This window comes from Hyaena hyaena, unplaced genomic scaffold, assembly GCF_003009895.1.
Source record: "Hyaena hyaena isolate Hyena2069 unplaced genomic scaffold, ASM300989v1 scaffold_505, whole genome shotgun sequence".
NCBI classification, from domain to species: Eukaryota; Metazoa; Chordata; class Mammalia; order Carnivora; family Hyaenidae; genus Hyaena; species Hyaena hyaena.
The window spans coordinates 1,226,589-1,298,307 of NW_024081134.1; the positions used below are offsets into that span (position 1 = coordinate 1,226,589).

Sequence of the window (71,719 nt, forward strand, 5' to 3'; positions counted from 1 at the left end):
TCAAAACTCAACAAGTAGAGGTTTCTTAAGGTTAGCTGCAATGTAGAATTTGAAACCATATCAGTGAGCCCTTTGTATTCTGTTACATTAAAATCCTATGTCTATTGTGAAATTTGAATGGGTCTTTTATTCAGGCATCATTTTGTAAGTTCATATATTGGTCATTGAAAAATATTGATTCACTGAGTTATCCACACCTTGCAAATGCTGACCCATTTCAATACTTAATATGTACATATATAAATCAGATAAATTAATATCATCACTGATCTTATCAGAAACGTCTTAAAGTACTGAGAAACTGTCAAACTCATGGTAGCCAACACAAATTTTCCAAAATTCTAATTTTTGTTTGAAAGCTCCAATTTCATTATTGCTAATAAATCTCATTGGTTGTTTTCCTTGAAGTAAAAGGTACACTCTGTCCGTTTTTGAGAAGATGTCTGAGATATATATCTATCTCCATGGTTTAGCTGTTCATTGTTCTTTCAATATACTTGAAATGGTGCTACATGAAAAAAAGTGGCTAGTTCAGCTCACCTTGCAGTCACACAAGCACTTTTCCCTGAGACGACCATGTTGAGAGAACATTCAGGAAAGGAGCTGCTCTGGCCAAGAGAGGTGAGTATGGCTGGGGAGGGTGACTGGGGCTGGCTCATTAAGAACTTAGCATTTTCATCCTAAGTACACAGAACCAGAGAGGGACAGCCTATATTCTTCCTCCTTCCTGATGCCATCATACAGAATGGGCCCCTTAGCCCTAAGAATTCACTGCCTGGTTGCTACTTGCTACCTCTTGGCTGCCACTGCCAAGTATTCCTATCCCTCACATCCCAGGGTTCGAATCTCATCCCTGAATTTCTCAATTGTAGACCCACCTGCAGAAGCGGACCATTGTCTTCAACTGTGGAACTAGATGTGCAGGAGGTGAGCTTCTCATTGCAAGAACTTTATTACTAGTCATGGTGGGGATACAGCAGAGGCAAGGAGAAACAACAAGTCAGCAAAGTTTGGGAATTGATAGGGTCCCTATGGTATTGATAGCAGACTACAGCTAAAGCAGCCCCCTGCTCTCCTTCACACTGCTCCTGGGGCCTTTCTCCCCAGCCCTGGGTCTGGTCAGTTAAATGGGGAGAACAGTAGTTGGAACTGGTACATTTGTGGGGCCCCCTGGAGGGGGCTTTTTTGGGTCCTGCAGGCCTAGGGTAAGACTAGCCCCACTAAGGGCCCCCTGTATGGATTTGGGGCATTCCCTCAGACGGGTCCTTTCTGCAGTCTCAGAAGGCTACCTCCACCCCCTTGAGAGGTGAGAGCCATGCTGGTCTTTGTGGAGATACTCCCCTCATGGAGTACTCCCCTTGTGGAGATACTCCCCTCTCAGCTTGGAGTGGGTGAGGGGCCAGGCATCTTGGTGGGGGTGGTGGATGCATGGGTCAGAATAAGTACTAGCGATGATAGCACATTGTGTGCTGCCCTTTGGAGTGCACCTTTCTGTTCTTTGCCTCCAAGCTACCTGTGCAGGTGGCCCTGGTGGAAAGAAGGTGTGGGGATGGGGGGTATTGGTCAGTGGCCCCCATCCACAGCCTTGACACTCCTTGAGCAGATCTGTCTTGTTGAGGATGAAAACAGTTTTCCTCTGCCCTTCAAAGTTCATTAGATGAACTAAAAATTAAATTAACATGAGACAGAATAACAGGAGAAAATCAAGGAAAGCTTAAGAAATTGTATACTTCGATACATATATGGCAGAGACCCAGGAAAACTGAGTAACTCCCTGAAATGGCCAGAGCCATCACCTTAAATACCATTGTCAGCTAAAGACAAACGATGTTGGGGACAGGAGGTCAGTTGTGGGAGGTCCCCCGAAAAAAGCACAGCAAACAAGGGCAAAGTTATTGCTTTCTCTATTGATAGCAGCTTCTGGAGACTGACAGTTACACACTCGTCCTGCTGCTGAAGGAGACACCCTTACAGGTGAAGATTTCCCCTATTCATGTAAGGGGCTCTTACAAAAGGGTGACTTCTTGGTTTCCATAACTTCTTATAGCTCTTGTGTATTTCCTTAAAAAATAACCAGCTTTGAATAATCGATATGCCAAAGAGGCATATCTTGGGGTGGCAAAGTTTGACCCCCTTCAAGGCCAAGAAGTCCCCAGATGTTGGGTTGGCTGGGCTTCCCAGAGGCTGGGGATGAGGAAGGAGCTCAGGGAGCCTTGGGCAATCATGCCCTTTCCCAGGGAGGCGGTACCTGAGCTTATTCATAGGGTGAGGCCTTGCTCTCAGCTTGAGTCTGGTCTCTCCCACTTAACTCTGGGTGCCCTGGACAGAGCCTCCTGGGAGCTTTAGAACTCTGCCCCCTCTCCACTTTCTGTTAGGAATCCACGTGTTCCTCTTCTCTCCAGGAAGCTAGGGCTCAAGTGCTCCCTTACAGGGAGGGAGTGCCCTCTGGTGAGAGGCATCCTGACGGCCTGAGAGGTGGCAGCTGGAGAAGGAGGGCAGGGCCAGAAGCCAAGTCTGAAGGAAGGAATTGCCAGCTAATGAAGGGGGGGCCACCTGCACCCTGACCTGTGGAACTGGGACAGCACAGGACCCACAGGTATTTTTGAGTGTGAGTGTGAGTGTGAGTGTGAGTGTTTTTTGTTGAGAAGCCCTCTCTCTTGGAAAAGACCGGACTGGTAGAGGACAGTTGGTAGAGGGGTGGGTGCCCTGTTTAGGGAGTGAAGCATGGTTGGGTTAACTGTCGGTGTCTCTTCCAGGGTCAAGGTCCACATTTTCCCATCCGTGTCCTGGGACCACATGAGGGTGCTGCTGTGGCTTCCTGTCTTGCTGGGTCTTGGGACCTGGAGTGAGTTTTCATTTACTGGATCAGAGGGTAACGAAGAAGGATCAATCTACCCTCAAAGCAGAGAAATGTGCTTTCTCCTTAGGGAGAAAGAATAACTTTGCATTTAGAACACAGAATTTGGACTCTGTAACCTATTTCAAATCCTTGGCCTGCCTCCAGCAACGATTTTAAGCAAATTATTCAGCCCTTTAAACCTTAATTTTCCCACTTGATATTTGAGATAATGTTATGGTTTCCCAAACTTTTCGAGGATTGAATGAGAATGTATATGAAGGACTTTGCGCTTGCACAATGGGAGCAATGGTTCTTTCTGTGTGATTTTCTATGTCAGTCAGAGTCAATCAGGGGTTTATGCTTGTCAATAAGAGAAAGTTCCTTGGAGATAGGGATGTCAGTTCTACACACAGGAGCTTGGGCACAGCGCATGCCACCAAATCAGCCCTGGAGGAACTGACTTGTTTTGTGCAGGTAATTCTAATCCCTTCTCCTTGTTTCTATTCAGTAAAAGAGGACCTTGTTCTTTTGAGATGCTTGGATACATTTCCACGTTGTATTTTTTTCCCCCAATTGTGTATAGATGCATCTCATGAGAAATGGATATATTTCTGCCTTCCTGCCCTTGGCTATTTAACTATGTTCTGGGAGATTCCCTGGAGTTGGTGTTGGAGAAAAGCATGCACATGTTGCTATTGGAGGTAGTCTTCCTGTTCGCCTAGAGGGGTCTCCTGGAAGGGCCGCAGTGATCTGGCCTGAGTCTGTCACTGAGATGGCTGGTACTGGGGCTCTCTGAGGACCAATGCAACATGAAATGTTCCTCTGCAGGTGATTTCTCCTGGAATGAAACACAAGCCAAACGTATTTCAGAGGGCCTTCAAGACCTGTTTCACAACATCTCTCAGCTCATTGATCAAGGAAGACTTGGTCTCAATGGTGAGGAGGCTTAAGGACTGCTGGGTGTTTGCTGTGACCAGTGCTTCTAGAGGCCTGCACTTCCCTTTGTGGCTGGCATGAGGGTGGATGGGGCTGAGAGAGTGAAGCATTAGCAGACCACCTGCTGGGATGACACAGGCCTTGGGGGTCTGGGTGGTATTGGGAGAGGGCAGAAACCAGGACAGGGAGATTCAGTCTCTTCATTGAGAGGCCCCTAGCCTGAGGATGGAGACCCACACCCTGCCCTCAGGGAGTCGTCAAACTGAAGGGAAGAGCCAGGCCATACCTTGAGGAGATGATGTAGTCCCTTCAAGAAGCACTCAAAACAGGACAAAATCAGAGCCACAGAGCAAACTGTCAATGAGCAGAGTGTGCACAGGGGGCATTAGTGCTGCCCACAAGGGCCTCTCAGGCTTTCCCCAGGGAAGCAGTGGGAAGGAGCTGCTTCCTGAAAGCAGGGGTCCTGGAGCAGAGCAGGGCAGGAGCTGCAGGGTGGAGTCTGTCCCAGGTGAGGACGCCCTGGATGAGCAGAGCATCGGGGCTTCTCTGGACAGGTCCATACTCTGCACTGGGGACAGTGGAAAGGATGTGGAGGTGAGAAGGAGAGGGTGTGCCTGTCTGCTGAAGGCCTCCTCTCAGGGGTCTTCTACACCCAAGGGGCAGACTCAGCCCAGAATGGCGCCTATGGCCTGAGGCGGTAGTGAGGGAGTGCTGGGGCAGGGTGTGCTGAGTGATATCCTCCTCACCTGTGTGGTTACCCCACAGCTGTCTCCACAGTGGTCTCTCACAAGGAGTGGGGGGCAGAAGCTGTTGGCTGCAACACCCCACTGACCAGGCCTGTGGATTTCTTTGTCACACACCATGTCCCTGGACTGGAGTGTCACAACCGGACTGTATGTAGTCAGAGGCTGTGGGAACTGTGGGCGCATCATGTGCACAACAACAGCTGGTGTGACGTGGCCTACAAGTAAGGGGCGAGGGATACGTGAGGGTACGTGGCCAATGCTGCTCCTTCGGGCACTTCTCTTGCCCTTACTCATCTCTGCTGTCCATTTCCCAGGTCGGAGTTACGTTGGGTTAATAATGAGTAAAATATATAACCCCTAAAAAATTCCAAGTCCTTTTGAATTTTCTGTGAGATCTCCTAAAAGAAAGCAAGAAGGTTAAGTAATAACTATACTTCTATTCCCCTGCAAACCTGCTTCACATAGCACATTAACAGTTACAAATGACTACTACATGCATGAATTCATTTGCTCCATCAACAGCATGTAAGGTTGGTCAGGCATGCATTAGTTTCTCCATGGTCCAGGTGAGGGACCAAAGCAGGGATGTTGTTTGATTTCCTCAGTCACACAACTGCAAGGTTGTGGAGCCCAGAGTGGCTCAGAACCGGCTCTTTGCCCACTGCGTGTCCTGCCGCACCACATTCAGGGGGCTCTCACTTTGTGAGGCATCTCTTACCCTAGTGGTCACTCTAGTGGACCCTTTCAGTGCCCAGGACCGCGTGACCTTGGCTTACCTCTGACCTCACCCAGTTATGGACATTTCCTATGCATGGTAATGGCTTCTCACTTCCAGTATCCTCTGCATCTCTCTGCTTTTCCACTTCAGATTTTCACCATCCCTGATGGTGAAGGCAAGTTAATACCCCCCTGGCAGGCAGGGGTTGTAAATAAGTTCCTCAGTCCCTGGCCTTTCTCAAGGACAATCATTAGGTCCATGTACTCAGTTCCTTGGAAGTTCACCCTGTCTGGTGCTGGGTGGTGGGAAGCGGGTAATGATTCTAAGCCCCAGGTGGCCATTGTGAAGCCAGCCTAATTGCATTGCACACGCTTTGTTGGGTTTCTTGCTTCTGATTTTCTCTCTTTGCTCCCTCACTCTGGCTTTTGGGATCCCTTCTCAAATAAACTGCCTGTGTCCATGTCCTTGTCTGAGGAGATACTTTCTGAGAAATTATGTAAGATAGTTACCTGGCAGGGAGAAATCACATGAGCAGCTTGCATGGAGATGACACAGGTAGCATGCATTTTGGCGAGAGGAAAGCCATGTTTGAGGCAATATAGAAGCTGAGAAGAATCTCACAGTGTATTTGAGTTTGTGTTAGCAACTGTGGTGGTACCAGGACTTCTCCTCCTTCTGAGTGTGTACGATGATTTACATAAAACCTGGGCATTTGAACAAAGAAGGTAGGGAGTGTGGGGGTAGCTTCTGACTTCTAAGAGAATGTCAATGACTTTGTCTATCCACTGTCTCGGACAAGTCCATGCAAATTCCCCGTAGTGAGCACAGCTTGAGCACTTCTCCCCTTGGAGGCTGGTAAGTGGTTCCTCTTGTGGGGATACGCCATAGTGCCAGCTACTCAGCCTGTGTCTCTCTGTTTCACAGCTTCCTGGTTGGAGACGACGGCAGGGTGTATGAAGGTGTCGGCTGGAACATCCAAGGCAGGCACACCCAGGGCTACAACAACATCTCCCTGGGCTTTGCTTTCTTCGGCACCAAGGAAGGTAATGGTTATCCCAGTGTCCTTCTCCAGAGGGTTACCTACTTCTTTGTTTCCACATCGACTCCTCGACCTCCTACTTCCCCAATGATTCACTCTTCTGGAGTTCGCCTCTCCTTTGGCCTCCATGAATGAATGATATTAGTTCTCTTCTTCCAACTCAGTCTCTGAGTTGGCTCCTTTCCCGCTGACAGTCTCACAGTGGAGGTGCCGTCCAGCCTTCTCTCTGCAGCCTTGTCACCATTATACACTCATCATGGAGGAATGTGGGCTTCTGCTCTCTTCTATCAGTGACTCACATCTTCCTCTCTGGCTCTCACCCTTCTGCAGTGCCAGGCCCTGTTTCCCATTTCCTGTCGGGAACCTCCTCCTCCTCTCTCACCCCAAGATTTTCTGTATAATTTTTAAAACCACTCTGAGCCTTCCAATTCCTGAGTGCCTTCCACTTTTATTCTTACTGCTGCCCATTCCCCCAGCCAACATCCTAGCATACATGCTCCAGGACCATTCCATTGAGTTTGTTACAATTCTTGCTCATCTAGTTTCTCACTGTCCCTCCCCAATACTCTGTGAGAAAATCCAGACAAGTTTCCTGATTGCTGTTACACAAAGTACAGCCTGAGCTCCAGAGAAGAAGTGACCCAAGGAGAAGAATCAGAAGGCAAGCCCACACTTTTCATTCCTAATTCCAGGGTGGTTTCCAGCATGCCAGAAGACTGTGTGTTCAGCTTGGTTTGTTTTTGTGACCACTTAATGCTACCTGAGTGCCACCCTGTTAGCTCTGGGGTCTTGAGCACATTACTTTTTAGAGCCTCAAGTTCCTCTCTATAAATATGAGCCTAATAATAGCATCCATCTCAGAGGTTTGTGGTGAGGATTCAAAGAAGTTAATGACGGTAAAGAGGCTGGCACATGCCTGGAAGGGTGCTTGCTAATGGGAAACCCTGGCCCGGCCAGCTGAGCATTCCGGAGTATGGTGCTGCCTCCCAGCTCTTCCATGGAGAAAGAGCAATAAATGAAGTCATAGCAGGTCACTGGGAAAGGTCTTCATCCTGGGCCAGGTGGATCCTTGACTTTCAGGCTTTCCAACCTGGGGGATGAGCCAGTTCCCCTCCAACAGCTTTGTAGGGGCTGGCAGCGCCTCTCATCCTTCTCCCACAATGCCTTGAAACCCAGGCCCGATCCAGGTCCACACAGATGGCTCTCTTTCAGGCCACAGTCCCAGCCCTGCTGCCCTGTCAGCCATGGAGGGTCTGATCTCCTATGCCATCCAGAAGGGCCACCTGTCCTCCATGTATGTTCAGCCACTTCTTGTGAAAGGTGAAAACTGCCTGGCTCCTCTGCAGAAAGCAAGTCCCAAGAAAGGTAAGACTTTCATCCCTACTTGGCCTCCCTTTAGACCTACCTACCCATCCTATGCCCTGATAACTTCCAAATGCCATTGAGAGTGACCTTTTCAATAAAGCTTTCATTGGAAGCCTTCTGATGGGCAACTGGTCACCCAACTCTCTGAAACTTTGAGGCTGGTACAACTTGAGACAGACTCTCCAGGTCATACCTCAGACTCATAGAATGATAGAGCTATGGCATTAGCCTGGTGTAATATATTTCTTGAGTCAGTCAACAATTAGTCATTGAAGATATATTATGGAATAAAACACATAAACAGCTTTATAAAGTTTCAAACTAGGGAGTAGAAAAATACAATAAGCAAATAAACAAGTAAAATATTTGATATTTATAAGGTGAAAAGTGCTGTGGAGGAAGAAAACATGGAGAGGGATAGGCATCTATCACAGATAAGCACAAAAGCACAAATGCGCAAATGCACATCTTTCTGAATATAAGAACTAGAAGAACGTTGATTGATTGAAGTGCTTTTTTTTTTTTTAATTTTTTATTTATTTATTTCTAGGAGAGAGAGAGAGACAGCGTGAGCAGGGGAGGGTCAGAGAGAGAGGGAGTCACAGACTCTGAAATAGGCTTCAGGCTCTGAGCTGGCAGTCAGCACAGAGCCTGACGCGGGGCCCGAACCCACGAACCGCGAGATCATGACCCAAGCGAAAGTCGGACGCTTAACCGACTAAGCCACCCAGGTGCCCCGATTGATTGAAGTGCTTAAGTCACCACCTATACTGACTTCAGAGGAAGGGGTTAGTATAATTCAGGTAATAAACACTAGATAAAAGGTAGATTTGGAGTTTAACAAATGGCAACATCAAAACCAGTATAGTTAAGGAACACCTGGCTGGTAGAGCATGGAACTCTTGATCTTTGGGTCATGAGTTCCAGCCCCATGTTGGCAGTAGAGTTTACTTAAAAAAAAATAGGGACGCTTATGTGGCTCATTTGGTTAAGCATCTGACTCTTGATTTAGGCTGAGGTCCTGATCTCATGGTCATGAGATTGAGCCCCCTATCAAGCTCCACACTGGGCATGTACCCTGTTTAAGATTCTCTCTCTCTTTCTCTCTCTCTCTCTCTCTCTCTCTCTCCCCCCCCTCCCCCTCTCCCTCTCCCTCTCCCTCTCTCTGTCCCTGTGTCTCTTCCCTGCTCATGCTGTACAAGAGTGTGTGCTAGCTTGCTCTCTGTCTCTCTCTCTCAAAGAAACCCAAAACTGACAGTGTAGTTAACCACTTTTGGCCTCTTCTTGGACTTAATATTAGCTCTATTATATGAAAGCTCTGAGTAAATCTGATCTCTGTCTTTGGATTAGCCATCTGCTAATATTAATAATTTCTTACACTGACAGAGAGTTTTAGGGATCATAAGTGAGTCTCAAAGACATGCTTTCAGATGAAAATTCAGCTGATTTGTCCAAACGGCCCTGTTATGCATGTACATACACATATGTACAAGACAATCATTCAGATAAATAAGTACCCTTTGTTCTTGGGAATCCTAAGTATCCATGTACCCTTAAGATCAACATTCCCACTGTCCTCTGGGTTCTGTTTTGGGGTTAGATCCCATGGCTCTATGATTCCTGCCTCTTGAATCTAATCCTACCATGCAGATATACTCACTACCAGGTGGGCTCTCCTGAGTTCCACAGTCAGGGTCAGGTCAAGATGCCCAGAGGGCATGGGGATGTTCAGTAGTGAGGTGGTTGGCATGAGTGGGCACAATGAGTCCACCCGTCAATGTTTTTTTTGCTTCCCTCCTCAGCTTGCTCTGACATTGTCCATCGATCTGCATGGGAGGCCAGGAAGACCCATTGCCCCAAGATGAACCTCCCGGCTAAGTACGTTGTCATCTTCCACACCGCTGGGAGAACCTGCATCATGTCTGATGAGTGCCGCCTGCTGGTCCAAGATATCCAGTCCTTCTTCATAGACAGATTGAATTTGTGTGACATTGGGTATAAGTAAGTGGACCTGAGGACATGTGGGCTTCTTTCACCTCAGAGCAGACTCTGAACCTTTGAATGGCAAAGAAAGGAATGTTTACTGAGTGCCTGCTATAGGAGAGGTGCTCCACGTATGAACATGTTGATCTTTCACACAACCCTAGGTGAGCCTTACTTAGGATATAGATAAGGGGGTGGTGGTTTTCCTTGAACATATTCTCAAAATGTGTCTTTTTTAAGTTTATTTATATATTTTGAAAGAGAGAGAGAGCGAGAGAGAGAGTGAGAGAGCAAGCATGAGTGCAAGTGGGGGAGGGGCAGAGAGAGAGGGAGAAAGAATCTCAAGCAGGCTTTCCACTGTCAGCAGAGCCCATCAAGGGGCTGGATCCCATGAACCATGAGATCATGACCTGAGCTGAAATCAAGAGTCTGATACCTCACCAACTGAGCTACCCAGGTGCCGCTCAAAATGTGTTGTTTTTAAAGACTGTATGTAGATACGGTGGAGGTCAAGACTGCTGGAAAGATATTAGAGAAAGCCATACACATGCAAGATTGTGAAGCCTGTAGAGAATATCTTCCCTGTCTGAAGGCAGGGGGAGGCACAAGATAATATTCTCTGATTGCTCTAATGCCAAGGTCTATAATCCTTTAATAAAGAGCACACTGACCTAATGGGAGAATAGAAACTTCTTGCAGCATGCTCTCCAAGTTCACAGATAAGATAGATGTATGGGGTTAGACACCGTCTCATATCCATCAGAAATAATCACAGAGTGTTAAGTCTCAGGATGAACCACCACTAGCCTAGATAGCATATTTGTACACATTAATCAAAGAAGCCCTTCCTCTAGAGGCTTCATGGATTAGCTAGTGGAGCTGGATTTTAGTCCTTCCTTGCCTCCTGGCCAGGCACTCTGTGCAGGGTGCAAGAAACGTAGCTGTGTGCAATGGCCCTGCCTTAGCTAGATTTACCATTACTTAATATGTAATTATGGGGTGATGGCCTCTCCTTCCTCCATCCTGTTATAGATGCATCTCTTTCAAGATAGGAGAAAGCTTCCTCTGACACCTTTCACCTATGAAGATTTGCCAAGTGCTTTTCTAGATCCTGCAGTGCAGCGTTATTCACAGGCTGTTCTCTTTGATTATAATAGATACCTGAATATTGACTCTTTATTTTGAACCTAAACTGGAAAATGATGTGTGCTGAGAGAGGACCTTTCCTTTTTCCCATTCAGGTTTCAGTAGCCAGTTTCCTGTCCCTTGGCTTTGACCTTTATTGTATACCCTGTGCCATAACTTTCATGACCCTACCACTTGGTCATCTTGAGATAATCTGTAGTCAGGAGTAAACACCCACTTGCTATAAATTAATTCACTGAGAACACGATTGAGTGCCTACTCTGTGTGGCATGAGGCTATGCTCTGGGGACACTAGCAAATGTAGCACAGATATGGTTCTTGACTTGATGGAGATAGCACTGCTGAAGGAGAAAGATAATTAAATGAATAAAGCCCAGTAGAGTACATTAAGTGTTATGATAAAGGGTGCAGAGTGTTAGCACCTTTTGTTAGCTTCCTGGAGGATTGGGTATGGGGACAGCACTACTCAAGAGGTAACATCAACTGGGACCTAAGAAATGAGTGAGCTTGACAGAGGAGGGGGAAGAGTGTTTTGGGCAGAGAGAAAGGACCTCTGTGGAGGGTCCTGGATGCCAACCTGAGAATGGTGTCTTTGAGAAACTGAGAGAAGTTTATCATAATAAAAATAGATGCTTGGATGCCTTGGAGGTTCAGTCAGAGTGTCAGACTTTGGCTCAGATCACCATCTTGCAGTGTGTGAGTTCAAGCCCTGCATTGGGCTTGCTGCCATCAGCGCAGAGCCTGCTTCCTTTCTCTCTCCCTCTCTCTCTGCCCCTCCTCTGCTTGCATTCTCACTCTCTCAAAAATAAACATTAAAAAATTAAAAAATGATAAAAACAGATGCCAAAGAGAGGGATGGTGGAAGGTAAGGAGGCAGACAAGGGCGTGCATTATGAGGGATCTTGTCACTTGAGCTGCGGAGTTTGGACTGTGTGCCAAGGGCCTAAAAGCAGGTTTGAGATAAGATTTGTATCAGGAAGTCCACTCACAACTTCAGGAATTGAACAGAAAAGGGCAAATCTGCAGGTGGCGAGATCAATTGAAAGAAGACCAGGGTGGTGACGTGGCTGTCATGGGGAGAAGCAGAGAGATCTAAGAAGTCAGTAGAGATTAGTGGTGGGTGATGAGGATGCCAGGGTTGATCAAGGACAGTGGTTGGGAGAGGCAGTGGAGAAGCCATGGTTAACTGAGGGATGAAGCAGTGGACTCACGCTCACCTTCCTGCCTGGGACCTGTGGGAGGATGGATGGTGGTACCTTTCACTAAGTGGGGAGCCTGGAAAGGAGAACTGGTGGGGAAGAAGGTGGTCTGGGTGTGGACACATACATTTTCCTAGATGGCAGTTGAAGATAAGGAGGTAATGGCCTTGTCTTGGGCAGCATCCTGAGGAACCCCACATTTAAGGAAAGGACACAGGGAGATGAGGTACAGAGGAATGAGAGGCAGCCAGAGAAGACCACTGGGAGAGTGGGGTGCGATAGAAGTAAAGGGGAGAGAATGAGGGTGCAGAAGGATCAGGCAACGCAGGGCTGGAGAAGGGTACTTTGTCTGTAGTGGTAAGGCGGCCACAGATCACCTCTGGGGAAACATTGTCATTGGCAAGGTATGAGGAAAGCAAGTTGGAGGGATGGCAGCTGTCACTCTTCCTAGACTGTGAGCGCCTTGGGGCAGCAGCAGTGTGCTAGAGCTGGATGGGCTCATGAGACGGGATTGTTGAAGAGTCAGAAATTTTGTGAACCTTTGTTAAATCACTGGTGGATTAAAATCAGCCGTGGTACGAGCTTTACACCACAGAATCAATAAAGGGAATAATCAGGGCTTCCTGCCCTTCACCCTTTCTGATGAAAGCTGGTTTACCACCACCTCTGACAAAGACTGTCTTTTTTGTAACTCAGTGCTTAGAATTTAATGACTAATAAGTGTCTGCTAAGTAGAGGCATGAGTGATCGAATGAATGAGTGAATGAATAAATGAAACAATCCCAGAATGCCTGTCTGTCATGCTGATCTCCTTCTCCCATTATGGTCCTTTAGCTTCCTTGTAGGGCAGGATGGTGTCATTTATGAAGGAGTGGGCTGGAATGTCCAAGGCTCCCGTGCTCCCGGCTACAATGACATTGCCCTGGGCATTGCCTTCATGGGCACCTTCTTGGGTAAGTGCTTTGGGCAGTGACAATGACCTCTCATCGTATGGTGTCTGAAAGAGTGCATCTCATATGGAAGACAACAGCATCAAACTCAGGCATCACTTCAGACTCTGTGTATGCTGGACTTCCCATGCTTCAGATTTGAGGTTTGACAAAGCTAAATTTGACCAGGAATGACCCCCCCAGCCATAATGCCCACACACACCCAACCAAATGCCTCTCTCTTCTGACATCAAAGGTATATATAAGACAAGGGGAAAATACCTTTGTGCATATTTTTTGCGAAGTTTTTACGATGGCAACAATGTGGGGACCCTTGCCTTACTTGCCACAGCCCTGAATGAGTCCCTGTCTCTGCATCCAAAGTATACACTAAGAATTGTCATTGCTCAGAGCTCTTGACCAGAGTTTGTTTAGACTCAGAGAGCTTTTGCTGAACCTCTGGGAAGAGGAAACCATGTCACTAGGGACTAATTGAGGCTGATACTAAAATGGACATTGAGTGGGGTGAGGGGTGACCCAGGAAGGTACCTATAGATGGGGCTGGGCATGGGAAGGTGCCGGAAGCATAGCTGTGGCCAAAGCAAGGTTTCTCAGTCTCAGCACTATTGACATCTTAGATCAGGTCATTCTTTGTAGAGGGGCTGCCGTGTGCATTGTAGGACATTTAGCAGCATCCCTGGCTTCTACCACCAGATGCTTATATCACTATTTGCCTAGCTGTGACAACCAAAAAATGTCTCTACACAGTGCTAAATATCCTATGGGAGACTAAATTTCCCCAGTAGGGAACTACCAGGCTAAATATATACAGCAGACAAGGGCTCTGTACATCCCCAAACAATTGTATATTTTATCTCAGGCTCTGCTACCGTCATTTGGAAAGAACTCTGGTGCTGAGGAATCTGAGTCTTGGTTTTCTGTCTATCGGGTGTCAATAGTGGAATATATTATCTTGGTTGTAGGGTATCCAGGAATGGGTCTTCCCTAGAAAGGATGCCTTGGAATTCTAGAACAGATGGCTAATTCTGTTTTGTAGGTACCCCACCGAATGCCGCAGCCCTGGAGGCAGCCCAGAACCTGATCCAGTGTGCAGTGGACAAGGAGTATTTAACTCCCAACTACCTGCTGGTGGGGCACAGTGATATTGTCAATACACTGTCTCCTGGGCAAGCTTTGTACAACATCATAAAGACTTGGCCTCATTTCAAACACTGAAGGAGCCCCTGCTCCTTCTCAGACTGCTTCTCCCACCTGGCTGCTGGGCCTCCCCTGTCCTCACCCCCCATCCTGACTCAACACCTGGTGTCCCCTCCAAGTCAGCCCCATCCTGTCCCTCCTTTCTCAGGTTAGGATGCTCCTCTCCTGCTAGCACCACCCCCCAGCAGCCCCAAACCCCGGAGCCGGGCATAGCCAGCCCTCTGAGTGAGCCCCACTGTCCTCACCCCTCACCTTCCCCTCCCCTGGGCTCCCAGCTGCTAAGCCAGGTGGGAAGATGGGCTGATCCTGGTTTGGCTTCTCTTCCCTTTCCGGCTGCCCCTCTGCCCCATGTACCTTCCCCTGCCAGCTTCCCAGCAGCCCCCAAGCCGCACACAGGACCCAGGTCAAGGCCCAAAACCCCTCTCTGCTCACACACCCACTTGTGCGCATGTGAACGCAGCCCTTATTTCAGGGCTCATTGCTTACAGGTGTGCTTGTTCTCTCCACTGGATTGTGAGGGTTCCCGGGTTCATGTGCCCCCATGTCCTTGATCCCTCAGCAGCGTCTGGAGTCTTGTATGTGCTACAGATGTTTGTTGGAGAGGTGGAGGAATAAACAAATGTGTGAGTAGAGTCCCTGCTTCTCTTTCCAGTCTGTTCCGCCATCCCCTCTCTTTGGGGACACCTTCTGGGGCTGTTCCCCATCCTGCCATTTTCTCTGTTCTTGCCCCTCCCAGTCTGAGGCTCCGAGCCAGCTCTGGCCACTTGACTGGAATGGTTGCTGTGGCTCTAGGGTCCTGTGTCCTGTCCTCCCCAAGCTCCCCGAGGGCAGAGACAGTACTCCTCCAGGCCCAGCGGGGCGGTGTCCACACAAGCCACCTGTGCCTGCACCTTAAACTGATGCTCATGGATGAAAACTGTAAACTAATATCTCAAACCCCATGCTAAAAATATCAAGATAATGATGTAAGATATGGAAGGAATTAATTAGAAGTATAAAAGTATAAAATCAGTCAATAGAACTCAGGAGAGAATAAGAACTACAATAATTCAGAATTTCCATTTCAGAAATGATCAGTTAAATGATGAATGCTGAGGTGTATTAAAGGAATGGATTTTAAGGGAAAACTTTGCTTTGGCCATTCAGAGAAAAAAAAGAAAAAAGTGATTAATAAGAGAAAGAAGCAGGTCATCAAACTTTTGAACAACACTTTAGGCTAGGAAAAAATAGAACGATATTTTATTTATTTTTTAATGTTTTTATTTTATTTCAGAGAGAGAGAGCGAGCATTCGAGAGGGGGAGGGGCAGAGAGAGAGGGAGACACAGAATCGAAAGCAGGCTCCAGGCTCTGAGCTGTAAGCACAGAACCTGATGTAGGTCCTAGGTGCCCCAATAACATTTCAATAATAGGAGAGAAATGTGGGATGACCCAGGGATTTTATATTCAACCAAATTGACTTTCAAGTACAAAGGTCACAGACAACTCATCAACACATAAGAACTCTGGGGATACCATCCCATTAGTCCTTCCTTAGGAATCTCCAAGAGAATGGCCTCCAATAACCAAAATAAGACACAGGGGTAACAGCCAGAGCTAAGCATCTAATGCATATGGATTTATAAGTGAGGACTACTGGAGGATTATTAGAGAGCCAGGACAGTTTTCATGTGTTTGAGCTGCAAGGAGCATATATGACAGAAGTGCAAAAAAGTGAGAAAATAAGGAGGTCATCTGCAAATTTGTTTCCAAACTATTTTAGCGATTATATCATTGGTGATATTATTGGTACTCTTTTCAGAAAGCTTACTGTGAGATGTGGGGTTCAAAAAAATGAGTAATTATGTGATCTTGTAATTCCACCATCCCCAGTATTTTTGAAAGCAAGATACCACGGTAGGGAAAGGCGGCATATGTTAACACAGAAGAAGTTAAGTAATATACCATAGGCTTGTATTTGAATTGAAAACATCTGGATGAGGAGTTCCTTATAGATATTGGATACTAGCCCTTTATCTGATATGTCATTTGCAACTATCTTTTCCCATTCCGTCAGTTGCCTATTAGTGTCCTTTATTGATTTCCTATTATTGATTGTCCTTTGCTGTGCAGAAGCTTTTATCTTGATGAGGTCCCAATAGTTCATTTTTGCTCTTGATTCCTTGCCTTTGGGGATGTGTCAAGGAAGAAATTGCTGCGGTTGAGGTCAAGGAGTTTTTTTCCTTTCTCTTCTAGGATTTTGATGGTTTCCTGTCTCACATTCAGGTCCTTTATCCATTTTGAGTTTATTTTTGTGTATGGTGTGAGAAAATGATCTAGTTTCATTCTTCTGCATGTTGCTGTCCAGTTCTCCCAACACCATCTGTTAAAGAGGCTGTCTTTTTTCCATTGGATACTCTTTCCTGCTTTGTCAAAGATTAGTTGGCCATACATTTGTGGGTTCAATTCTGAGTTCTCTATTCTATTCCGTTGGTCTATGTGTCTGTATAGACCATATACCAGTATACCATACTATCTTGATAATGACAGCTTTGTAGTAGAGGCTAAAGTCTAGGATGGTGATGCCTCCTCCTGTTTTGGTTTTCTTCTTCAATATTACTTTGGCTATTCAGGGTCTTTTGTGGTTCCATACAAATTTTAGGATAGTTTGTTCTAGTTTTGAGAAGAATGCTGGTGCAATTTTGATTGGGATTGCATTGAATGTGTATGTAGATTGCTTTGGTAATTCAGTGAAGAAATGGGCAGAAGACATGAACAAACACTTCTCCAAAGAGGACATCCAGATGGCCAACAGACACATGAAACGATGCTCAGTGTCCCTCATCATCAGGGAAATACAAATCAAAACCACAGTGAGATACCACCTCACGCCGGTCAGAGTGGCTAAAATGAACAAATCAGGAGATTCTAGATGCTGGTGAGGATGTGGAGAAATGGGCACCCTCCTACACTGTTGGTGGGAATGTAAACTGGTGCAACCCCTCTGGAAAACAGTGTGGAGGTTCCTCAGAAAACTAACAACATAACTCCCCTATGACCCAGCAATAACACTGCTAGGAATTTACCCAGGGGATACAGGAGTACTGATGCATACGGGCACATGGACCCAAATGTTCATTGCAGCTCTCACAACAGTAGCCAAAACATGGAAAGAACCTAAGTGTCCATCAACTGACTAATGGATCAAGAAGATGTGGCATATTTATACAATGGAATACTACATGGCAATGAGAAAGAATGAAATCTGGCATGTGTAGCAACATGGATGGAACTAGAGGGTTTATGCTGAGTGAAATAAGTCAGGCAGAGAAGGACAAATACCATATATTTGCACATATAGGTGGATTAGGAGGAAGTTAACAGAGGACGAAGCGGGAGAAGAAGGGGGAAAAATAGTTGGGGAGAGGGAGGGAGGCAAACCATGAGAGACTCTTGAATGCTGAGAACAAACTGAGGGCTGAGGGGAGTGGGGGAGTGGGGAAGGGGGGTGATGGGCATGGAGGAGGGCACTTGTGAGGATGAGCATGGGGTGTTATATGGAAACCAACTTGACAATAAACTATTTAAGGAAAAATAAAAAATAGAAAGTTTTTTTTTGTATGAAATTTGCTCATTAGGGTAAATTTTAATGGATCTAATACAGACGTTTTTAAATCAATTCATAAATATAAAATGCACACTATTAACATTAAAAAAACATCTGGAAGGCAGCTATGCTCACTACTATACCACCAATGCCCACTGAAAAAAGAAAACATCTGGATGAGCTCATGAAGTACTGGTAAAACTATGAGGTGTTTCATCTTAAAATTTTTCTTTGCCATTGCCCGCTGAAGATGCCTAGAAACTGATCAAGTAGCAATATGTTAGCATCCTGACTCTGAGCTTAAAGTACTATTTTCCAATAAAAGAAATCAAAGTTTCTTGGAGAAATGACTGGTTCCAGGTCTGGGATAGGAAATATACATTTTCTCATATCAGATAGTGATAAAACAATAAAATGTTTCTCAGACTGGGTCAAAAATTTTTGAGAGATACCCACTGCTTGATGAGAGAATTTGAATAATATCTACTCAGTGGGATGATTTGAGAATTGACAGCAACAGTTACTGCAATGCGTCTGGGCTTCTTAATTTTAAATCCACAAATTCATTATGATTCAAAAGGCCTAACTGGTTATCTTTGAAAAATCCCAGAAGACCATCTGTATTCACTTTCTCTTCTAACTGAAGTATTATTGACATATAGTATTATATTAGTTTCAGGCATTTAATATGGCAATTTGATAATTCTATACATTAATTATGTTGTGCTCATCCTGATAAGTAGTTATCATCTATCACCATACAGTGTGATTACAGTATTCTCTGTGCTGTATTTTTCATCCTGTGACTCATTTATTTTATAATTGGAAGTGTATACCTCTTAATCTTCTTCACCTAATTTGCCCATCCCCCACCCCCTCTCTTCTGATGACCACCACTTTGTGCTCTGTATTTATGGGCCTGTTTCTGTGAATCCATGTCTTTATTTGAAAACCTGTAAAAAGAGAGAGAGAGAGAGAGAAATAAAGGACCTATTCTGCTCTTCCTATACAAAGTATAGGAATGAATGACCAAATAGTAAAGAAACTAAACGAAGATGGTCTTGTTAGTTTTGTTCCCATGTCGGGTGTGAATTTTCTGGCATTTGGTGACCTATAAGGCACAAGCCAGTTATTGACCCACATAGCGTTCTTTAGCACTGATCTTTCAGTGTGATTACATAAAAAACGCTGCTGGACATGGGTTACCCATGATGGGAGAAGGGTCTGAGACCTACAGGCAGCTCAGAGTGTGCCCATCACTTCAGACAGTGTGGGAGAATTGTTTAGATCCTGGTTCCTGAGGCTAAATTCACACATTAATTCTCTCAGTTCACTTATATGTCAAGTGAAGATGATAATAGGACACCTTGGGGCTTGGGTAGTTTGAGAAGGGATGAGAATTTTCATTGCAAATAAAAACTTAGGACACTGAAAACAAACTAATGAATCAAAATGTCAAAATGTCTTTACTTAAAGGTGAGCATTTTGCTTTTGGAGAGGCAAAAAATTCAGTTTTTATCTCTAGAGGTCATGGAGTGAGGAGAAAGAGACAGACGATTGACTCAGTCCCCTGACTTCTCATGAGGAGAGACCCAGCCATGGGGGCCAGACCACAAGATATTCTGGACTCCACTGGTCATGGCACTGTGAACCTTGAAGTATTCTGTGCTGTTATCTCTTTACCATTTTATGAGTTCAGGTTTACTTGCTACTACCAGCAGAACACACCCCGATCCTGTCTGTGTACATGGACCTCCCCTCTCCTGCACAGAGGATCCATGGCTGGAGAAGAGTTACAGGCTGGAGAAGAGTTACAGGCTGTCAGGGGTGGATCTTAAGTCTAGCCTGATGAAGAATAAATTCCAACCCTCTGCCTCTTCATGCTCTCCCTTCATCCCATGTCTGCTTCCAGAGTACTTTCTGTAACCTCAATATATTATGTTATGATTGTCTGCAAACTCCATGACACTGTCCAACACCATCACTGTCTATACATTCTGCCTTGTCTTTTGTTTATCCCAAGGTCTCAGCATACTCTTCATGACCTAAAGGTGTCTTCAGACCAGGGCCCTACCCTTTGGGCTCCGTCCAGATCAAGATCTGATTATCCCCGTGGCCTCCAGGCTGCTTTGACATTCATGCTGAGAACACTTCTGTTGTCTTGCTTTCTTAAACCTTATCAACTCCACATGCCTTCTCCTGATTTCACCCCATTTCTCACTAGTCACAGAGCTCCTCATCTCTGGGGACTACATCCACTGCCAAATTGAGAGTCCTGACAATTCCTTTTATATTCCCGATCTCTGGTACTTCTAACAATTCCCTTTCCCAACATTTCATTACATTGTTGAGTCTAAGCATGAAACTACAGGGATATAGTTTTTAGCTTATTTAATATTTTAATTTTAATTTCAGTTCCTGACATAGTAACCCATTCCTGGCCTCCTCATTCCTCCTTGTAATTCCCTAACTTATATATCACTTTACAGACAAGATGGATCTTCATATTTCACCTCATTGTCATCATTATTATTGGTGTTTGAGTCAGTGTCCCACACTATATTATTAACTCCTTGAAAGTGAATTTGATTCTTGTTTTAACTATACTTGGATAATGATTTTTACCTAGAGTAAATTCCTTATAATTGTGTGCAAATTAATTGAATGAATGTGATTTTTTTAATTTTTAGTGTTTTTTTTTTTAAAGTAAACTCTACCCCCAGGTAAACTCTACTCAAAATCACAAGTCCCATGCTCTACCAACTGAGTCAGTCAGGCACCCCAATAAGATGATTTTGATTTGAAGGTGTGACATAGCCAAAATACAATAATACTGCAAATACGTATAGAATACTTAAGAGTTCTCCTCAAAAGATACTAATATTTTTTCTAGCAAATTCTGTGGTACTTTTTCTCTGAAACCTTTAAACTTGGTAGTCATGAATGATCTGAAATCTTTTGATAGCCCTAATATTTTTTTATATTAAGAATGTAACATCTACCTTTCATTTTGTACAAGTCCTTAGAGCTCCCCTCTTCTTGCTAGATGGAATGCTACCTGATTTGAGGATCATTTAATAAAGCCAGTTAGGTCTTCAAGTGTACTCAGATGAATTTTTTTTTTTTTTTTTTTAACAGAGCCCAGTGTGTAGAACATAGATTCATCCAAGTAGAATCTCAAGTGGGCAGTGTGCTTTTCAAGATCTCTGGTCTGAGTAGTCACATTTCAGGTGACTGCAACTCAAGTACCCTTGGCAGAGAATGACAGGAAAGTCTTATCTATAGATCTCTCCAGAGAAGATCCCTCCTCAGAGAAGGGGATTCTGGGAGACCAGAGCTGAAGACTGAGATGACTGTCAGGAGTGAGTGAAGAGGTGGAGAGCTTTGATTTATAGGATGCTTCTTAAGGTATTTGTTTCAGTTTGATACTGAGGTGGAGGTAGTGGATGCATGGTCCACCTGGCCACAGAGTCAAAGAAGGTCTAATAATGATGGCACATTGTGCGCTGCCTCCTGGAATGTAGCTTTTTATTTCTTTGCCCCCATCCTACCCCTGCTGGTGGCCCAGGTGGTATAGGCAGGATAGCGTGGGGTGTTGTTGAATGACTTCCATCTACAGCCTTGACAATCCTGGAGCAGATCTGCCTCCAAGGTAAAAAAGTCCCCAGATGATGGGTTGGCTGGGCTTTCCAGAGGCTGGGGATTAGGAAACAAGCTCAGGGAGCCTTGGGCAATCATGTCCTTTCCCAGGGAGGCGGTACTTGGGCTTATTCACAGGGTGAGGCCTTGCTCTCAGCTTGAGTCTGGTCTCTCCCAATTACTTTGGTTGCCCTGCTTCTCAGTTCTGCTGAGAGCCTCAGAACTCTGCCCCCTCTCTACTTTCTATTAGGAATCTAGGTGTTCTTCTTTTCTCCAGAAAGCCAGGGCCCAACTGCTCCCTTACAGGGAGGGAGTGCCCTCTGGTGAGAGGCATCCTGACGGCCTGGGAGGTGGCTGCTGGAGAAGGAGGGCAGGGCCAGAAGCCAAGTCTGAAGGAAGGAATTGCCAGCTAATAAAGGGGGGGCCACCTGCACCCTGACCTGTGGAGCTGGGACAGCACGGGACCCACAGGTATTTCTGAGTATGGCTGTGAGTGTGTCTCTTGTTGAGAAGCCCTCTCCCTTGGAAGGGACTGGACTCTATCTAGTTAAAATGTTAACAAGGTAGAGAAAGTTCCTTGATCTTCCTTCTTGAACTCTTCCCCCAAATAAAAAAATTTCTATTTTAAATTCTAAATGAGTTTAGTTCAACCATGCCTGGGTCTTTCTTGCCAAGGTTGTGGGTCCTGGAGTTAACTCTACTCAATTTCTTTCCTTTCTGTCTAGCTCTGAATCCCTATTGGTTATGTCTCACTTGGCCCCTGTTCTATTGCATCTCAATTTTAAGGATACAGAATGCAGAGCAGTGTGAACCAAGGCCGATGAACCCTGACACCAGGCAATCCTGCCATCTCAGTGTTTGTGATTGGAGATAGGGGTGGGAGGTGCTACTAGTCTCTGCCCTGGTGTGATGAGGGGCTGGGCTCAAGCCTTGCAATTTCAGCTGTGTGATATGACATGCTCAGGACAGCATTTGCCACCTAAACACTTATGGTTGGGAAAGTACAATGAGCAAGTGACCAGGATCCAAAGCTCCTGTTGACCAGAATTGATTGCTGGTTTCTAAATAGCTTTGCAAAAGGCCAACTTGTTTTCTGGGAGGCCAGCCACAGGGCTTCCATACTGGACAAATTAATCCTTACTTCTCATTTGGCTAAAAAGGAAGGCTGAACACTTTCCCACATGCTTATTAGGTACCTGCTGTCATCTGCAGTGGGCTCATTTCATCCTCAGTGACAGTTTTTCCCAAATGAATGGAGTCCTGGGTGTTACTCACCAAGAGATTGCTTGTTCTTATCCAGGAAGCTTCTATATGCTCAGGTCTTAAACTATGGTTCTAAACATTTTCCATCTGGGGAGAATTGATTATAATATGAAAACTCTGGAGGGTAATGCTATACCTCATTTTATCTGAAACTTCCCTCTATCATTTCTCAGTAGGATAACCAGGAGAAAAGTTGATGTTTTGGTTGTCATCTTAGGGAACTGGTATTTCATTTTGATTGAGCATAAACAAGCAATTCATTCCTTTCCAAGAGATCCAGAAAGATTCCTGCAGTCAGAAAGGACCACAGGGATCCTGGGGTTTAACCTCTTGGGCCCACGTTGAGAATCTCCAGCATCAGAAACTTGGATAGACTGTGGGGAAATTCCAGGCAGAAGCTGTGGAGTCATATCTGGGTATGAATCCTGATCTGCACTACTGGTTGGGTAACTTTGGGCAAGAGCTGTTAGCACCCTCACCTTTACTGAGCACCTGCTGAGGGTCAACCTCTGTGCTGGAGACCCTGAGACCCCTAGGCAGGTGCTGGCTCTCAGTTTGGTAGAGAAGCAGGCAGAGGTGCCATGCAGTGCCCTGTCTGAGTAGTGAGCACAGCTGGATTAACTGTCAGCATCTTTCCCAGGGCCAAGCTCCACACTAACCCTGTTGGCACCCTGGAACCACATGAGGATGCTGCTGTTGCTTCTTATCTTCTCTGCTCAGGATTTCCAGGTCGGGGGTGAGTTTTCTTTTATTGGTTCAGAAGTGCTTTTGGTACTATTTGTAAGTTATCCTCTTCATCGCTCATTGATTGCTCCTTCTGGCCAGTCCTTTCTCCCCATTAGTGCCTAGCTCAGGTGTCCCCTGCCCTGCTGAGAGTGGCTCCAGTCCTCAGTAGTCTCCCCAGCCTGCCCAGCACACCTTGGTCTTAGTGTCATGGTCATAATTTGCTCCTGTTGATTTCACAGAAGGACAGAATGGAGACCCTTAGTGACCTTGACTTATAGACAAAGATACAAGCTGGGCTCCATTGCAGCAGTGACTTATCCAAGGTCATCTGACAGCTTTGGGGATGCCACTGAGTATAGTGGCAGTGAATGCAGCTTGGGTCAGACAACCTAGGTTTGAATCCAAGTCCATGGCTTAACCGCATATCATCTTAGACAAGTAACTTAACCTCTCTGAGCCTTAGTTTCTCCTTTGTGTTGAGGGAGTAGTTAATTTTCTTTGCCTATCACATATACTTGTTTTAAGCCACAAATCTGATAAGACTCTTGAAAGTGCTTTGTAAACTACAGAGCTGGCCTGTGGGAGGTGATGTAGGTGACACTACTGCTATAGATTTTTCTCCTATGATCTCTGGTTCTGAACAGGCAGAAGAAGCATGTTGATGATGACTAATCCTTAATTAATCTTATCTCAAAAATCTAGTTTGTTAGGACAGTCACAACAATCTGCAAATTTCTGTATTTCAAGAACCTTATCTGGATCAATACATGCTTGATACATGTGTCATGTTACCACCAAATAATGATGACCACCTTGATATATGACCCTCTGATCTGAGCATAGGTATGTAGGTGAGCCAGGAGAACTAGAGCTGCTCAGACGAGGGGGCAGGAGAGATGGCAGTGGCCCTGGAATGGAGGGAATTTGGGAGGGGATAAAGACCTCATTGGGACAGATGTGAGAGGGAGAGGTGGGGTGAAGCCAGAAGCATCTGTAGTTCTCGTTTGTGTTGTATCCTAGAAGATGTCAGGGAACTTGGGGGAGTAGAGAGGCTGTGGGCTTTGGGGTGGGGATGTCAAGTCCATGCTTCTTCACTGGTCCAGGTATTTTCCGAGGTCCAGCACTAAGTGTAATTTTCCTTTGCAGGGGATTCCCCACTGTTCTCCTGGAATGAAACCCAAGCCAGCGGATTGTCAGAGGGGCTTCTGGACTTGTTTGTTGGCATCTCTCAGCTCATTCACAAGAGTCGAAATGGTGAGGTGTTTTGGGGTTAGCTCCGGTGGCTAGCAGTGTTTCTCAGGACTTAATTATGCCTGGGCTGGGTTGATAGGTGGCATTGAATCCCACAAGGCTCATCTGCCAATGACTCCCATAGATTGTCCTGACTCCTCAGGCAAAGGTGGATTCCAGGAAGGAGGGAAAGCCCAGGGACCAAGAACAAGGCCCCCAGTCCCCAGCTGTCAGTAGAAGAATAGAGACACCCTATCCCTCAGAAAGCTCCCAGGTGCTTCCAACATGAAGATAGTAAATGAGCCCTCAGGGCCTGGGGTCCTGTGTGGGTCTCTCAGCCCTGCCCACAGTGCATTTTCACATGGAAGAAAGACAGGTACCTTGACACTCAGGGAACTTCCTAAGGGCTCTAATCTGAGGAGTGAGGTAGAGCTTTCCTCAGAGAGTCACCATTCTGAGGGGAGGCCCAGACAAAAGACAGGTCAGAGACCCAGGGCAAGTGCCAGTGAGGACAATGCATTCATACTGAGGTGCATTAAGAGATGGCAGCCCAGAGCCCCCATTAGCACAGAGTGTCACAGGGGCTGCCTTCAGGAGGTGAGGAGTGCACAGCAGGCCAGGGTGGGGCCGAGGGGGATTTGTCCTTAGGATATACAATGAGGGAGTATATGAAAAACAAGACAGCTTTACTTTTGAGGCTGGTAGAGTCTGCATGGGGACTGGTTTTAGCTAGAACAGGGTATGGACGTGGGGAGGGGACGCTGTGGGTGGTGATGGCCTCCAGGGGACTCTCCCAGGCCTGCAGAAGGAATAATAGTTCCTGCGATATGTATGCATCCTGTGGTCCCCTTGCAGAAGCTCCCACCATTGTCTCCCGCAAGGAGTGGGGAGCAAGGTCACTGACCTGCAGGGCCCAGCTGACCCCACCTGTGGCCTATGTCATCACAAACCAGCTCACAGGGATGGAGTGCCAGGAGCAGGATGTTTGCAGCCAGAGGCTTCGGGGCCTTCAGTCCCATTCTGTCTACACCAGAGGCTGGTGCGATGTGGCCTACAAGTAAGAGAATGGGTGGGTCCTCGAACCACATTCAAGTCTGCCTCTCAGGGGGCCACCCAATTTCCCTTGTCTAGTTTCCTACCATCCCACTCGTGTTGTTCTTATAATGAGTAAAAAATGTTAAAACAAATGAACAAAATCCAGAATCCTCAGAGGCATTTAGGAGGGTTGGCTCTGAGCCATTTATTCACAGGTGGCCTTGGACACCGGAGGGGCCCCAGAACATGTAAGGGAGGTTGTGTAGTAACTACAGTTGCTCTTGGAGGCCCCAGAACATCACAGTTTACAAAGATCTTCATAAACATTACCTAGGCCCTCCCATCCACTCTGAGGAATGAGAAACATCACCACCCCCATGTCAAAGGTAAGGGTGCCATGATTAGACAATGCAGAGAATTTGTTCAGTTAGGGAGGGTGGAACTAGAACTGTTCAGAGTGCCTGCTGCTCCAGCAGTCTACACACAGGCAGTGAGCAGCACTCTCCCACGGGGTTCCTTCCTTGGAAAGCCACCTCCCACTGAGGTCCGATCGATCATATGGGGAGTGGTGGTGGGGACTGAGAGGGGAGAACCCCATGTTAAAACAAGTGTGAGGTATGGAGAGGTCCTTAGAATTATCAGTGGAGACCCAGAACCTCTTCTTTTCCCCTTAAAATGAGGATAGGAGCACCTGGGTGGCAGTTCAGCATCTGACTTGTTTTCAGCTCAGGTCATGATCTCATGGTTTGTGAGATGGAGCCTTGAGTCATTGGGGAGCCTGCTTGGGATTCTCTCTCTTCCTCTCTCTCTGCCCCTCCCTATGCGCACACACACACACTCTCCCTCAAAATAAATAAAAATAAACTTAAAAAAATTTTTAAGGGAAGACGTGTATATAGGCACACATAATCTCCAGTTTGTACTGTTGCCATAAGTGGCTGTTCACATTAGACTAATGAAAGGCTGCTGCAGAGTGGCAGACGCACCTACTGAAAGTCTGGGCAGCAAAGTCTGCCCAGATCAGTGGACATACGGAGGCCCCAGCTGACCCCCAGGCCACATCAGTGCAGTGCAGGAGGTGGGCTCACTTTCATTCAGGGCCTTCAGGCAACCTCGAGAAAGTGTTCTTTCTGTGCTCCATATGCTGTGGAAACTCAGTCTATGAAAACTAGAATGTGGCAAGAGCAGTGAAAGCATAATTTCTGGAGTGTGGTTGGGAAGTGGAGGGTAAGAAAATTATAGAGAGACAGAAAAGTGGGAGGAAGTAGAACAAAAGAATAGATACATTGGTTTTAAAAGAAACTGGAAAAAAGGAATATTCTAAACAAATTTTTGTGATAGGGAAGAGCTTACAGGTATTCCTAAGGAGAAACTGAAGGAAAAGCCAATATTAAGGGATTCCTGAATTCCAGTTGTTTATTTTAAGTGTTTATGTGCTTTCTCCTATAATTTAAAAATAGGATGGATGAATTTTCATTGCCCTGGGAAAGTGTTGAAATAATTTCCTCAGGTGTTTAAGAGTCACACATTTGAATTCCACTTTGAACCAACCTATTATTTTTTTTAATTTTTAAAAAATGTCTATTTACTTTTGAGAGAGACAGAGCGTGAGTAGGGGAGAGGCAGAAAGAGAGAGAGAGATGGAGGGAGACACAGAACCTGAAGCAGGCTCCAGGCTCTGAGCTGTCAGCACAGATGCGGGTTCGAACCCATGAGCTATGAGATCATGGCCTGAGCCGAAGCCAGACATTTAGCTGACTGAGCCACCCTGGTGCCCCAGAACCAAGTTAAGTATTTTTATTTATCTATTTATTTATTTAGATTTTTTAGATTTTATCAAATATATATAAAAGGGTTTTATTTTTAAATTATATATTTTTAACATACTTGAAGTTCTGTCCTTTGCAACAATTTAAACATACAATAAAAGTACTTGTCAACTTGGAAGGTACATGGTTTTCCAAGATTATTTTAGAAGGTAAAAAGCAAATTATTGAAAACTACTGTATTTTCCCACAGTAAATTCTATTCAATAATTATTTTTAATAGTTCATTGTCAAATTGGTTTCCGTATAACACCCAGTGCTCATCCCCACAAGTGCCCTCCTCTATGCCCATCACCCCACTTCCCCTCTCCCCCACCCCATCTGCCCTCAGTTTGCCAACTAAGTATTTTTAAAGTGAGGTTTTGGGAAACACATGTAAGTTAAGTCACAACGTAATTTAAAGTATATTCCCACATCTCTTAGAAATCTAAAAGGGTTATTTATGTCCCAATGTTAGGTACTTAAAGCGTAGTACTTATTGATGAGCCTCTAGAACCCTTTTCCACTGTAAGGGTGGGTGAGAGGTCTTCTTTAATTTACATTAAATACATGTTCCCTTGCTCTGCAGCTTCCTGGTTGGAGACGACGGCAGGGTGTATGAAGGTGTCGGCTGGGACATCCAAGGCGTGCACACCCAGGGCTACAACAACATCTCCCTGGGAATCGCCTTCTTTGGCAATAAGATTGGTAATGGTTGTCTCCTCAGACCCTCTGCCAGAGTTTTCCACACTTTCTTCCTTCACTCCCTCATCTTCACACTCTTGTTTCTCCAGTCTACAACATATTCATCCTCTCTGACCATCACCCTTCTCTCTCTCTCTCTCTCTCTCTCTCTCTCTCTTTTAATGTTTACTTTTGAGAGACAGACAGAGCATGATTGGGGGAGGGACAGAGAGAGAGAGGGAGACACACAATCTGAAATAAGCTCCAGGCTCTGAGCTGCCAGCACAGACAGAGCCTGATGTGGGCCTCAAACCCATGAACTGTGATATCATGACCTGAGCCAAAGTCAGATGCTTAACCAACTGAGTCCCCCAGATGCCCCATCAGTTCTCTTGAGTTCTTTTCTCCCTTGGATTCTATGACATGGCATTTTTATTATTCTTTTCTTCCTCTCTGGTCTGCACTCCTGTGTGCAGGACACTGCTTAAGCTCTCAGTTCTTACCATTACTTCTGGAATTTGAAGTTTTATGACACTGAGTCTACACCTATGGATGGCAGAGGCAGAAAAGCATGGCTTCTGTCTTGCTGGAGTGGCAGATCCCAGCCACAGCTGGCAGCAAGTAATTCTGGGAAATGTGGCTTGAGGTTTCTAGCCCCCTGCAAAACAGAGGAGAGCTCAAGAAGGAAAAAACAAAAAACAAAACAAACAAAAAAACCACCAGAGTTAAGAGCTAGTAGGTGAATAACTGGTACCTTCCAGGATCATCATTTTCCAACTGAGGCTAGGAATAGCATTTATCTTGGAGGTTTTCAGTGAGAAGTATATGAGTTAATGGATATAAAGTACACTTGCCACATGCCTGATTGTAGGAGCTCCTAAATTCTGTTCCCTTTTCCTGCATGCTAGGGCATACCTGACTTAGTCAAGTTGGCCTTCCTTTGCATGTAGCTTTAATTGCTGCCCAGCTCTTTCACCTAGAATTGGAGCATAAATAAAGTCCTAGTTTGGCAATTGGGAGAGATGACCAATTTGACTGACTTCCAAGAGCTCTGTCCAAGTAGCTAGTTTTCTCTTAGGCCTCATTTTGGCTACTGGACTAGTTTCCTCTCTTCCCATCTATCAGTTATTCAGGGTTAGGTGACATCTTATCCTCTCCCAGGTCTAAGTCAGGCTGGAATGTCTTGCTGATAGTTCTTGGTTCCATGTTATCCTCTTTCAGGAAGCAGTCTCAGCCCTGCTGCCTTATCAGCTGCAGAGAACCTGATCTCCTATGCCATCCAGAAGGGTCGTCTGTCACCCAGGTATATTCAGCCACTCATCTTGGATGAAGAGGTCTGTCTGGCCCCTCAAAAGCCAGTGATGCCTAGGAAAGGTAAGATCCTTAATCTTGCCTCACTTTCCTCCCAGTTACCACTCAACCACATAAGAGAATGCTGTGCCCTATTGGTGTTCACTGGCTTCTTGGATCAAGAACATCTCCTGCTGAGATCCAAAAATTTCTGACAGGCCACCTTCCTGGCCCCCTCTCCTTCCCACTAGAGTGATATAGCCATGAGGCCATTCTTGATATCAGTATATACGTGCACACATTTTCATTCAAGCAACAGATATTTACTGAATATGAGGCACTATTCTAGGAACTGAGAATACAGCTGTGAACAAATACAAATTTGCACACTTCAGTGAAGAAAGACAGAAAATGAAGAGCTCAACAAGTAAACTACATATGATGTCAGATTGCATCAAAGTTATGGAGAAAAAGAAAACATGGGAATGAGATGGGGCAAACATTTATACATGTTTGTGTATACTAGGTAAGCTACACACACACACACACACACACACACACACACACACACACAGAGCATTCTAAGTGCAAAATCCAGCCATCCTGCAACATGACCACAACACTGAGAAAAATAAGTCAACAGGTAACACTGACATCAGAATGAATATTCCAAGAAGTTGGGTAATGAAAATCATGTGCTATTTTGGAGTGGACAAGTAGTGACCTAAAACCAGTACAATTTATCTAGCTCTCTGCTAGAGATGGGCCTTTTCTTGGACTCAAGGATATTTTTATTAAGCCTTTTTTTTTTAAATAAAGTGTTTCTGGCCTTCAGATGGATGCTGTCTTCAATAATGATATTTTTAGTATTTGTAGAGTTTTTATATATTTTGAACTATTTCCATATACACATGATCAGTTCAGAGACACAGCTGATTTCTGCACACTGTCCTGTTTCATAGGTCCACACACCTGCAATACATACATTGCAATACATTTGCAATACATCAAGCAGGTAGGCATACTTTGTCTTTTGAATAAAATGGCCATGCCTCTGTACAATTAACAGTCCTTTCCCTTCTGTTCATATAATGATTTCCACAGTTGTTATCAGAAACTGTAAATTTTTGCCTCTGTCCCTTGGCTCTAGCCACGTGACCCAGATAGTCCCTATCTGGACTTTTCTAAATTCCACATCTAGAGCTCACATCAGGAAGTGGCAATGGGTGCCAGAGGTTGGGCGATTATGAGTTTGTCCATAAGTGGACCAATGTGTGTTCCCATGCTCTTGGTTTTTTTACCTTACCACAGGTTGCCCCAACATCATCTTGCGGTCAGTATGGGAAGCCAGAGAGACACACTGCCCTAAAATGACCCTCCCAGCCAAATATGTCATTATCATCCACACCGCTGATACAACCTGCAATGTATCCATGGACTGCCATATTCGTGTCCGAGATATACAGTCCTTCCACATGGACACCCAGCACTTCTGTGACATTGGATATCAGTAAGAGGGATTGAAAATATGCTCTCCTCTTCTTCAGGACTGTAGGAAGGAAGGCTGGGGAAGGAACTGATATTTATCGAGCCCTTCTTTAGTAGTGGGTGCTTCACATAAAACATCACATTTTATTCAAGCAAGGCTCTGGACTGAGAATCAGTCAGAGCATAGCTAAGGGTTAGTTATCTCTCCTGTGCATATTCTCTATGAGTGTTTGGGAAGACTCTGAAAAGACATTAGTGACAATAATGGTAAAGCAAGACCATGAGATCTTTATGGAAAGCCATCAGAGTATTGTGCATTTTTATACAATCCCCTCCAACCACTCAGGGTCACAGGCCTTGCTCACCCCCATCCTTAGTCTGGTCCAACCTCAAACCTGCCCCCTCTGATGTTAGAATCCTGTAATAACTCTGGTATTATTTACCCCATTTTATAGATACACAAACTTTTCACCTTCCTGGGCCTCTTTTGCCTCATTTCTGCAATAGGGACAATAATACCTTATCTATTTGAAGATATAAAGTGAAATAAAAATGTTCTTTTCTGGTTCCTTTAATGTCAGGTCTATAATAAAGAAACACATTAAGTTAGTGGAACAGCAGAAGCCACTTGGAAGGTGCCTTGGAATTTTTATAGAAAGAATTTAGGTTTAGCATATCATAAATTTCGATTACTCATCTATGACTTGATACAATAAAACTGTAGTCTCAGGTACAGATGTGTCTTTTGCATATGTGTCATTCTGGGCTGGTTGCTTTTGTCCTTTTAACTCCCATTTTAAAAGCAGCCTTTGACATCTGGGTGTCTTCTTTAAAGAAATGTCTGTTCACATCTCCTGCCCATTTTAAATTGGATTATGTATTTTTTTTTTGGTGTTGAGTTGTGTAAGTTCTTTATGTACCTTGGATACTAACCATTTATTGTATATGTCATTTGTAAATATCCTCTTCCATTCCATAGGTAGTCTTTTAGTTTTGTTGATTGTTTCCTTTGTTCTGCAGCTTTTAATTTTGATGTAGTTCCAATAGTTTATTTTTGCTTTTGTTTTCCTTGCCCCAGGAGAGGCAATATCTAGAAAGATGTTGCTATGGCTGATGTCAGAGAAATTACTGCCTATGCTCTCTTCTAGGATTTTTATGGTTTCAAGTCTCACATTTAGGTATTTAATCAATTTTGAGTGGGATTTAAGAAACATAACAAATAATCAAAAGAAAAAGAAGAGAGAGAAATAAACCAAGAAACATACTTTTAATTATTGAGAACAAACTGATGGTTTGTTACCAGAGAGGAGGTGGATGGAGGGGTGGGTAAAATAGGTGATGGGGATTAAGAGTACACTTACGATGAGCACTGAGTAATGTATAGAATTGTTGAATCACTATTTTGTACACCTGAAATTAATATCACACTCTATGTTAAATATACCAAAATTAAAATTAAAGACTTAGTTAAAAAAATTAAAAGCAGCCTTTGCAAACAGAAAGAAATAGTTGCTGCATTTTGCAGGATTTCCCACAGTCTTGCTATGATGATTTAGCACAGACAAGAGAGAGTTGTTCATAAATTTGGAAATTCCAAATGGAAAATACCAGATGCTCAGGGAATGTTAGTTTTCCTTTTTCATTCAGTCTTCAAGGACCTCATCTTCTTTCCTTGATTTTATGGTATCTCCCTTTCACTCCAGCCTCATGGTATGTTATCTTTAACATTGAATGGTCTCCAGTTAGGTCCTTCTTGATCACCATATGCTAACATTTTAACCAGTATTTATTGTGTGTCTGTTATATGCTTGATGCTTGGCAAGATAGATATGGCTCCTTCCCTCATGGAGTAGTACAGAGAAGACAGTGAACAGTAATGACAATCCTTCGTGTTAGACACCGTGACAGATAAGGAACAGTATACGCAGAGGATGATCCTCTAACAAGACTTTGGTAGAGTGGGCAGTGACAGGAAAAGGCTTCCAGAGGGAGGGGCATCAAGTTTCTGATGTGGGTAAGGAGTGGAGATTAGTGAGGCAAAGAAGGGTAAGGAGTGTTTCAGGTTAGGGGAGCAGCATGTACTAGGCTCTGGGGTCCAGAGAGGGCATATCCTTGAGGAACTAAAAGGAGCTTAATTCATATCTACAAATACATTTCAGCAAGGGGACTGGTAAGAGGCAAGGTTGGAGAAGCCAACAGGGACCATATCAGAGGATCTTGGAGTTGGTCCTGACAGACTGACTCTATCTGAAAGGCAGCTGGAAGTCATGCCTCATGTTTGGGTTTGTATTTTAGCAAAAGCACTTGAGGTGCTGTTCCAGGAATGGATTAGAAGGAAGTGAACCTCTGGGCAGGGAGTTATTGATGTAATCCAGACAACAGGTGATGGTGACTTGGAACAGCAGGGTGGCAGTTGGCGTAGAGAGAAGTGGAGGAATCAAGGTCAGAGATATAGCCACATATCATGATAAGACGTGACCAATGATGGGATGGGACTGGGAGAGGAAGAGAGAGGTGGAGTCATTCAGATGATGTCCACACTTTTGACTGAGAAAATTGCAGAAGAAGATGGGTTCATTTGGACATGTTAGTTTTTATAGATAGTAATTAAAGCCCATGGGACTTGGAAACTGTCCCAGGCGAATATGCTGAGTGACAAGAGAGAAGGGGAAAGTCAGAGTCCTGAGGAGCACCATATTTGAGGAAAGGGAGGTGGATGACAGAGGACCCTGGGTGGGGGGAGCAGCAGAGCAGAGGAAAATAGGGTGTGGGCTCCTGGAAGCCCTGGGGAGAGAACATTTAAAGAGAGTGGCTAAGAGGGTCAATGTAACCAGAACAAAAACAAGTTTCCATTGTTCTAGTGTCAAGACAGTCACTGGTCACCTTGGTGGTGTCAGACTCCGTGGAGTTGTGGGGACAAAGACCATGTTGGAATGGACTGAAGTTGCTGTTATTGCTTTTGATTATCTTTACTTCTTAGGTTCGGCAACTATGAAGTTTTTGTTGCTGCTGCTGCTGTTGCTGTTGTTGTTTGGTCTCTGTATACACTGGCACATAAGACATGTTCACTCTATACCTGATGAATGCAAGAAAGAATGAATTAATGATTCAAGGAGTGAATGAAGTGAATTCTCCTTCCAGAAGTGACTTCCTCTATTTTCCTTTATCCAAACACAGCTTCCTGGTGGGGCAGGATGGTGGTGTGTATGAAGGAGTTGGCTGGCATATCCAAGGCTCTCACACCTATGGATACAATGATATTGCCCTAGGAATTGCCTTCATAGGCAACTTTGTAGGTAAGGGGTAAGCATGGGGCAGAGAGCATTCTGGGGGGAAGAAGTTTCATGTACAATGTCTGGAAAGCATGGGGGAAAAGACAACATTATGGTACCTGGCAGCGTTGGTTAGGACATTTTAGCTTTAAAGTGGACTCTCAGTATAGGATGCAGGTCCCCCAGAGTCCCTTCCAGGCAGAACTTTTCCCCAAATCCACCTGTCCCCATACTCAGCCCTGTCTTTATAGCCATACCCAAGGCAAGCATGAAGCAAGAAAGAACACCATCCTTTGCAAACATGGTATTTTTATGGGTCAGTTGGCAAATGTATTCTCCTCCCTGGTGACCATGGAAGCAATGTTGGGGAGCCCCACTGCCTGCTCTGGGAAAATAGTGGATGGTCCAGTGGTGCCAAGTCTGCCTCACGGTACATGCTGAGGAGTGTTGTATTGTACTGCAGGTCTCTTCCAACGCAGTTTAGATCTTTCTGGAAAGAGCTTTGCAAGGAGGAATCAGAGAACAAAATGACTTTGTTTTCTCTTCGTGCTTGGCTGCCACAATTAATATGAATTTGTTGGCTCTGAATTTGGTGGTGGTGGTAGGGGTAGGGACAGAGGGAGACTGGAATCTACGTGCTTGTCCCTTCCCTAAGCAAGTAACATTGAGACTCTGCGAATTGATGGATAAAATGTGTTTTGCAGAAAAGCCACCCAATGCCGCAGCCCTGGAGGCAGCCCAGAACCTGATCCAGTGTGCAGTGGACAAGGGGTATTTAACTCCCAACTACCTGCTGGTGGGGCACAGTGATATTGTCAATACACTGTCTCCTGGGCAAGCTTTGTACAACATCATAAAGACTTGGCCTCATTTCAAACACTGAAGGAGCCCCTGCTCCTTCTCAGACTGCTTCTCCCACCTGGCTGCTGGGCCTCCCCTGTCCTCACCCCCCATCCTGACTCAACACCTGGTGTCCCCTCCAAGTCAGCCCCATCCTGTCCCTCCTTTCTCAGGTTAGGATGCTCCTCTCCTGCTAGCACCACCCCCCAGCAGCCCCAAACCCCGGAGCCGGGCATAGCCAGCCCTCTGAGTGAGCCCCACTGTCCTCACCCCTCACCTTCCCCTCCCCTGGGCTCCCAGCTGCTAAGCCAGGTGGGAAGATGGGCTGATCCTGGTTTGGCTTCTCTTCCCTTTCCGGCTGCCCCTCTGCCCCATGTACCTTCCCCTGCCAGCTTCCCAGCAGCCCCCAAGCCGCACACAGGACCCAGGTCAAGGCCCAAAACCCCTCTCTGCTCACACACCCACTTGTGCGCATGTGAACGCAGCCCTTATTTCAGGGCTCATTGCTTACAGGTGTGCTTGTTCTCTCCACTGGATTGTGAGGGTTCCCGGGTTCATGTGCCCCCATGTCCTTGATCCCTCAGCAGCGTCTGGAGTCTTGTATGTGCTACAGATGTTTGTTGGAGAGGTGGAGGAATAAACAAATGTGTGAGTAGAGTCCCTGCTTCTCTTTCCAGTCTGTTCCGCCATCCCCTCTCTTTGGGGACACCTTCTGGGGCTGTTCCCCATCCTGCCATTTTCTCTGTTCTTGCCCCTCCCAGTCTGAGGCTCCGAGCCAGCTCTGGCCACTTGACTGGAATGGTTGCTGTGGCTCTAGGGTCCTGTGTCCTGTCCTCCCCAAGCTCCCCGAGGGCAGAGACAGTACTCCTCCAGGCCCAGCGGGGCGGTGTCCACACAAGCCACCTGTGCCTGAAGCGTTCCCTTGCCCAGCTGTGCCCACTGGCCTTGGGGCCCAGTGGGGACCCAGAGCCTGGGACTCTGCAGCCCTCCTGGCCTGGTCTCCCGCTGCCCAGAGGGAAGCCAGATACTTCCATCTGGGGGAGATGGTATTTTGCTGTTCACTGGAAGTATATCAGCTGGCTCTTGTTTCTCCTGATCTGGAAACAAGGGGGTGGGGCAGCAGGGACAGGAAGAAGAAGGGGAGGGATAAATAGAAGTAGCCAGAAATAGGGACTCCCCCCGCACCTTTGATATTTTTACTGTGTCTTTGCCCTTAGAGTGTTTTACGTCTCTTCAACAAGGCATGTTTTAACAGTCTCTCATTTTACAGCCCTTTTTCTTTTCAGAACTCTTCCTGTCACCTTACTGGATTTGCTGTCCTTTTGTCATTTGTTCTCAGACCACCTGGCATGTTAGCAGAGGAAGGAGTGATTTATCTGGAGGGTCAAGTAGGCCCAGTGCCTCTTGCTGATTTATCCAGCCATCAGACGTAGCTCCAGGAGAAACCCCTGGGCTCTCTCTTCTAGAGGCTCCTTCCTTGGGGGCACAACTTCCCACAGGAACCTAATGTTTCCCTGTCTCTTAAAATATCGAGGATGAGTTTCCCAGCCATTCACACAGGGAGTACCCAATAAGATGGATGTAAGATGCTGAAAATTGTCTCACAATAAAAATTGTCCTTCGAATTTCTTGACTTTTCTTATAATCTTCCCTTTGATTGAGAAAGGGTCTTGTCTCTTTGATTCAAACCTGGTCCCCAGGCCTCAGACTCTCATTGGCCTCCCATAGCCTCTACCCCAGGCAGGCTGTGAACAGGGCTATAGACTTCCCCATCTCTACCAGCACTCATCAAGGCCTTCTCAAGTCAACAAAACTGCATGGTCTGGATTACTGTCTCCTCCATATTGTTTACTTTTTTTGGTCTTACCGATATAATCTGAGTAGAAACAGAGCACTCAGCTGTCGAATGCTTTTTTTTTTTTTTTTATGTTTTATTTATTTCTAGGAGAGAGAGAGAGAGACAGCATGAGCAGGGGAGGGTCAGAGAGAGAGGGAGTCACAGACTGAAACAGGCTCCAGGCTCCGAGCTGGCAGTCAGCACAGAGCCCGACGCGGGGCTCGAACCCACGAACCGCGAGATCATGACCTAAGCGGAAGTCGGACGCTTAACCGACTAAGCCACCCAGGCGCCCCTGTCAAATGCTTTTTTAAAGGCAAATTCTGCGACAGCTCATTCTGTGCAGTTGGCTCTTCTGAGTCCTCAGTAAAGAACGAACAATTCTTCCCAACTCCCCTTAATCATGTAAAGCAGGGTTCATAGTACCCTCACCACATCTGAGTGTTGTTGTGGTGATTAAGTGAATTAAAATGTGTTAATGTCTTAGACTTTGTGGTTGGCATGTGATAATGTTTCCATTAAAATTTGTGGAGGTATGGTTATTCTTGTTGCTATTGGTGTGATTTTGCACCAGGCAATAGCTCGTGTAGGGGTCAAGAGCAGCCTGCCGCAAAGTGTGCCTCTTGGGCATACTGATTATTTTAACTGAAAGTCACATCAGGAGGCACCTGGGTGACAGTGTTATGCGGCCGACTTCCGCTCAGGTCAGTTTGAGTCCGGCATCCGTCTCGCTGCTGTCTGCATGGGGCCTGCTTGGGATCCTCTTCTGTGCTCTCTCTCTCTCAAAAATAAATAAACATTTAAAAAAGTCACTTCAGAGACAGCCTGTGCAGGAAGGACACTCAGATCCTTCCTCCTGAGAAGGAATAAATACATCTTTCTGGTGAACAGTACCCTCCCTGTAGCAGGAGAGAAAGAGACACCCTTATCACCAGAGGTGGGAGATTTAGAGCAGAGGAGGCTGTTTAACACCCCTTGTTTCTTTTTACTAATTTACCACCCAGCCCCAAATCTGTTTAGAATCCCTCACGAATTGGAACTCCCAACGTTAAGTTTTCTTTGTCCTGTCAATAACTCACAGATTGTCTATTTGTCTGAAGCGTATAAAAACTGCCTGCCTGGTCACTTCTTTAGCCTTAATTCCATTCCTGGGCCTCCATGTTCACTTAATAAAACTTTGGGTTTTTTTCCCCCACTGTTAGTGTGTCATGTAAAAATAATTCCTAGTCCAGTGAAGACCTTGAGGGTAGAGATGAACTTACTCTTTCCTTCAGTACCAATTAGTCCTATTTGCCGCAGGAAGGATGTGGATGTGCCTTTGCAGGCACCAGCCCGGGCACCCTGGGAGTTTGGTGTTCCCCAGGAGAGCAGGCCGGCCTGAAGCTTGTGGCGCACAGGCCCTGGCAGGTTTGAAGGAGCCCATGGTGAAGGAGGGACACACCTTTTTCACAGTCCCTGGCTGTCAGGTTGTAGGGGCTCTAAAGCTCATCTTGTCAGTTGTTTTGAACAACTGTAAGCTGGGGGGAAAAGCCAAATTAAGTTTTCTTTGATTCCAGAATAAAATACTAATCTGGTTAACGTCCCACATTTTATTGAAAACTGAACCCCAAAGGGCCAGATGACCTGTTCAAGTTCACTCAGTGAATTACAGAAAGGAAGGAGTGTGGCACCATTTCTTTCACACCTCTGGTCAAAATGATTTGATGGTCACTCTTTTCTGACAGAGTGAAGTAAACAACAGCATGACAACCAGGGCCTTTTACGATCTCACTCCAAGTTACTTTTTCCCATAGAATGAACCCAAGTGGTCAAGGTATGGGCTCGCTTTTTGGGCTAACCCATCTTGGAGCCTTTGCCCACACTGTCCCTGCCCTGCTCTTGACTACTGCAATTCCACCAGCTTTTCAGACACTTATCCAGGCGAGTTCTTCCAGAAGCCTTCTTGCTTCTTCAGACCAGAAATCACATTTTCCTCCCCCAGGTGCCCGTGAACTTTACCTGGGCCCCTTGGTGGATCATCACTGCCTGCTCCCGTCTCCCTCCCAACCTAGGCTCTCCAGGCTGTGCCTCACCTGTCAGGGCTCAGGATCTCCTGGGGCACCTTTGTGTCTATGCAATGGAAGGCCGGGAGCCACACCTGGGCATGGCTGGGTGAACACAGGCAGCATTCCCCGCCTGGGAGGGTGGCTGCTCTTCCCTCAGATGGGATTGAGGTATTTGTTAGAGTGGAAAATCCCCATGTCTTCCCACTGTTGTAGCCCATCAGATTTCTCCTAGGTTAATTCCATCTTCATTCCAGGCCATTCATTGCTCCCATCTTCCAGTGCCCCATCCCCATCAGTGAGATTTGGGGAAAGATGTTCGTCACCACCAAAGTTCTCTTACCACTCTTGGAGGCTTCTGTGACCTTCTCACTGTGGAGGCCACAGGCACGGTTGGGGGTAGCCACTCCCCTGCCTAGCCCCCACCTGTGCTCCCTGGCTCTTCCTCTATCTCTTTGGCTTCTTTCTTCCCCACTATGTCTGTTTCTCTCTCTCTCTTTAGTATCTATCTTCCTCCCACCTCTGCCTGCCTGTCTTTTTTTCCTTCTCTCATGCTGCCTCCCCCTCTGCTCCTCAGTGCGTCTCATTTTCTGTCTCTGTCCGCCCTTCTGCTTCTGTGTCTGCCTTGATTTTGCCCTTTCTCTTTTGCTTTCTCCGGCACCCAGAATACGGCCTCATGAAAGAAACAGCCAAAAGGGGTCTGAGACTGTAGACCCCTGCCACTTCACCCATCCTGCCCCAGAGCTGCCAAGATACCAGCCGAGGATGCGGTGGCTCTGGGGAAGGCACACATTTTCCGGAGCTTAGAGCCACACAGAAGCAGAAGTGGGACAGGTGTTTCTGGCCCAGCAGGTTCTGCCTGGCTGGGCTGAGCAAGGGCAAGGCCTTAATTAGAAACGCTGGCTGGGAGAGAAGGGAAGGTGTTATTATCTGGGAGAGTGGGAGGTGGGGGTGGGAGGTCCTTGCGGTGTGGTAGGGACTTCTGAGAGACTTTCTGCAGAAGCTAGCGTAAGAAGTGCCTCCCCACAGTAGGGAGCTGGGGATTCCGTCTCAGGAACCCGGGAGCCCTTTGGTACCCAAGAGTGATGCAGCTGTCTGCATGTGAGGTGAGCTGGGAAATTTCTTAACTCGTCCTCCAGGCTCAGCTCATGTTCCTTCTTCTAGGAATCCATCTCTTGAGGCCCCCAAGTTAGGATTGTCCTATTCAGTTCTTCTTTGGCACTCTGTTCCTTTGTAATTATTTTTTACATAATTATAAATCTGTGTGTGTGCCCATGTGTATATATATTTTATATGGTCTGACTGACGCACGATACCTGGTGCATAGTAAGTACTCAGTAAACATTTTTAAAAAATGATTTTATTTATTCTTGAGAGAGAGACATAGCACGAGCAGGGAAGGGCAGAGAGAGAGAGGGAGACACGAATCTGAAGCAGGCTCCAGGCTCTGAGCTGTCAGCACAGAGCCCGACGCAAGGCTTGAACCCACGAACTGTGAGATCATGACCTGAGCCAAAGTCAGGCACTCAACTGACTAAGGCACCCAGGCGCCCCTCGGTAATCATTTTAGACATTCAGAATTCCAAAGGGGAACAAGTGCTGTTTGTTTAATGACTTGTCTTGGAGCAAGTAGCAAGTGCAGTTTGTTTGTCTGGTCTGTCCTGGATGGGTCCCTCCCACTGGCTCATCATATGGAGGGTGGGAGAGGTGGAAGTTGCAGAGGCTAGAGTAAGAAGTGCCACCCCATGGTAGGGAGCTGGGGGTTCCGTCTCAGGGTGTCCAGGAGCCCTTTGGTATAAAGATGGAGAGATCAGAAGGAAACTGACCTGGGGTCAAATCAGATCACAGCAGACCCACAGAGTAGACACCGATACGTGGGTAATTGAATTAGCTGAGTGCCTCATAATGTTCAGTCGTCTTCATGCAGACTCTGTTGGGCACATGATATATGTGATTTCATTTAATCTTCCAGATGTCTCTGTAGGGCTCTTTGAAGCTGAGGAAACAGTCTGGGCTTGGAGAGATTATGTCACCTTCTTAAGGTCACATAGCTAGTGCATGCCAGCACTGAGTTTCTGTTCTCCAGGCTGTTCTCTAGATTGCTCACATTCCTTTTACAATGGGTGGAAAAAATACCCTGGGGTCCCTTACTCAGACAAAGTTCACTGGAACAGTTACTTCCCTTGATCCAACAATATTCTTTAATTTATAAGGTGATACCTGCAAAATCCCCTGTAAATGGTGTAGTTCTGAATTCATGTTGTAATAGTGACAGCAATGACAAACAAAGAAACAAACAGACTCATATACAGAGAAAATTGCCAGAGGGAGGTCAGTGGGGGAGGGGAGGATGGGTGAAATAGATAAAGGGGATTAAGAGGTATAAACTTCCTGTTATAAAATAAATAAGTCACAGAGATGAGAATACAGCATAAGGAATACAGTCAGTAATATTGTAATAACATGTGGTGACAGATGTTGACTATACTTACTGTGGGGAGCACTGAGTAATGTACAGAATTATTGAATCACTATGTTGTACATGTGAAACTAATATAGCATTGCAGGTCAGTTATACTTCAATAAAAAATAATATTAGCAATGCATTCAAGAGTGCCTTTTGGTTACACCATCTGCCCCACTGGTCCAGTGGATCTTTCCATCACAACTGCTACTAACCACCTCTTACCCCTTCATGCCCTGCCAAGGCCCATTTTGCAACCTAGTATGGGACTCCAGTTTATCTTGATTTAGTGTTATAGCAGTATTTCCTTATAGTCAAAATCTGCTGAAATCTTTTGGATTTTTTATTTCATCATTGTCTATGAGCCATAGCTCCTTCTCAATCTTCAGCATTTTATTCAAATTCTTCATGGTTGCCTCACCTCCCAGACATCCACAGGCATTGGGCAACCAACTCCAGGCACTCCTACATACATTGTCTCATTTGACCTTTGCAGAATGGTGCAAGGAGGGCACTGTGCTCCTGTCTCCAGGTGAGTAACTGAGGAGATGTGGTCAAGAACCTAGATTGAGGCCCCTCTCCTTCCACTACCTTGTATAGTTTTTCCAGAAATTTACCTCAAGGATGATAGTCATCTGCCAGCCACAAATCTCTGCTGTTTGTTGCAGAAACTACAAATATGATAGCAAGTGCTATTGGTCATTCACTCCCTACAATTCTGCAGGTGCTGAAGGAAGAGACAAATTGTGCCTAAAGTGTGTGTGTGTGTGGTGTGCTGCGTGTGGCTTGTGTGGTGTGTGTGGGCAGTGTGTGTGTGGGGATGGATGGATGTGGTATGTTTGTGGTGCATATGTGTGTATGGTGTGTGTGGTATATATGTGTGTATAGTGTGTGTAGTGTATGTGTGGTATGTGTATGTGTGGTGTATATGTGTGTATGGTATCTGTGTGGCACATATGTGTGTAGTGTGTGTATTTGCATGTATGTGTGTTGTGTGTATGGTATGTATGTGTTGTTTGTCGTGTCTGTGTGGTGTGTGGTGTGTGTGTGTGGTGTCTGTGTGTGTGTGTGGTGTATGTTTATGTGATGTGTGTGGTATATATGTGTGTATGGTGTGTGTGGTGTGTGTATATGTGTGTATAGCATGTATGTGGTACATATGTGTATGGTGTGTGTGTGGTGTGTATATTGTGTGTGTGTGTGTTGTATGCATGGTGATGTGTGTATGGTATGTATGTGTTGTGTGTGTTGTGTGGTATGTGTGTGTGGTGTATGTGTGATGTATATGTGTGGGTGGTATGTGGGTGTGTGTGGGTATGTGTGGTGTTTGTGTGGAAGATGTGTGTGGTGTGTGTGGTATGTGAGTGTGTGTGTGGGGTGTGACAATGCCACTGTTCATTCCTATCAATTAGTCCATTTCATTATGGAGCACCCACAGACATTATTTCATTTTATTTATTTAATTTTTTTTTTAATTTTTTTTTTTTTTTTTATTTCTAGGAGAGAGAGAGAGAGAGACAGCGTGAGCAGGGGAGGGTCAGAGAGAGAGGGAGATACAGACTCTGAAACAGGCTCCAGGCTCTGAGCTGGCAGTCAGCACAGAACCCGACGCGGGGCTCGAACCCACGAACCGCGAGATCATGACCTAAGCGAAAGTCGGACGCTTAACCGACTAAGCCACCCAGGCGCCCCTATTTATTTAATTTTTTAAACTTAAATATTTTAATTTATTCTTTTATAAAATTGACATTTTAATGGATGGTCCCTATGGTAGATGCCAGTGATATAGTAGTCATTATATTTCTACTTTCATGGAGTTTTAATACAGGATAAAGGTAGATATGAAACGGGGAAACACATATTTCATATGCTATAGTGGAAAAATCTCCATTGTTATAGCAACATGTAGAAAAATTAAGGTATTTTGAGGCAAAGTAGGCAGTGAAGATAAAAATGAAGTAATGAATGAAGTAATATTACCTCCGAATGAAGTAATATTAAATCATTGAAACCAAAATATAAAGATTCAATAGGAGTTGATTGAGAACACTCATGGAGAAAGGAATTGCTGAAAAGAAAAAATAACACTATGGAGATCTCAAGGTGGAAGGTGCTTTGCACGTTCAAAGTAAGAGAAGGCTGATGTGATTGGAACATAATGAAGGTGGCGGAGAATTGGCAAAGAATGAAAAAGTATGTAGGAGCCAGATTATGATGGGTATCAAAGGAATTATTAAGTTTTATGAACTGTAACCTAAGAGCACTGGAAAAATATTAAAGTGACATAAGCAAGAAAGTGAAAAGATCAGGAAACACACACACACACACACACACACACATAATTAATGCTTCACATATACAGATAATTTCTCAATGAAATACTTGTAGACCTGTCTAAGAATTGTGCAGCTTGGTAATAGAGGCTTGTAAGCTATTTTTTAATATTTACAAAATAATGGTTAATAAGATGTTGAAGACTCTCTACACATTACATTTCATTGGTTTGGCAGAAATTCTTATTATAGGACGTTCATACTGGTCAAAAACTCTGAATACAATATCCCAGATAATCTTTGGGGGAAAATAATTTTTTAAAAATATAGTTTATTGTCAAATTGGTTTCCATATAACACCCAGTGCTCATTCCAACAAGTGCCTTCCTCTATGCCCATCACTCCTCTTCCCCTCTTCCCCACTCCCCCATCAACCCTCAGTTTGTTCTCAGTATTTAAGAATCTCTTATGGTTTGCCTCTCTTCGTCTCCTTAACTATTTTTTCTCCCCTTCTCCTCCCCTATGGTCCTCTGTTAAGTTTCTCCTGTTCCACATATGAGTGAAAACATATGGTATCTGTCTTTCTCTGCCTGACTTATTTCACTCAGCATAATACCCTCGAATTCTATCCATGTTGCTACACATGGCCAGATTTCATTCTTTCTCATTGCCGTGTAGTATTCCATTGTATATATAAACCACATCTTCTTGATCTATTCATCAGGTGATGGACATTTAGGCTCTTTCCATGATTTGGCTGTTTTTGAAAATGCTGCTATGTAGTCTTCTGGTTTTGAGCTCAGAAATATCTCCTGATTCTAATCTCTCCTTTCCTTTCCCACGCCTGAGTTAATACCATAATTTCTCAGCCAAGTGCTTCATTAGTCACAATATTGCCTCTTCATTTTTCATAGTACTTATGGTGCTACCTTTATTAAAACAAAGAAAGCAATCAATCAAACGAGAAACCAAGTCTGATCTGTCAGGTCTTTGTTGGGTTCATGTTACCCATAGGATGATATGAAAACTTCTTATCTTGGGATATCAGGCACTTCATTGTGCTCAGACATCCCTCCCATCCTTCTTCATCTCCTTGATTCTCTCTTGACTGAGCCAACACACCTATTCCCTGAATATACCAGACCCATTCTCAGATCTGCCTTTGAACACGCTGTTCCATCTCCCTGGGTGTTCCTTCCCTGCCTGATAACCTGATGGTGCTTTAAAGCCCAGCAAAAACATCATGTCTTTTGTTTATCCTTCCTCCATCCTCTAAGACAGAGGTCCTTGATTTGAGACCCTGGGAACTCTTGCTTTTCATTTTGTGTTAGGATTTTGCCTTATTTCCCAATATTGTCTGTGAAGTTGTGGGCTTTGAGGAGGCTGACATTCTGTCATATTTTGAGATGCTCCTCCAGCTTATAAGGGATCAATAAACATCTGTGGCATGGTTTATAAACTAATGGTATTGTTATCTGTTTGCTTTTCCACTAGAAGTTGGGTTCCAGAGGGCTAGAACCTGTGTCCATCTACCTTTGTTTCTTCAGGGTTGAGCCCATTCCCGAATATGCTTAATAGTTTGTGTGAGTGAGCAGGAAACTGAGAAAATGAGCCCATGAATAAGGCAAAAGGATGCCCTCAGCTTACAATTGCATGAATGATTCTAGAGTGTGAGGGGCTCAGGCTGAGTTAGATCCCAGCAAAAGATCTGGGAGTCTGCTGGAGGTTCCTTGAAGCAGAATTGTCTTCGTTCATGGGAATGACTTCCTGGTTTTTCCCTCTAACCCCTGTCCCTACACCCATCCATTCTTCCTCTATCATGATGGGTTTTTCCTTGATTCTAAGGTGATGTTAAAATAGACAACAAAAATAATAGAAATAAAAATAAACTTGGTGACTCAGGAGAGATTAACTAATCTCTTGGAACCTCTGTTTCTTCACCTGTATCTATAAGATAGTTGCTTTGGGAGATACATTCTGTTTACAACAGTTATGGAATAACAATCCTTTTAGTAGTATGAAACCGTTTGTTGGTCTTAATTAACACATTTTACTTCTCTTGATATTTTGGTATTTTCTTAAAAAAGCAAGTGGCTTCAGAAAGGTGGTGGGTCTCAATAAATGCCAATGAAGAGCCCAAGATGGCCCAGCTGGTATGAGAACAGGCTAGGACCTGCAAACAAGCTCATCTGACTTCAAAGCCAGTGTACTTTTTTCTAGTCTGATGGCCAGTAGAGATACAGGGGTACTCTGCCACTTTTGTGGAAACTATGACAAAAACCCGTGAGCCCTTGTCAGAAAATACCACAAGGGTACCTGTAAAGTGTTGAATGTAGGCAGCACTTGCAGGTCTAGGAAGGAAACCTCCAAACTTTGGCTCCAAATGACATATAGAGAAAATGCAGGGCTGCTGCTTAGTAGTAGGAGGCAGGTGAGTCTGTTCGTGCTCACCAGTGTGGGATGCAGGAGGCAGGAACACTGAGTCAGGGACTCTCAAGTAGGTTGATATCATAAAGCAGCAACAATGACTTCCTTCCTTCTAGATGGGGATTTATAGCTGTGAGTGCCACAGCAGTCATATGAGATGGACTTTATTGCCCCTATTTTACAGAGACTCAGATAGGTCGAGTGGTCTATCTAAGGTCACACATGCTTATAAACCTTGTGCCCCCAAACCCATTTTACTGCACTTCTTGGGCTCTTTATGGCACATCACACTGGTAGGTCAGACAATTTTAAACACACACACACACACACACACACACACACACACACACACACACAAATATTATGAGACTTCCCAGCAACAAGGAACTCCCATCTTGAAATGCTTTTTTCAGGGGCAGAGAGAGCAGTTTTGTTTTTTTTTTTTAAACAATTATCTATTTCATTTTATTTTAGGGGTTTTTTGGCTTAAAGTTTTCAGTTTTTAAATTTATTTAAATTTTCGTTAACATACAGTGCAATATTGGTTTTAGGAGTAGAATTCAGTGATTCATTCCTAACATAAAACACCCAGTGCTCATCACAAGTGTCCTCTTTAATACCCATCATCCATCTGGCCCATCTCCCACCCATATCCTTCCATCAACCCTCAATTTGTTCTCTATCACTAAGAGTCTCTGTGGTTTGCTTCCTTCTCTTCTCTTTTTCCCCTCCCTCCCATATGTTCATCTGTCTTGTTTCTTAAATTCCATATATGAGTGAAATCATATGATATCTGTCTTTTGCTGATTGACTTGTTTTGCTTAATATAATACATTCTAGCTCCGTCCATGTAGTTGCAAATGGCAAGATTTCATTCTTTTTGATGGCATACACACACATACATATATATACACCACATCTTCTTTACCCATTTATCATTTGATGAACTTTTGGGCTCTCTCCATAGTTCGGCTATTGTTGATAGTGCTTCCATAAACATTGGGGAGCATGTACCCCTTTGAATTTGTGCTTTTGTATCCTTTGGGGAAATACCTAATAGTGCAACTGTTGGATTGTAGGGTAGTTCTATTTTTAGTTTTTTTGAGGAACCTCCATACTGTTTTCCAAAGTGGCTTCACCAATCTGCATTCTCACCAACAGTGCAAGAGTGTTCCTCTTTCTCACCAGCACCTGTTGTTGCTTGCGTTGTTAATTTTAGCCATTCTGACAGGTGTGAGGTGATATCTCATTGTGGTTTTTATTTGTATTTCCTTGATAATGAATGATGTTGAGCATCTTTTCATGTGTCTGTTAGCCATCTGGATGTCTTCTTTGGAAAAATGTCTATTCATGTCTTCTGCCCTTTTCTTAACTAGATTATTTGGGTTTTAGGTGTTGCGTTTGATGAGTTCTTTATATATTTTGGATACTAACCCTTTATCTGATGTCATTTGCAAATATCTTCTCCCATTTCATAGGCTGCCTTTTAGTTTTGTTGATTGTTTCCTTTGCTGTGCAGAAGCTTTGTATCTTGAGGAAGTCCCAATGTTCATATTTGCTTTTGTTCCCCCTGCTGTCAGTGACATGTCTAATAAGAAGTTGCTCTGGCCAAGATCAAAGGGGTTATTGCTTGTTTTCTCCTGTAGGAATTTGATGGTTTCCTGTCTCACATTTACTTCTTTCATGCATTTTGAATTTATCTTTGGGTATGGTGTGAGAAAGTGGTCCAGTTTCATTCTTCTGCATGTCACCATCCAGTTTTCCCAGATCATTTGTTGAAGAGACTGTCTTTTATCTACTGGATATTCTTTCCTGCTTCTTCAAAGATGAGTTGACCATATAGTGGTGGGTCCATTTCTGGGATTTCTATCCAGTTCAGTTGATCTATGTGTCTGTGTTTGTGGCAGAACCATACTGACTTGATGACTAAGGCTTTGTAATATACCACAAGATATAACTATACTAATTGGCATCCAGACTGCTGTGGACTGAATTGTATTCCTCCCAAATTCACATATCATTAAGATAGCTTGAAATCTGGAACCATTATGCCTCCAGTTCTGTTTTTCAGAATTTCTTTGACTATTTGGGGTCTTTTGTGATTGTATACAAATTCTAGGATTGTTTGTTCTAGCTCTGTGAAAAATGCTGGTTTTGTTTTGATAGGGGTTGCATTAAATGTGTAGATTACTTTAGGTAGTAGAGGCATTTTAACAATGTTTGTTCTTCTAAACCATGACATGATACTCAAGAGACTCTACCAAAAAATCACTAGAATTAATACACGAATTCAGCAAAGTCTCTGGATATAAAATCAACTTGCAGAAATCTGTTGCATTTCTATACACTAATAATGAAGCAGCAGAAAAAGAAATCAAGCAATTAATCCCATTTGCAATAGCACCAGTAACAACAAGATACCTAGGAATAAACTTAACTAACGAGGTAAAGGATCTTTCTCTGAAAACTATAGAAAATTTATGAAAGAAATTGAAGAGGACACAATGGAATGGAAAAGCATTTCATGCTCACGGATTGATAGAGCAACTTTGAATGAAACAGTTCAGGCGCTGCTGCTTCTTCTGGGTCTGGTTGCAGAATTTAGAGAAGGCTTTTTTTTTTTTTTTTTTTTTTTAATCAAATATATGCTAGTTATCTACTGAGTAGTCAAAAAATCCATGTCTTGGTCATCTTGGTCTAAATATCGTAGACTGTGTGGCTTAAACAACAGATAGTTATTTTCTCATAGTTATGGAGTCTGGCAGTCAGATCAGGGTGCCAGCAGTGTCGGGTTCTGATGAGAGCCTCTTCCTGGTTTTCAGGCAGCTTCCTTCTTGCTGTGTCTTCACATAGCGGGGAGAAAGAGAACATATCTCTTCTTTTAAGGGCACTAATCCCATCATGAGGGCCCATTCTCATGACCTCATCTAAATCTAATTCTCTCCCAAAGGCCCCATTCTAAATATTATCATACTGAGGTCTAGGGCTTCAATATATGAATTTGGGAGGGATATAATTCAGTCCACAGCAGTCTAGATGGCAATTAGTATAAGGTCATATTCTATGGTGTTGTCAATTATAAGTAATATATGTTTGGTCTTCATACTTTTTTCTGGCACAGAGCTCTTAAAACTCTTGGAATTTACTATGAAGAGACCTATAAAGTTGTCTTTTGTAATGTGTTAATGAGGCAACATTTGGGAGGCACCTGAGGATGGGGGCAGGTTGCCAGGGAAACAAACCATGTGGTTACAGAGGGTTGGAGTTTTCAGTCCCCACCCCACTCCCTGTCCCCACATAAGAATATTATCTACATTTTGTGTGTGAAAAAGGAAAACGTAGAATTTAGGGAAATTGGTATGTTCAGGGTGCTGTTCTCTGTGTCTGACTAACTTGGCCACCAAATCACAAAACACTAGTACAACTTATAGCCCTGCCCTGTGATGGTCATATCATAGAACTTATTGTCAGAGCTGGAGGGACTCAGATAAAATATCATTCTTTTTTTCAAAGAATGCATTTTAGACCACCTGCATTAGAAATACCTTGGGAAATCATTAAAATGTAAATTCCTAGGTTCGATTTCAGGTGTACAGACTCTCTGAGAGGTGAAAATTGGGAATATGTACCTAAAATTAGCACTCCAGGTAATTTTTATATGCACACAAAGATTTAGAGGGCGCTGATTAGTTTACTCCCCCCCCACTTTTTTTTTTTTTTTTTTTAACAACTAGGACATTTAGGTTCAGAGATGACACCAAGCAAGTTGTATGAGGACATGTGACTTTCATTTAACTTTGCACTGAGATTTGTGTCTCCCAGATCACCTCACCCACTGCTCTAGGTTTGACTCTGGCCCTGAGCAGTGACTTTAGCTAAATGAGCTTAACTGTTCTGGGTCTCAGTTTCTTCATTGGTAAGATGGCATAATTTCCACTCTGTCTACTTCACAGGAGTGAAAAGTCAAATAGGATGCAACCATGGAAGGCACTTTGTAAATGGACATTGTTGTTATTACATTATTGTGTATCTGAAATGAGAGCTCTGGACACAGCACAAGAGACCAAGAGAAGAGTAGACAGACAAATAAATAAATAAATAAATAAATAAATAAATAAATAAATTCTAAGTGAATGCTTTTAGACACAGTGAAGTAAGAAAATGACAAGAAGAGCTGAACTTGAGCTGTGTGAATGTGTGTGTATATGTGTCTGTGTGTTCATCCTCTTTTATCCATAGTCAATGAAAGTAGATTTTGCTTTCAGCAGAAAATGGAGGCAAAACAAATGGAGTCAGAGGCTGTGGCTTTAGAATTGAAGTGTGGGGTAGAATTAGCACAGTTCAGGAAAGACTTCTAAGTTAGCCTCTCCTCTGGATTGAAAAACTCCAGTAGCCATGTTGTCTAAGAATCAAATTCTTGGAAAGGTTTTCCTAAAAGTCTTTAGTTCTAACTCCAATAGTCAGTGTAGTGAGAGAGCTCAGAAGATGATTTTTAAGAGGAAACTCACTGGTTCAAAAAAGAAAGCTATTTTAACCAAATGACAGGAAGAATTCTAAATGAGGATTGGCATTGCCTTGAAAGGTTGGAAGAATAAAATCTACTGAATATTGATGGGTATACAGGAATCTTCTCCTCCAATAACCTTTCCCACTCTCTCAAAATAATACAGGATACCCTTAGGCCCTCATGTCATTGAGTAAACAAGCATTAAATAGTATCAAACATGGTCTCTATATTTCAACTCTTCAATAATAAAGATATTGAGGATAAGTGACAGAGCTATATTTGGAACCTATCACCTCCAACCACAAATCTAGGATGCCTCCCTTCTTTCTACTCATTCTGATAGAAGTTGTAGGGGTCAAGGGCAGGCTGTTCCAAGATGGGCAAAGATTATTTTGAACTGAAGGCAATCAAGACCCTGTGGGCTCAAGAGAAACTTTTGCTGTATAGAAGAATCTAAATTGAGGGTCTTTTCCAGAATAATGGGCATTACCAGAGGTATATTTTATCTGAGTGACCCAACTGTATGGCAGGGCAAACATCTAATTATTAAACATATTCTCTTCTTTATGTTGTCCTGTGTTTTGCATTCCTTCCCTTTGAAGTTAAAAGTCACAGACCCTTACCCCCTTCTCTTTAGATCACATGTATACCTTAATTTGCCTGACTATCTTTGGAATTTCCATGTCAGTATGGGATTCCCTGTACATATGATATTACATTTGGTTTTCTTCTATTAATCTGCCTCGCGTCAATTTGATTTTTAGTCCAGCTAGAGAGACCTTGAAGGGTGCAAGAATTCTTCCTCCTTGACAAAGTCTTCTCATATTTTTTTGGTATTTTTAATTACTCAACCACAGGAAATATGCTTAGTGGTTATGGATGTGAATTTAGGCAAGTTACTCTTTTAAGTCTCAGATTCCCTGTAAAATGGAGATAATAACAGCATCCAATAAGCTTCCATATATCTGTCAGTATGTCAGATTATATACTCTGAATGACCCTTTGAACTGAACCAAGTAAAATGCTTGCAACGATTAAAAGGAAAACTTGTCAAAGCGCAGCCTTGAACAGGTACAAAACCAAGAAAGCTGCAGAATATTAAAAGTCAAGTGAAAACAGTAAATGGGAGAAATCTGAGTGAGAAGGCTAGCTTTTGCCTTAAGGGTTTCTGCTCAAAGATGGAGGTACTGAGCATCTGCTTTGATGATAACATAAATGTATCAAGGTTCTTCAGAGAAAGATAACAAGTAGGTGAGAAAGGTGGGTGGGGGTAGAGGGAGGAATATTTATCTTAAGAAATTAGTTCATGTGATTGTAAGGGCTGATAAGTGTGAAATCTATAGGACAGGAAATTCAGGCAGAATTGCTGCATTACAATCTTAAGGTAGGATTTCTTCTTTCCAAATAAATCTCAGTTTTTGCTCAATTGACTGATTGTATGAGCTCTAGGGGCCTAGGGGACCTTGCCCTGAGAAGGGACACAATGGCATATTATTTTAAGTTAAAGTTACTTAAGAAACAGCCAGAGCAGGAAGAACATTCTGACCCTCCTTTGTCTCCAAAAAGCAGTAAATAGATCTCCCATATGAAAAGTACCCTTTCTGTAACAGAAGGTAAAGAGACATCCTGATCATCAGAAATAGGGGGTACAGGGCCAAGAAAGCCCTCTAAATAAACTTTGTACTTTTACTAATTTACTACCCCAGGCCCAAATCCTGTTTAGGATTTCTTACTATTTTAAGCTCCCAAATGTAAGGTTTCTTTGTCCTGTCAATTCTTCAGAGACTTATGTCTCTTGTCTAAAATGTATAAATGCTACATGACTTGGTCATTTCTTTAGGTCTCAAGTTTATCATTTAGTTTCCACATACATGTAATTAAACTTTGTGGGGTTTTTTCTCTTGCTAGTTATTAAGATAACTAATTTAATTCTTGGGCTAGCTGGAAGAATCTTTAAGAATAAAGAAAAAAATCCCCAAGAAGGCCCACCCACATTATCAAGGGTGATCTCCTGTACTTTAAGTCAATTGATTTTAGATGATGGCTATATCTACGAAATACCTTTCCAGCAATACATAGATTAGTGGTTGATGAAATAAGTGGGTCCTATAGCATGGCCAAGTAAATACTTCAAACTAACTAGCATAGATCCCAAAGGACTACTCCTTCAGTATAAAGGTGAATGAGGAATAAACCCATCCTGCAGAGGAGAACAAAATATCTTATTGAAAATTCATAGTAGGTATCAAGAAGAAAACTCCTTTCAGAACTTGTAAGTACCAGCTAGAATTCATGTGAGTTTGTGATCTGAATGCATGCTATCAATGTGATTAAAAAATTGAAAGCGATTACGGGTTAGTAGTAATCCCAGGGGATTGGAAGAATTGGCATACATTCTTTCTAGAGGAGCTGTATCGCAGACTATTAGTCTGGAGTTCTCTCTTGTCCACCAAGAGAGCAGATGCAGAATTGAATATGAGAGAGACTAATGTCTATGGGGAGACAAGAGCCCTGAGTAGGATTCCTTTCTCCATACTTATGAGGATCATGAAAGCTTACATACATGATGGATGTGCATAAAGAAACAATAAAATAGTCATTATTAACTCATGTGTGAGAGATAACATGATGGATGTGCAGAAAGAAACAATAAAATAGTAATTATTAACTCATGTGTGAGAGATAAAGAGTCTGGAAGGCCTTCGGTGTTAGCAGTTAGGTTAGGGTCAAGATAACAACAATATATTAGGACCACGCAGAAGGCCATTTCCAATAGGCACCTCATCTGGTTATCTGATTTTTCTAAAGACTAAGATAAATGGAGCAATGCTATCCTGGAAACAATAAGTTACTCGAGTTTCCCTTACAATATATATAATAGAGGTTCTTGAAGCTTTCATCCTGTTAGGCAGCTTTCTGCTTCTAGCTGTTCTCCATGCTTTAGTCATGTGGAAGCAGCTTTCCACTCTATGCTTTGTTCTACTTAATGACTAGCCTTGGGCACTTTCACCCTGAGGTGGTTTTCCACCCTAAGCTTTGTTAACCCATTGGTGTAAGCATAGAGAATTCTTTTCTTTTTAATTTTTTAAACATTTTAATTTATTTTTGTGAGACAGAGACAGACAGAGTGCAAGAGGAGAGGGGCAGAGAGAGAGGGAAACAGAACCTGAAGCAGGCTCCAGGACTCTAAGCTGTCAGCACAGAGCCCAATGTGGGACTCGGGAGCCAAGTCAGACGCTTAACCGACTGAGCCACCCAGGTTCCCCAAGGGTAAAGAATTCTTAAACTTATTTCCCATAGAGCTGAACTTCAACCTCTGTCTCAAAACATTCCCACATATTAAAGCTCCTAATAAATTGAGCGTGGCATAGTAAAAAATCACAAGACATAGAAAGAGACAAGATACAATTAGTAAGAATCAGCAGAAACTAAAGACAGAAGAATTAGCTCCATAAAAGCATCAGATATTAAAATTGTCAGACATGGAATAAGAAAATGACAATGGTTATTTATGTTAAAACAAGTTTAAAACTCTGACAGATCAATAGGAAAAACTCTACAACTCAATAATAGAATGAGCAAAAGATAAGAATATATTTGTGACATTTGGGTAACCTGGCTTTTTAAAATGTATTGGCATATGAGCCCTTTGCTTTATATTCTGTAAGAGTTTCTATACAGCTAGGCAAGTCCATTTCTGGAACACTTGTAGAACTTGCAGCTGGATATTTTGTTCATTAGGAACAAATCACAAAAGACGATATCTTTATTTTTCATCAGAAAAATGTAAATTAAAACTACAATGAGAGATTGTACACAAGTTGCACTTACTACTTTGTATTGTAGAAAACATATGCTTTTATAGTAATAGAGGGTTGCCATAAAAAACTTATGTCAGGGGCGCCTGGGTGGCTTAGTCGGTTGAGCGTCCAACTTTCGCTTAGGTCATGGTCTCGCGGTTCGTGGGTTCGAGCCCCACGTCGGGCTCTGTGCTGACTGCCGGCTTGGAGCCTGGAGCCTGTTTCAGTCTGTGACTCCGTCTCTCTGACCCTCCCCTGCTCACGCTGTCTCTCCCTCTCTCTCCTAGAAATAAATAAAAATATTAAAAAAAAAAAACAACTTATGTCAAATATTCAGCAAAAGACAGAACATAACATGTCCTTCTCCAGGGTTATAGGATGCATTTGTCCTTTACAGTTGGGAAAAATGGTTCAAATACTACAAGAATTGTCAAGTGTCCTGCTCTTTTACAAGTTGAATAAGCAGAATATTAATGCCCTTCATTTCCAAAAACATGGTTTAAAAACAAAACAAAACATGGTTTTCCACAGAAAATGTTCTAAGAAAACTATAATATAATATTCAAATAGAATTAAGAAGAATAGAACATTTGGGGCGCCTGGGTGGCTCAGTCGGTTAAGCGTCTGACTTCAGCTCAGGTCATGATTTCATGGTTTGTGGGTTTGAGCGCCATGTTGGGCTCTGTGCTGACAGTTTGGAGCCTGAAGCCTGCTTAAGACTATGTGTCTCCCTCTCTCTTTCTGTCCCTCCCCTGCTCATGCTCTGTCTCTGTCTCTCTCTCTCAAAATAAATAAACATTAAAAAATAAATAAAAAACAATAGAATATTTGAATGGTTATATAACCATGAAGAATTAAAAATCTTAAAGAAGGAAATATCAAGCTGCAAGTTCTACAAGTGTCCCAGAAATAGATTTGCCTAGCTGTGTAGAAACTCTTACAGAATATAAAGCAAAAGGCTCATATGCCAATCCATTTTGAAAAGCTAGGTTATCCATGACACCAAGACCAGAGATGAATAGTAAGATAAGGAAAAATTGCAAACCAATCTCTTATGTATACAGATGAAAAATTCTAAACACAATTATTAGTAACCCAAATCCAGAAATAAATAAAAGCAATATGCAATAACTTGACTTTTACTCCAAGAATGCATAGTTGGTTTGCTATGAAGAAATTTCTTACTATAATTTATTCCATTAATAAATTAAAGAAGAAAATCCATGAAATTTACCTCAGCTTAAAACAACTATATAAGAAGTCTTAGCAACCTAATAAAAGAAGGTAATTTAAAAATAATCTGGTATTAAGTGTATTCTTTTAAAAATGAGAATGAAGCAGAGATGCCCACTATTACTATATATTCAATCAGTGCATTCAAACGAGAAAAGAAACTGGAATCACAATGATTGGAAAGGAATAAACAAAACTGCCACAAATCACAGAAAATATGTGTCCATACAGACAACACAAAAGAGTCTAAATTTTATAATTTAGGAGAGACAGTAGAAAATGTGTTAGATTTAAAGGTAGAAGCTTGTAAATCGGCTCCAGGAAGCACACTCACCATCCTCAGTCCCAGTCTAATGAGTCAGAATGTTTGAAAAAGAAAGGGATTCCTTTGTGTTTTCATGACTGAGTCATATTAATTTTCAACAAACCTGGACTCCTATGAAATTAAACAATTAGGAATACTGTAAAGCTAGAAAAGGTATCCAGAAACAAAGAGAAATATTTATAATACATATAACTGACAAAGGATTATTATCCATGATATGTGGAGAATTCTAATGATTCAACTAGAAATAAGCAGTCAACCTAAGAGAAAAATGGGCAAAATATGTGAACAGACATTTTATAATAAATAAAGAATCCATGACTGTCCAATAAATATTTGAAACATTCTTAGTCTCCTTGTGATCATGGTGATAATTGAGCTAACCATATAATTTAATAAGTCTACAAAAGAACAGCAGAATGAACCCAAGTTCAAGTTAAAGCCATAATAAGATATCTACAAATTAGTAAAAATTAAAATGTCTAACAATATCAAGTACTGATTAGGATTTGGAGGAAGAGGAACTCTTATATACTCTTAGTGGAAGTGTATATTGTAACAACCAGTTTGAAAAATAAATGGCATTGGTAACTTATTAAAATTGAAGATATGCATAGCCTAGAACCTGACAATCCTGCTAATTCCACAGAAATTCTTGCACATGTACACAAAGAAATATGTACAAAAATGTTCATGGTAACTCAAAAGGAATTCAATATCATCGACAGTACAATGAACAAATATACTGTACTATATTCACATGTAGAATACATGTGCATATTAATGAAAAGTAGTTTCATGCTTCAAAATTGATGAATCTCAAAAATTTAATGTTGAGTGAAATAAACATTATAGAAGATAACACAAAGTATGAATACATTTATAAAAACATAAAAATGGATTCAAAATGAAGCATTTTGATTTAGGTTTACATTCATATATTGTAAAACTTAAGGCAATGATTTTCAAAAATTCAGGGTGAGGTGGGATTGGAGGTGGTGACTGGCAGGAAGCAACCAATATACTTCTTTTTAATTTTTAAAATTTTAAGCTTATTTATTTATTTATTTATTTTTTTACAAATAGTTTATTGTCAAATTAGTTTCTACATAACACTCAGTGCTCATCCCCAAAGTGCCCTCCTCCATGCCCATCCCCCTCCTCCCCCCCACATCCATCAGTCCTCAGTTTTTGTCAGCATTCAAGAGTCTCTCATGGTTTGCCTCTCTCCCTTTCCCCCACCATTTCCCCCCTTCTTCTCCCCCTTGTTCCTCCGTCAAGTTCCTCCTAATCCTCCTATACGTGCAAACATATGATATTTGTCCTTCTCTGCCTGACTTATTTCGCTCAGCATAACCCCCTCAAGGTCCATCCATGTTGCTACACATGGCCAGATTTCATTGTTTCTCATTGCCATGTAGTATTCCATGGTATAGATAAACCACATCTTCTTGATCCATTCATCTGTTGATGGACACTTAGGCTCTTTCCATGTTTTAGCTATTGTGGAGAGTGCTGCTATGAACATTGGGGTACATGTGCTCCTATGCCTCAGCATTTCTGAATCCCTTGGGTAAATTCCTAGCAGTGCCATTGCTGGGTCATAAGGGAGTTCTATTGTTAGTTTCCTGAGGAACCTCCACACTGTTTTCCAGAGGGGCTGTACCAGTTTACATTCCCACCAACAGTGAAGGAGGGTGCCCGTTTCTCCACATCCTCGCCAGCATCTAGAGTTCTCTGATTTGCTCATTTTAGCCACTCTGACTGGCGTGAGGTGGTATCTCAGTGTGGTTTTGATTTGTATTTCCCTGATGAGGAGGGATGCTGAGCATCGTTTCATGTGTCTGTTGGCCATCTGGATGTCCTCTTTGGAGAAGTGTCTGTTCATGTCTTCTGCCCATTTCTTCACTGGGTTGTTTGTTTTTCGGGCGTGTAGTTTGGTGAGTTCCTTATAGATTCTGGATATTAACCCTTTATCTGATATGTCATTTGCAACTATCTTTTCCCATTCCGTTGGTTGCCTATTAATTTTCTGGGTTGTTTCCTTGGCTGTGCAGAAGCTTTTAATCTTAATGAGGTCCCAACAGTTTAGTTTTGTTATTTATTTATTTTGAAACAGAGAGAGAGAGAGAGCACAAGTGAGGTAGGGGCATAGAAAGAGGGAGAGATAATTCCAAGCAGGCTCTGAGCTGTCAGTGCAGGGCCTGATGTAAGGCTCATCCTCGTTAACTGTGAGATTATGATGTGAGCGAAGATGGAGTTGGATGCTTAACCACTGAGACACCCAGGCACCCTTATCCATTTATAAGCTACCAGTAACTATCAATAGATAGATAACTAACTTAAGAAATATCTTGGGGCGCCTGGGTGGCTTAGTCGGTTGGGTGTCCGACTTGCTCAGGTCATGATCTCGCGGTTCGTGGGTTCGAGCCCCGCATCGGGCTCTGTGCTGACTGCCAGCTCAGAGCCTGGAGCCTGTTTCAGAGTCTGTGACTCCCTCTCTCTCTGACCCTCCCCTGCTCACGCTGTCTGTCTCTCTCTCTCCTAGAAATAAATAAAACATTAAAAAAAAAAAAGAAATATCTTAAGATATGTGTTGGGCACACCTTAAGTGTTGAGGTATTTATTTTATTATTTTTTTTAGACTATAACTATGTAATATATACTCTGACTGTATGAGATACTTAACAGTCTTTGAAAAGAAGGCAAAACAATGGATATGTTTTCAGCATAAGAAGGAAACATAATGCAGGAAAAAGACCCCACAGGATTATGGTAATATTCTAGTAATGTAATTGTCAGCCAGATAAAAAAACAACAGTTTTCTAGAGGAAGAGGAAGAAAGTACCAAAAGGCCCAACATTACTAGATAACAACAACAAGACCAAAAGCAGATTATCAGACAACCAGATGGTAGATTTAGCAGACTTTCAAACAGTTAACAATATCTTAAAGAACTGATAGGAAAAATGGTCAAAATTGAATGATCAGATGTGGAATCTCAGTAGTGAAATGGACACCTTACAAAAGAAACAAGTGGATAATCTATAAATAAAAAGTACAATATTTGAAATTAAAAATTTATTGTATCAGCTTCACAGAAGACCGAGGTCAGCAGAAAAATCAGGGAACTTGAAGAAAAGTAAATAGAAATTACTCAAACTGAAATAGAAGAGGAAAAGAGAATGAACAGAACAGAACAGTATTTGAGACATTTGGGGCAATATCAAATTAGCTAACAAGTGTGTAGAGTGCCAGAAAAAAAAAAGAAGAAGAAGAAAAGAGGCAGGGAAGATGGGGAAGAATAAATCTTTGAGGAGATAATATTTTTTAAAAATTTAAAATAATAGATCACATCAAACCACAGATAAAAGAAACTCAGAGAATGCCAATGAGGGCAAATAAAGAGGAGACCATATCTCAGTCTCCTTTAGTCGAACTACTGAAAAACAAAGATAAAAAGAAAAAAAAATTTTAAGAAGTCAGCAAATAAAAGGAACACATTACCGTCAGGGAAGTAATCATAGACAAAGAATCTCAGACTGGATTAAAAACATGATCTTACTATATGTTATGTATAAGAATCACATTTTATTTATTTATTTATTTATTTATTTATTTATCATAGTTGATTGTCAAGTTGGTTTCCATATAACACCCAGTGCTCATCCCAATAAGTGAAGAGACATATTTTAAATATAAAGATGCAGAGAGGTTGAAAGTAATAATATGAGAAGAGATTCCATGTGAAGGAAGAGTAAGTATAATGAAAATGGAGTGACTATATTGCTATCACATAAAGTTGGATTCAAATAAAGAGATTATGATAGGTAAGGGAAACATTTCATAATGTTTCACCTGGAAGATATAACAATTCTAAATGCATTTGTATCTAATAACAATCACAGTTGGTGACTTTAACACCCTTCTCTCTAGGGAATTGATAGACCTAGTAGACAAAAATCAGTCAGGATTTAGGAATATTGAACAATGTTATTAACCAATAACCAACTTGACTTAATCATCCAAGAATTAAAATTCTTTTAAAAGAATTTTTTTTTTTTTTTTTTTTTTTACTTATTTCTAGGAGAGCGAGAGAGACAGCGTGAGCAGGGGAGGGTCAGAGAGAGAGGGAGTCACAGACTGAAACAGGCTCCAGGCTCTGAGCTGGCAGTCAACACAGAGCCCGACGCGGGGCTCGAACCCACGAACCGCGAGATCATGACCTAAGCGAAAGTCGGACGCTTAACCGACTAAGCCACCCAGGCGCCCCTTAAAAGAATTTTTAAATGTACATGAAACATTCTTCAAGATCAGTCCTGTGCTGGGCCATAAGACATCTCTATATATTTTATTTCATTTTAAATGTTTTTTTTTAAATTTATTTTTGAGAGACAGAGTAAGTGGGGAAGGGGGCAGAGAGAGAGAGGGAGACACAGAATCAGAAGCAGCCTCCAGGCTCTGAGCTGTCAGCACAGAGCCTGACGTGGGGCTTGAACTCATGAGCTGTGAGATCATGACTTGAGCCGAAGCCAGACGCTCAACCGACTGAGCCATCCAGGCACCCCAAGACATCTCTATATATTTTAAAGAACTAAAATCACACAGAATATATTTTCTTACCACAATGAAACTAAATTATAAATGAGTAACATTAAGATATCTAGGGAGGAGTTAAGATGGTGGAGCAGTATGGGGACTCTGAGCTTGTCTTAACCCTTAAATGCAGCTAGATCAGCACCAAATCATTTTGAACACCTAGGAAATTGATCTGAGGATTAAGACAACAATTTCCATAACTTGAACTACAGAACTTGGCAGGTACACAGTGTAGAGAGGTGAACTGGGGGAGAGAAAAGCCACGGAGGGTAGGAAGCCATTTCTGCAAAGAGAAGAGAGAGAGAGAGAAAGAGAAAGGGGGAGAGTGTGTTGCATCGGGATTGTGCAAGAAAAGCACTTCCCCCAAAAGTGGCTGGAGAGAAAGAGAGAATGAGTGAAAACACTCGCAGGGGACTGAACAAGAAATCTGTCCCCCAAAATCATTGACGGGGAGAAAGGAGAGGGTTTTAATACCCCCTGGATTCTATAAACAGTGGAGCACAGTATGAAGTTTCAGAGTTCAGTGCCTGGCAGTGGTGAGGAAGTAGGGTGAATCCTTAAGAGCAAGCAACATGATCTGAGGGGTTCATGTGCCACATGGGGAGAAGCAGTCCCCCTACTTGGAGTGCATTTGGTAGACACCATACATCCTGCCCACAGGCAAAGGTTCCAGTGGACCCCGGAGAGCAGCCACATTTGCTGGCATTGGGACAAAGACACCAGAGTGCAGGTGTGCACAAACCTGGCACTGGCTATTTGCCATAATTTGCCATAATCACACCTCTGAACCTCTGCTGCTGGACAAAAACATGAACATTTTCTGGGGCAAGCTAGCATCAGGCCATTGCTTAAAAAGACCCTCCTCCAGAGAGTAGGCATGGGTCCAAGCCATGGGGATTTCTGAAGTGTGGGGTTTTGAAACACAACCCTATTTGAGACAAAACTCTGGAGGGAGATGCCACCTGGCAGGCAGACAGCTTGGACATGGACAGGGCACAGAGGCCTAAGACAAAGGAGGGGTGTTTGCTGCGAGTTGGTGAGAGCGTGAAGTTCCTGTGCCAGAAACTAGAGAGCTAAGTGAAGCCATTTCCACCTCTCCCGGACACATGCATGTGCAGACCCACACTGATCCACTCCAGTAAGCTAAGCAGCACCACCTAGTGGAGAACAGAGCTATTACACCAAGCCCCACCCAATTGCACCCTCCAAGCACATCTCCCAGAAGGCAAGCAAAAGTCACTCCACCTGCTTAGTGTACGGACTATAGAATGCTTCATAGTTTCAGTTCTAGGGGAAATTGGATGTAACTTCATTCAGATTTCACTCCGTTTGCTGGTTCGTTTATGTGTTTGTTTTCTTTGCTTCTGTTTTTGCTTAAATTGTTTTCTTTTTTCCCCCTCTTTCTTGGAAACAGAAAGAGAAATTGTTATTTTTTTTAGTTTATTTTTATTTTAAAAATTTTATTCTACTTCATTTTCTTTATTTTATTTTATTTTATAATTTTTTAATTTAAAAAATTTTTTCTTACCTTTTATTTTTATTTCTTTTCCCTTTTTTCTTTACCCTACTAAGCGTCTATCAATGAGCATGTTGAAACACACCTAGAATCTAGCTTCCTTTGTTTTTATTTGTTTTTAATTTTAATTTTATAAATATTAATTCTTTTCTTCCTCCAAAATGACAAAATGAAAGAATCACTCAAAAAGAAAGAATAGGGAAAATTAATGGCAGCCAAGGACTTAAAACAGATATAAGTAAGATCTCTAAACTAGAATTTAGAACCACGATAATAAGAATACTAGCTGGAGTTGAAAAAAAGCATAGAATACACCAGAGAATCCCTTTCTCTCTGTGAAGATAAAAGAAATTAAATATAGTCAAGCTGAAATTAAAAGTGTTATAACCGAGATGCACTTATTTTTTTAAATGATTATTTATTTAAAAAACATTTTTTTTAAAAATATTTTTTAATGTTTTTATTTATTTCTAGGAGAGAGAGAGAGAGACAGCGTGAGCAGGGGAGGGTCAGAGAGAGAGGGAGACACCGAATCTGAAGCAGGCTCTAGGCTCTGAGCTGGCAGTCAGCAAAGAGCCCGACGCGGGGCTCGAACCCACAAACCGCGAGATCATGACCTAAGGAAAGTCGGACGCTTAACCAACTAAGCCACCCAGGCGCCCCATGATTATTTATTTTTAAGACAGCAAGAGAGAGCAGGAGAGGGGTAGAGAGAGAGAGGGAGACACAGAATATGAAGCAGGCTCTGCTCTGAGATGTGAGCACAGAGCCTAATTCATGGCTTGAACTCATGAACATTGAGATCATGACCTGAGCTGTTGGACACTTACCCGACTGAGCCACCCCGGTGCTCCCCGCAAGACACACTTTAAATGGATGTCACAATAGCAAGGATGGACAAAGGAGAGCAGAGAATCAGTCATGTGAAGATAAAATTATGGAGAATAATGTAGTAGGGAAAAAGGGAAACAAAGGCAAAAGATTCCATTGTTTAGATAAACCACATCTTCTTGATCCGTTCGTCTGTTGTTGGACACTTAGGCTCTTTCCATGTTTTGGCTATTGTTGAGAGTGCTGCTATGAACATTGGGGCCCATGTGCCCCTGTGCATCAGCACTCCTGTATCCCCCAACTAATCTCTGACAAAGCAGGAAAGAATATTCAGTGAAGACAGTCTCTTCAGCAAGTGGTGTTGGGAAAACTGGACAGTGACATGCAGAAAAATGAACCTGGACCACTTTCTTACACCATACACAAAAATAAACTCAAAATGGATGAAAGACCTTAACGTAAGACAGGAAGCCATCAAAATCCTCGAGGAAAAAACAGGCAAAAACCTCTTTGATTTTGGCTGCAGCAACTTCTTACTCAACACGTCTCTGGAGGCAAGGGAAACAAAAGCAAAAATGAACTATTGGGACCTCATCAAAATAAAGCTTCTGCACAGCAAAGGAAACAATCAGCAAAACTAATTGGAATTGGAACAGATAGTTGCAAATGACATATAAGATAAAGGGTTAGTATCCAAAATCTAGAAAGAACTCATCAAACTCAACACCCAAAAAACCCCAAATAATCCAGTAAAGATATGGGCAAAAGACATGAATAGACACTTTTCCAAAGAAGACATCCAGATGGCCAACCAACACATGAAAAAATGTTCAACACCACTCATCATCAGGGAAATAAAAATCAAAACCAGAATGAAATACCAACTCACACCTGTGAGAATGGCTGAGGTTAACAACTCAGGCAACAACAGATGTTGGCAAAGATGCAGAGAAAGAGGATCTCTTTTTCACTGCTGGTGGGAATGCAAACTGATGAAGCCACTCTGGAAAACAGAATGAAGGTTCCTCAAAAAATTAAAAATAGAACTACCCTATTACCAGCAATTGCACTACTAGGTATTTATCCAAGGGATACAGGTATGCTGTTTCAAAGGAGCACATGCACCCAATGTTTATAACAGCACTATCAGCAATAGCCAAAGTATAGAAAAAGCCCAAATGTCCATCGATGGATGAATGGATAAAGAAGATGTGTACACTGAGATACCACCTCACACCGATCAGAGTGGCTAAAATGAACAAATCAGGAGACTACAGAGGCTGGCGAGGATGTGGAGAAATGGGCACTCTCCTACACTGTTGGTGGGAATGTAAACTGGTACAGCCCCTCTGGAAAACAGTGTGGAAGTTCCTCAAGGAATTAATAATAGAACTCTCCTATGACCCAGCAATAGCACTGCTAGGATTACCCAAGGGATACGGAAATGCTGATGCATAGGGGCACATGTACCCAAATGTTCATAGCAGCACTTTCAACAATAGCCAAATCATGGGAAGAGCCTAAATGTCCATCAACTGATGAATGGATCAAGAAGATGTGGTTTATCTATGCAATGGAATACTACATGGCAATGAGAAAGAATGAAATCTGGCCATCTGTAGCAATGTGGATGGAACTCAAGGGTGTTATGGTAAGTGAAATAAGTCAGGCAGAGAAGGACAGATATCATATGTTTTCATTCATATGTGGAACAGGAGAAACTTAACAGAGGACCATGGGGGTGGGGAAGGAGAAATAATAGTTAAGGAGAGGGAGGGAGGCAAACCATAAGAGACTCTTGAATGCTGAGAACAAACTGAAGGTTGATGGGAGAGGGTGTGGAGGAGAGGAGAAAATGGGTGATGGGCATGGAGAAGGGCACTTTTTGTCATGAGCACTGGGTGTTATATGGAAGCCAACCTGACAATAAACTATTAAAAAAAATGTGGTATATATATATATATATAAGCTAAGGGTGTTATGCTAAGTGAAATTAGTTAGAGAAAGATAAATATCCTATGACTTCACTCATAGGAGGACTTTAAGACACAAAACAGATGAACATAATGGAAGGGAAGCAAAAATAATATAAAAACAGGGAAAGGGACAGAAACGTAAGAGATGCTTAAATATGGAGAACAGAAGGCTATTGGAGGGGTTGTGGGAGGGGGGATGGGCTAAATGGGTGAGGGACATTATGGACTCTACTCCTGAAGTCATTGTTGCACTATATGCTAACTAACTTGGATGCAAATTAGAAAAATAAATTAAATAAATAAGAAAAGAAAAATACAATCTCTTTAGCAAACAGTGTTGGGAAAAGTGAACAGTGACATGCAGAAGAATGAACCTGCACCACTGACTTATACTGTTACAGAATCTGGCCTGGATCACCCGGCGGAAGAACCAAACGGCACTCAGAGATTTGGAAGGGAGGAGGTTTATTTTACACTGGTGGGCTTGGAGGAGATCATTCTCCAGAGGTCTGAGCCCAGAGCATTAGCAGAGGGAACAACGTATAGCCAGTAACTTCCACATTCCTCATTAATCAGGGACAGGTGTTTCTTATTAGTCGTGTCGGCCATCTTACAACAGATTTTCCCTATCAACACCATACACAAAAATAAACTCAAAATGGAGAAAAGACCTAAATATAAGACAGGAAGCCATCAAAATCCTAGAAGAGAACACAGGCAACAACCTCTTTGACCTCAGCCACATCAATTTCTCATTTGACATGTCTCCAGAGGCAAGGGAAACAAAAGCAAAAATAAATTATTGGGACCTCATCAAAATAAAAACTTCTGCACAGCAAAGGAAACAATCAGCAAAACTAAAAGACAACTGACAGAATGGGAGAAGATATTTGTAAATGAAATATCAGATAAAGGGTTAGTATCCAAAAATCTATAAAGAACTTATCAAACTCAACACCCAGGAAACAAATAATCCAGTGAAGAAATGAACAAAAGATATAAATAGACACTTTTCCAAAGAAGACATCCAGGTATCTAACAGACACATGAATAGATGCTCAACACCACTCATCATCAGGGAAATACAAATCAAAACCACAATGAGATACCACCTCATACTATTTAGAATGGCTAAAATTAACAATTCAAGCAACAGTAGATATTGGTGGGTATGTGGAGAAAGGGAAACTTTTGCACTGGTAGTGGGAGTGCAAACTGGTGCAGCCACTCTGGAAAACAGTAAGGAGACTCCTCAAAAAATTAAAAATAGAACTACCCAGGGGTGACTGGGTGGCTCAGTTGTTTGAGTGTGTGACTCTTGACTTTGGCTTCAGGTCATGATCTCGTGGAATGTGGGTTCAAGTCCCACATTTGACTCTGCACTGACAGTGCAGGGCTTGCCTGGTGTTCTCTCTCTCTCTCTCTCCCTCTCAAAATAAATAAATAAACTTAAAAAAAAAGATTGTTATAAAAAAATAGAACTACCCTATGACCCAAAAATTGCACTACTAGGTATTTATCCAAGGGATACAGGTATGCTATTTCAAAGGGGCACATACACCCGGATGTTTATAGCAGCACTATTGACAATAGCCAAAGTATGGAAGAAGCCGAAATGCCCATTGAGTGATAAGTGGATAAAGAAGGTGTGGTGTATATATGCAATGAAATATTACTTGGAGACTAAAAAGAATGAAATTTTGCCATTTGCAACAGTGTGGTTGGAACTAGAGTGTATTCTGTTGAGCGAAATAGTCAGATTCACTCATATGTGTAGTTTAAGAAACAAAGCAGATGAACATAGGGGAAGACAAGTAAAAATACAATAAAACAGAGAGGGAGGGGGGCTTCTGGGTGGCTCAGTCGGTTGAGCGTCCAATTTCAGCTCAGGTCATGATCTCATGGTTCATGGGTTTGAGCCCTGTGCTGACAGCTCAGAGCCTGAAGCCTGCTTCAGATTTTGTGTCTCCCTCTCTCTCTGCCCCTCCCATGCTCGTGCTCTGTCTCTCTCTCAAAAATAATAAATAAACATGTAAAAAAACATAGAGGGAGGTAAACCATAAGACACTCCTAAATACAGAGAACAAACTGAGGCTTGCTGGTGGGGTATTGGGTGAGGGCATGGGCTAAATGGGTGATGGGTGTTATATGTAAATGATGAATCACTACATTCTACTCCTGAAATCATTATTACAATGTATGTTAACTAACTTGGATTTAAATTAAAAAAAAAAATCTAGAAAATCCTTCAAGATTTAGAAACCAGGTAAAGCACTCCTAATAACTCATGGGCTAAGGGGAAAAAAATCACAGAAGATATAAAATATTTTGAACTAACTGGTAATGAACACACAGCATATTAGGATTTGATTTGTGGAAAACTAATTATAGATTATTGACTTGAGTGCCTCAAGGTTATAACAAAAAGAAACAAAACAATTTCTACTGACAATAAGAAATACAAACTATGATATATTTATATACCTGTAAACCAAATGGATATGAGAACAAAGAAGCTATTGCTCAAAGCAAGCCCATGAGTGAATTTCCCAGAGATAATATTGAGCATAAAAAGCCAGATACAAAAAATACATACCACAGGATTATATTTAATATAACATTCAAAAATAAGCAAAATTAATCTACAATATTAGGAGTCAGAATAACAATACATTTAATGTAGTCAATGACTAAGACAGGGATAAGGAAAGCTTCTGAGGTTTAGTTATTAGGGTGAGTTCACTTGGTAAAAATTAATCCGTAATTTCTATTTTGTGCATTTGTACACAGATGTTCTTCAACTTCTAGTGGGGTTGAAACAATCAGAGGCCTTGAGAACAAGCCTCTGTGCACCTGGAAAGCTCCCTGCTGCCTGCTGGTCTTTATCACTTTTCTTGCAGAGCAAAGCACCAGCTAAGGAGTAAGCTGAGACCAGCCCAAACCAGTCTGCACCAAGATGGACCCCAGCGCTGAACTTTTCACCAACTTTCCCCTCATTATAATACTAAAAGTCACGCCCAGGTGTGGAGATTTAACATGTTAATTTGACAGCAACTCATGAAGAGTGGCGTTTAAGTGCACAGGTGCTATTAAACCCCCACTTCTGCATGCTTAAATGGCACCACCTTCCCACCTAAGTTTCTTTAAAAAATCCTCCCTGACTTCTCTTCAGTGAGTCAGCCTACAGATTCTTTCCTTTGTGCTCCAGCATAACCCCCAATAAAGCCTGACTTACGCTTTTTTAAAATTTTGGGTCCAGCCTTATTTTATCGTTGCTAGGACAGGGGACCCAAGTCCAGTAACAGAGTTATGTCCAAATAAACACTTTGTGAATTGAAAATATCTTAAGTTGACATGCATTTACTACACCTGAACCTACCAAACAACATGGCTTAGCCTGGCCTGCCTTAAATGTGCTCAGAACAGTTACTTTTGTCTACAGTCGGGCAAAATAATCTACTGAGAAGCCGATTTTATAATAAAGGTTTGTATATCTCATGTAATTTGTTCAATACTATACTGAAAGTGGAAATGGAAAGGTTGTATGGGTACAGAATGGTTGTAAGTATATCAGTTGTTTACCCTCATGACTGTGGGGCTGACTGGGGGTTGCCCAGGAAAAGGACAAAATTCAAAAGTTGAAGTATGGTTTCTACTGAATGAGTATTGCTTTCACACCATTGTAAAATCAAAAAATTTTAAGTCAAACCATAAGTTGGAGACCGTCTGGAATGTATGCTATACTACAATAAAAAATTTACCTTTCTTTTTTTTAGAATTTTATTTTTATTTACCTATAATGATATTTTTGACTGTATCTCTTTGTATAGTTTTTTATTTTAGTGGCTACAGTGGATATTACATTATGTATATGACTTATCACAGACTATTGGTATTGACATTTTGAAAGGTAGACCTTATCTCCATTTCGGTCCTTTACTCTCCCTAATTATAAATATTTCTTCTGCATACATTGAGAACTACATCAATGTTTTGGTTATTGGTACAACTGTCAATATTATTTTTAAAAACTTGAGAGAAGAAATATACTGTCCTATATTTACTTGTAAATTTACACTTTGCATTGTTCTTCATTCCTGATATTCCAAGGTGCCTTCTTTGATTCCTTTTTGTTTGAAGAATTTCTGTCAGCCATTCTTTGAGAGTGGGTCTTCTGAAATCTTTATGCTTATTTATTTGTTTTTGTTTTCTTTCATCTGAGACTATGTTTCACCTTCATTCCTGAAGAGTATTTTCATTGCATATGGAATTTTTTCTTTCCGCACTTGAAAAATGTGCCACTATTTTCTGGACTTCATGGTTCCTTCCTTCCTTCCTTCCTTCCTTCCTTCCTTCCTTCCTTCCTTCCTTCCTTCCTTCCTCCCTCCCTCCCTCCCTCCCTCCCTTCCTCTCTCTCTCTCTCTCTCTCTCTCATGGTTTCTGATGAATAATCTATTGCCATTCAAACCATAGTTTCCCTGCAGATGATGGGTCATTTTTCTCTACCTGCTTTCAAGATTTTTTTCTTTGTCATTAGTTTTCAGAAGTTTGGTTATAATGTTTTTTGGTGTGAGTTTCATTTCTTTGTCCCTCTCTCTCTCTTTTGCTTTTATATGTACAACTCTTATAAACATCCTTATTATATGTTTGTACCAGCTTTATTGAGATATAATTGATACATTGTGTAAGTTGTATAACATGTTGATTTGATACATAAAGAAGTGTATTGATTACCATTACCACTATAATATTAGCTACTACCTCCATCTTGTCACATAGTCACCTAATCTTTTTTATGATGAAAAGATTTAAGATGTATTCTCTTAGAAACCTGCAAGTATGTGATACAAGATTATTAGCTATAATCACATGCTCTACACTAGACCACCAAAGTTGTTAATTTTACGACTGAAAGTTGTACTCTTTGGCCAATATCTCCTCATTTTTTCCACCCCTCCAACTCCTGGTAACCACCAGGCTGTTCTCTATTTCTCTGAGTTTGTTTTTTTTAGATGCCACATATTAGCAATATTATACAGTATTCATCTTTCTCTATCTGACTTATTTCACTTATCATAATGACCTCAAGATCTATCCAAGTTGTTGCAAATGGCAAGAATTCCTTCTTTCTCTTGGTTGAATAATATTCATATATATATGGTCTTCTTTATCCATTCATCTATTGATGAACATTTAGGTATTGTGAGTAATTGTGCTGTGAGCATTGTATATGCAGATATCTCTGCAAGATCCCGATTTCAATTCCTTTGCATATATACCCAGAAGTGGGATTTCTAGATCATATGGAAGTCCTATTTTTAACTTTTTGAGGAACCTCCATACTGTCTTCCATAGCGGGTGTACCAATTTGTATTCCCACCGAGAATACACTAGGGTTTTTGTTGTTGTTTCCCTCTACATCCTTGCCAATACTTATTTCTTATCTTCTTGAGTATAGCCATTGTGACTACTGTGAGGTGATACCTCATTGTGGTCTTGGGTTTGCATTTCCCTGATGATTAGTTATATGAATACCTTTTCATGTACCTGTTGGCCATGGGGTATGTCTGGACAATGGTATATTTAGCTTCTCTGCCAATGTTTAAGTGAAGTTGTTAATTTTTTTGCTGTTGAGTTGTAAGTTCTTTTTCTAAATTTTAGATAGTAACCCCTTATCAGTAGTATGATTTGCAAATATATTCTCCATACTATAGGTTGGCTTTTCATTTTGTTGGTTGTTTCATTTGCTGTGAGAAGCCCTTTAGTTTGATGTAGTCTCATTTATCTATTTTTTGCTTTTGTTGCTTGTGCTTTGTTATCACATCCAGAAAATTGCTGCTGAGACCAATATCAAGGAGCTTTATCCCTATGCTTTCTCCTAGGAGTTTCATAGTTTTATGTCTTAACTTTAAGTCTTTCATTCATTTTAAATTAATTTTTGTGGAGTGATGTGTTGGTGTGACTTTCTTTGAGTTTATCCTGTTTGAGGTTCTTCTTAAATCTGTAGATTTATGCCTTTCATCAAAGTTAAGTAATTTTGATCTATTATTTCTTTTTTTCCTTTGGTCTAGTTTCTCTTTCATTGAGATTGGATAATTTCTATAGACCTATTTTGAGTTCACTGATTCTTTACTGTTATTTCCATTCTGCTATTGACTATATTCAGTCAATTTTATATTTTTCAACTCTAAAATTTAATTCTACAATGGTTTATTATAAATTTTCACTTAATTCTTCTTTATAGCTTCTATTTCTTTGCCAGGACTTTCTATTTTTTTCAAGTGTGTTTGTAAATTCTTGTTGAAGCATTTTTATAATATCTTTAAAGTCTCTGTCATAAAATCCCCAAGGCTGTATCATTTCAGTGTTAGTATTGATTGTGTCTTTTCTCATTCATGTTGAGATTTTCCTGGCTCTTGATATGGTAAGTAAGTTTTTATTGTGTGCTAGACATTTTGGGCATTATGTTTTGAGACTCTGGATCTTATTCAAATCTTATATTACAGCAGGTGTCTGCTAATACTGCACCATAAGTGTGTGCATAGGGGGTGTTATCTCCTTACCACTGAGTCCATATAGAAGTCCAATGTTCTAATTCTTCTTTTCCAAGGTGATTAGTTAAAGTAGGGTAGATATTATCATAAAAGATTTCTGCCTTGCTAGGTCATCTTTTTCTTGGTCCTTTGGATAAAGAAAGCAGATGTGGTGGGGGGTATATCTTGTCTGCACCTGTTGGCATTTCTTGGTTGCAAACGTTTCAGTGCCCAATCTAAGATAATAAGAAGCAAACAGAAAACCCAGGGAACTTACCACAGTGTCAGCCCTCAAGTTCTGAGGACTCTAGCTATTCGGCCTTCTTCTCTACACCTTTTAGACTATTCTTATTTTTTAAATATATTATACCCAGATATTTT

At 42.5% G+C, this 71,719-nt stretch overlaps 2 protein-coding genes across 3 annotated transcripts in view; both read left to right on the top strand.

The window, feature by feature from the left end:
- The window catches only part of PGLYRP4 (peptidoglycan recognition protein 4), a 16,274-nt gene extending 1,524 nt beyond the window's left edge, over positions 1 to 14,750 (top strand). The window contains exons 2-12 of one of the 2 annotated variants that reach the window (XM_039254911.1): positions 415 to 621; positions 873 to 927; positions 2,403 to 2,608; positions 2,757 to 2,845; positions 3,668 to 3,775; positions 4,541 to 4,742; positions 6,164 to 6,282; positions 7,491 to 7,643; positions 9,446 to 9,644; positions 12,806 to 12,924; positions 13,958 to 14,750. In XM_039254911.1, the coding sequence (XP_039110842.1) occupies positions 2,797 to 2,845; positions 3,668 to 3,775; positions 4,541 to 4,742; positions 6,164 to 6,282; positions 7,491 to 7,643; positions 9,446 to 9,644; positions 12,806 to 12,924; positions 13,958 to 14,136 (1,128 nt within the window). In that variant the 5' untranslated portion in view covers positions 415 to 621; positions 873 to 927; positions 2,403 to 2,608; positions 2,757 to 2,796 and the 3' untranslated portion in view covers positions 14,137 to 14,750. The remainder of the gene's footprint in view (positions 1 to 414; positions 622 to 872; positions 928 to 2,402; positions 2,609 to 2,756; positions 2,846 to 3,667; positions 3,776 to 4,540; positions 4,743 to 6,163; positions 6,283 to 7,490; positions 7,644 to 9,445; positions 9,645 to 12,805; positions 12,925 to 13,957) is intronic. The other variant, XM_039254910.1, reaches the window with a different exon arrangement.
- An 8,542-nt stretch (positions 14,751 to 23,292) lies between these two features.
- PGLYRP3 (peptidoglycan recognition protein 3) lies at positions 23,293 to 35,632 on the top strand. The gene is made up of 8 exons (XM_039254933.1): positions 23,293 to 23,341; positions 24,478 to 24,585; positions 25,417 to 25,618; positions 27,991 to 28,109; positions 29,307 to 29,459; positions 30,687 to 30,885; positions 34,041 to 34,159; positions 34,840 to 35,632. Exons 1-8 carry the CDS (start codon positions 23,293 to 23,295, stop codon positions 35,016 to 35,018), a joined length of 1,128 nt encoding a protein of 375 aa, XP_039110864.1. The 3' UTR covers positions 35,019 to 35,632.
- The last annotated feature ends 36,087 nt before the right edge of the window (positions 35,633 to 71,719 follow it).

What these genes read in the sequence shown, in the direction of transcription:
- PGLYRP3 (XM_039254933.1), top strand. Translation starts at nt 23,293, where the DNA reads ATGCTGCTGTTGCTTCTTATCTTCTCTGCTCAGGATTTCCAGGTCGGG. An exon ending in CATTCACAAGAGTCGAAATG is followed by an intron (nt 24,586 to 25,416) that starts GTGAGGTGTTTT and finishes GTCCCCTTGCAG; the next exon opens with AAGCTCCCACCATTGTCTCC. An exon ending in CTTCTTTGGCAATAAGATTG is followed by an intron (nt 28,110 to 29,306) that starts GTAATGGTTGTC and finishes ATCCTCTTTCAG; the next exon opens with GAAGCAGTCTCAGCCCTGCT.